We start from the raw sequence: 72,089 nt of genomic DNA, 5'->3' as shown, positions 1-72,089 counted from the left end.
ATTCCCCCACTGTGTCCCTTACAGCCTGTTTGAGTTCAGTGAGTACTGGTGGCTATCTATTATTCCATAGGAAAGTTATCTCTAACCCAAGCACCAGATAGCAGCCTCTAATTTAATTTCAGTCCCAAGGCTCAATCCCTCTGTTCATCATGTGACCTTGTATTGAAACATTATTAGAGTGCTAATATAATATATATATACTAATATTATCGTTCACTTTGTTACTTTCACTAGTCTCCAAATCTGTTTCCTTCAACTAGGACTCCCTTCTTCCCAATAGGAAGACCTTCTCAATCACTACTGCTAATACACTCAGATCACTCTCAAGCAATGTTCTGCTTTGCCCCCTATTGCAAGGTTTAAAAACAAAACAAACATGATAACTTTCTCCATTTTGGAAGGCATTGTTTCAATTTTAGTCTACCCTAACAATGTTACTCTATATATTTATTACTAATTTCTGTTGGATATTCACTTTCTGCTTCATACTTATTAAATGTCTATTCTTTTAAGATTAACATGTAATGCGCTGAATTTATAAAATGCATCAGCCAATTCAGAAGGGAAGATACACTTTGGATGGAGCTTACTTTTTTAACGTAGCTCTTGAGACTAGAGTGTCTTTCTGGGATCAACTTTCACAATAACTGGACTGGCACTGTCTATCAGTCCTCTATAGATGGCATGCTCTGTCCATACTAAGTCTCTACCTAGCAAGTTCAACTCTAGTAACCCATTATACATACTTAATACTTTTTACACCACTTACGTACGTCTACGTGTGGGTGTGCAAGTTGTATATTATTATGATTTTTTTCTATTGTTACTTCATCAAATCTTTAGTAACCCATTATACTCTTCGTATGTTACTTTATCTCTAGTAACAGAATATTTGGGAATAGTACTTTCTCCTTTCATATCTCCACATATACAGTCCCTATATACTGTACAGTGCATTCGGAAAGCATTCAGACCCCTTCCCTTTTTCCACATTTTGTTACATTACAGCCTTATTCTAAATTGGCTGTATTCTAAACTTCTTAACAGAAGTCAACTTGTCACGACTTCCGCCGGAGTTGTTGCCTCTCCTTGTGCGGGCGGCTATCGGCGGTCGTCGTCACCAGCTTTCTAGCTGCCACCGATCTACGTTTCTTTTTCCATTCGTTTTGTCTTGATTGTACACACCTGGTTCCCATTGCATTATTATTATTTCCCTATTTAACCCTCTGGTTCCCACATGGTTTTGTGCGTGTTTGTTCTTTGTTTTGTGTCATACACTTATGTGAGCTGGTGTGTTTTCCCTGTGTGGAGATTATGAAAATGTATGCACTCACTAACTGTAAGTCGCTCTGGATAAGAGCGTCTGCTAACTGACTGTAATGTAAATGTAGTATTGTTTATTTTAGAGTAAAGTACGTCATTTACTCAGTTCTGTGTCCTGCGCCTGACTCCGTCCTACCGCTGCACATTTGACACATGACAGAAACACGGACCTAATATGGAGTCAGCAGGTGCAGCCAGTCTTCCGGTACCAGTGGAGGAGCGCGTCCAGCAGCACGCGACGATGCTCCAGAATCTTGGCACAGCCATGGATCGTGTGTTGCAGACCATGGAGCGATGGGAGAGAGGGGGTTTTCCCACAACCCCATTAACTTCAGGTCAACCCACACCGATGTCCACCCCTCCGTCAACTGGACCCAGTGGGATTCGGCTCTCGCTCCCGATGGCATATGATGGGACGGCTGCCGGGTGCCAGGGTTTCCTGCTCCAGGTGGAGCTCTACCTGGCGACCATCCACCCGGCTCCCTCGGGATACGAGAGCGTGTCCGCCCTCATCTCCTGTCTGTCGGGGCGAGCGCTTGAGTGAGCCAACGCCGAATGGGGAAGAATCAACGCATCATCCACCTGAGGGGAGAGTGGCGGGGGAACGCTTGTTCCACCTCAGACAGGGGAAGAGGAGCGCACAGGACTTCGCACTGGACTTCAGGACCTTGGCGGCCAGTGCGGGATGGAATGAGAGGGCCCTGATCGAGGACGTTCGTCGGGAGCTGGCATGCAGGGACACCACCCTTACCATCGACCAGCTGGTGGATCTATCTATACGGCTGGATAACCTGTTGGCCACCCGCGGACGTCCGGATCAGGGTCCGTCCATTCCATCCCCCAGCACCTCCGACCCTACCCCTATGGAGCTCGGAGGTGCTGCTCTAAGGGTGACCGGAGGGGTGCCGTTTCCTGCACCAACTGTGGCCGCAGAGGACACACTGCTGGTCGGCGCTGGGAAGGTTCCCCAGGGAGTCGAGGCAGCAGGCAGGGCACTGGTGGACCATCCCAGGTGAGTAGGCACCCGACTTACCCAGAGCTCCCTGTTGCGCACATGTGTGTATGCATAGAATTTCCTGAGTTTTCCCCGCATTCCCAGCATAAGGCGCTAGTAGATTCAGGCGCAGCTGAGAACTTTATTGACCGTTCATTTGCACGTAGATTAGGGATCCCTATTGTTCATGTTGATGTGCCCTTCCCTGTACTTGCCTTAGATAGTCGTCCTTTAGGGCCGGGCCTGATTAGGGAGGTCACAGCTCCACTATGTATGAAAATGCAGGAGGGTCATGAGGAGAGAATTAGTCTCTTCCTGATCGATTCTCCTGCGTTTCCTGTGGTGTTGGAGCTTCCCTGATTGGCCTCTCATGACCCCACTATTTCGTGGCAACAGAGGGCTCTCAAGGGATGGTCACGTCAGTGCTCAGGGAGGTGTGTATGTGTTTCCATAGGTGCAACTACGGTGGAGAGTCCAAACCAGGTCTCCACTATGCACATTCCCCCCGAATATGCGGATTTGGCTCTCGCCTAGACTCAACTACCACCCCATCGACAGGGGGATTGTGCGATAAATCTCCAGGTAGGCGCAGCACTTCCCAGTCACGTGTATCCTCTGTCTCAGGAAGAGACGGCGGCTATGGAAACAGATATCTCAGAATCTCTGGGACAGGGATACATTCGGCCTTCCACTTCACCTGCCTCCTCGAGTTTCTTTTTTGTGAAGAAGAAGGATGGAGGTTTACGCCCGTGCATTGACTATCGAGGTCTAAATCAGATCACTGTGAAGTACAGTTACCCACTGCCTCTCATAGCCAGTGTGACAGAGTCATTGCACGGGGCACGCTTCTTCACCAAATTGGATCTCAGGACCGCTTACAACCTGGTGCGTATCCGGGAGGGGGATGAGTGGAAGTCAGCATTTAGTACCACCTCTGGGCCCTATGAGTACCTCGTCATGCCATACGGGTTGATGAATGCTCCATCAGTCTTCCAATCCTACGTAGATGAGATTTTCAGGGACCTGCACGGGCAGGGTGTAGTGGTGTATATAGATGACATTCTAATATACTCCGCTACACACGCCGAGCATGTGTCCCTGGTGCGCAAGGTGCTTGTTCGACTGTTGGAGCATGACATGTACGTCAAGGCTGAGAAATGTCTGTTCTTCCAACAGTCCGTCTGCTTCCTAGGGTACCGCCTGTCCGCGTCAAGGGTGGAGATGGAGAATGACCACATTTCAGCTGTGCGTAATTGGCTGACTCTAACCACGGTAAAGGAGGTGCAGCGGTTCTTAGAGTTTGCCAACTACTACCGGAGGTTTATCCGGGGCTTTGGTCAGGTAGCGGCTCCCATTACCTCCTTGCTGAAGGGGGAACCGGTGCGACTGCAGTGGTCAGCTGGGGCGGACAGGGCTTTTGGTCACCTGAAGGCTCTGTTTACCTCAGCTCGCGTGCTGGCTCATCCTGATCCCTCCTTGGCATTCATAGTAGAGGTGGACGCGTCCGAGGCTGGGATAGGAGTTGTGCTGTCTCAGCGCTTGGGTACGCCACGAAAGCTCCGCCCCTGTGCTTTCTTTTCGAAGAAGCTCAGCCCGGCAGAGCGAAACTATGATGTGGGGGACCGGGAGCTGTTAGCTGTTGTCAGGGCTCTGAAGGTGTGGAGGCATTGGCTTGAGGTGGCTAAACACCCTTTCCTCATTTGGACTGACAACCGCAATCTGGAGTACATCCGGGCGGCGAGGAGAATGAACCCTCGCCAGGCAAGGTGGGCCATGTTTTTCACCCATTTTGTTTTCACCCTATCCTACAGACCAGGTTCCCAGAATGTTAAGGCAGACGCACTGTTCCGGATGAATGACACAGAGTAGCGGTCCACGGATCCCACTCCCATACTTCTGGCTTCTTGCCTGGTGGCACCGGTGGTATGGGAGGTTGACGCGGACATTGAGCGGGCGTTACGTATGGAGCCCACTCCCACCCATTGTCCAGTTGGACGTCTGTACGTTCCATCTGATCTGACCGTCTGCGATCGATTGATTTGTTGGGCTCACACGTCACCCTCCTCTGGTCATCCTGGCATCGGTCAAACAGTGCGCTGTCTTAGTGGGAAGTACTGGCGGCCCACTTTAGCTAAGGACGTGAGGGTTTATGTTTCCTCCTGCTCGGTGTGCGCCCAGTGCAAGGCACCTAGACACCTGCCCGGAGGGAAATTACAACCCCTACCCGTTCCACAACGGCCGTGGTCACACCTATCGGTGGACTTCGTGATGGATCTTCCTCCGTCACAAGGTAACACCACAATCCTGGTTGTTGTGGATTGGTTTTCTAAGTCCTGCCGTCTCCTTCCTTTGCCCGGTCTCCCTACGGCCCTACAGACTGCGGAGGCTCTGTTTACCCACGTCTTCCGGCACTACGGGGTGCCTGAGGATATAGTGTCTGATCGGGGTCCCCAGTTCACATCAAGGGTCTGGAGGGCGTTCATGGAACGTCTGGGGGTCTCGGTCAGCCTGACCTCAGGTTTTCACCCCAAGAGTAATGGGCAGGTGGAGAAAGTTAACCAGGATGTGGGTAGGTTTCTGCGGTCCTATTGCCAGGACCAGCCGGGGGAGTGGGCGGCTTTCATCCCCTAGGCAGAAATGACCCAAAACTCCCTCCGCCACTCTTCCACTAACATGTCTCCGTTTCAGTGTGTACTAGGTTATCAGCCGGTCCTGGCACCATGGCATCAGAGCCAGATCGAGGCACCTGCGGTGGATGAATGGTTTCGGCGCTCGGAGGAGACATGGGATGCTGCCCATGTGCGCCTGCAACTGGCCATCAGGCAACAGAAGGCGAGCGCCGACTGCCACCGCAGTGAGGCCCCGGTGTATGCACCGGGGGACCGGGTCTGGCTCTCGACCCGAAACCTGCCCCTTCGCCTGCCCTGCCGGAAACTGGGTCTGCGGTTTGTGGGGCCATTTAAAGTCCTGAGGAGACTGAACGAGGTATGCTATAGGTTACAGCTCCCCTGATTACCGTATTAAGCCCTCGTTCCATGTGTCTCTCCTCAGGCCAGTGGTAGCAGGTCCGCTCCAGCAGTTTGAGGTGCGGGAGGTTCCTCCGCCCCCCTCTGGACATCATGGACTCAAGGCGTCGGGCAAGGGGCCTTCAGTACCTTGTGGAGTGGGAGGGGTACGGTCCGGAGGAGAGATGCTGGGTGCCGGTGGAGGACATCCTGGACCCTTCCTTACGGCAGGAATTTCACCGTCTCCACCCGGATCGTCCTGCGCCTCGTACTCCGGGTTGTCCCCGAGGCCGGTGTCGGCGCACTGCTGGAGCCGCGCGTCAAGTTGGTGCCTCTCCTTGTGCGGGCGGCTATCGGCGGTCGTCATCACCGGCTTTCTAGCTGCCACCGATCTACGTTTCTTTTTCCATTTGTTTTGTCTTGATTGTACACACCTGGTTCCCATTGCATTATTATTTTTTCCCTATTTAACCCTCTGGTTCCCACATGGTTTTGTGCGTGTTTGTTCTTTGTTTTGTGTCATACACTTATGTGAGCTGGTGTGTTTTCCCTGCGTGGAGATTAGTATTGTTTATTTTCGAGTAAAGTACGTCATTTACTCAGTTCTGTGTCCTGCGCCTGACTCCGTCGTACCACTGCACATTTGACACATGACACCACTGGCACGCTCTGATAATAAAATTATATGCATCGAAGCTAATACAGCTCTGGACATTTAGCTCACAGTGGTACGTTTTTTAATTATTTGTAATTATATATATTTTTTAATTGGGGGGGTAGATCAGCTTTAATATTGCAGATAGATTGTAACTTCCATCAATGTAATTGTCTGCATCATTTCCAATCCCCCATATGTTTTTCTCTCTCGCATATATATATATATATATACATACACATATACATACACATACATATAAACACATATACATACATATCCTTTAAAAATATATATTTCCCTTTATAACTTTCCAACCCCACGACCCCTTCCCTAATTGGAGTAAACTAGTGAACAACAACGCTTAGGCCTCTACTTCCAGTTTATACACAGTGGTAAGTTAGCTCACAGAGTTCCTGACGTCTATTGTCATTTTTTTGTTGTTGTTGAAATGTGGACCCACATTTATTGCTGTATTGTGTTGCGAAGAAAAGTGCAATCATCACTTAAAAAATGAAGATTATGGGCTCAATTCAATCCAACCCACATTGCAGTTTTTACGCAGTAGCTCTTTTTCCAATGGTCAAATTAACTCACAGATTGGTCTTGGGTACTGTATAAACCTACAACTACTACCAGGATGACCCATCTCACAGGTATGCTTTCACTTTTCAGAATTATAAATGTGTGGGCACGGGATGAATATTGTAAATAAAAAATATTTAAAATCCCCCATGTGGGATCAGAACTCACAACCATTGAACTATAAGTCAACTGTCATAGCAGTTGTTAACATGACCACCATTGTCATCTATTTCTTTCTATGCTGTAACAACAAATATAAACATATAATCCTCATAGCCTACATGTTTTTTTTGTTCGTAAAAGCACAGATTTGTATGAAACAGTAAGCAAAAACATTGAATTTGGTCATATGCGGAAATGTGCCTTACTGCCTTTGTGTGACTGAATTTTGTGTAATGTCAGTAGTTTAATCAAGGAAGCATCATGCAAAATATATTGGCACACCATAGAGCTCACCAGCTTGTAGTCCTAAAACCTAGGTTCAAAATATACAGGTTAAGACCAGAGGATTCTAATATCCCATAACTCTTTGCATTTCTTGGGACCAGCGTTGCTAGGTAACAACGGCACTAATAGTTAGCAATGGAGCTGGTCCCATGAATTTGTTTATTTTCTAACGCTTCCGTATGGAACTACGGGTGCGTTCGTAAATTCGCTTTGGCTATCTACTCCGATTTCAAAGCACTCTCGTCTGAGTGTGCCAGAGCGCAGAATAACTGATGAACTTAGGAACGCTCAACACCCATTGAATATGGCCGGTGTCAGTAAACGTTGGCAAAAAAGCGTAATTAAATTGTTGCCAGCAGCACAGTTACAGTTACCAACGCTCTGGATAACATAAAAACAGCCTAACCAGCTCTGCTAGGGCAAGTAAAATGGTCAGAGTGAGGTGTTCTCTCATTTGTGTCTGGAAGTAGCTAGCAAGCTAGCCAACGTTTAGGTGCTTGACTGCCGTTGTGAAGTCAGAACGCTCGGATCAACCCTACTCCTCGGCCAGAGCGTCCAGTGTACGCTCCGAGAGCGATACGCTCTGAATATACGAATGGACAATCTAACGCTCTGAATTTACGAACGATGAGAGCACACTGAGCGCACTCTGGCAATCCAGATTGAATTTACGAACACACCCTTCTTCATTGTATTAACCTTCCCATTGTCACGCCCTGGCTCTGGGGACACTGTTATGTTGAGCCAGGGTGTGTAATTCTATGTTTGTATTTCTATGTTGGCCTGAGTGACTCCCAATCAGAGGCAACGAGTGTCAGCTGGTTGTCTCTGATTGGGAGCCATATTTAACTGTCTGTCTTTCACTTTGTGTTTGTGGTTTCTTGTTCCGTGTTGGTTGGTGTATGTAACCAGGGACGTCACGGTTTCGTTTTGTTGTTTTGATCGTGTGATCATTTATTAAATAAAGAAGATGTTTGCCTTCAACGCTGCGCCTAGGTCCTCCTCCTTAGACGAGCGTGACAGAAGAAACCACCAAGATGTGACCAAGCAGCGTGTCCAGGAGCCATCGCCAGGGAGATCTCTAACAGATCTCCTTCGCCTCCTCGACTGGGTCAAGCCGGATGAGGAGGAGAGGGGCTTGACATTGTGGCAGAAGGGCGAACGGCTGGCGAGGGACATGGAGACCTTGGCCACGGGTAGGAGTGAAGCCCAGAAATTTTTTAGGGGGGGGGCTAACGCCGTGGACGACGGGCCAGCAGGAGACCGCGGCAGAGCGGCCCAGCGGATTGGCAGAGGAGGCCGCCAGGTTACGGGGGCCACTGGTCGAAGAGGGGGTGGAAGATGTAGAGGCACGGCGAGAGGTACTGGCGTGTGTTGCCAGTCCGGTCCGGCCTGTTCCTGATCCCCACGTAGGGCCAGTGGTGTGTGTTCCCAGTACGGTCCGGCCTGTTCCTGCCACTCGCACCAAGTCTACGGTGCGCATCGCCAGCTCGGCCCGGCCCATTCCTGCTCCCCGCACCAAGTCAGTGGTGCGTTTCGTCAGCCCTGTCCGGCCCGTTCCTGCTCTCCGCACCAAGTCTGTGGTGCGCGTCGCCAGCCCAGTCCGGCCCATTCCTGCTCCCCGCACCAAGTCAGTGGTGCGTTTCGTCAGCCCTGTCCGGCCCGTTCCTGCTCTCCGCACCAAGTCTGTGGTGCGCGTCGCCAGCCCAGTCCGGCCCATTCCTGCTCCCCGCACCAAGTCTGTGGTGCGTTTCGTCAGCCCTGTCCGGCCCGTTCCTGCTCCCCGCACCAAGTCAGTGGTGCGCGTCGTCAGCCCGGCACGGCCCGTTCCTGCTCCCCGCACCAAGTCAGTGGTGAGCTTTGTCAGCCCGGTCCGGCCCGCTCCTGCTCCCCGCACCAAGTCAGTGGTGAGCTTCGTCAGCCCGGTCCGGCCCGCTCCTGCTCCCCGCACCAAGTCAGTGGTGCGTTTCGTCAGCCCGTCTCGGCCCGCTCCTGCTCCCCACACCAAGCCAGTGGTGTGCGTCGTCAGTCCGGCACGGCCCGTGCCTGTTCCACCGGTGGCGGGTCCGGCACCGGTCAGGTGCTGCGTCACGCCGGAGCTAGAGCAATCCGCTCCACCAGTGTTCAGTTCAGCTCTGGTCAGCAGGGCCAGATCGGACCAGGGGTACTTTGGGGGGTTAGAGAAGGAGTGGGGATCATGCCCGGAGCCGGATCCGCCGCCTAGGCGGAGTGCCCACCCGGTCCCTCCCCTGTGGTATTTAGTTGGCGCGGTCGGAGTCCGCGCCTTTAGGGGGGGGTACTGTCACGCCCTGGCTCTGGGGACACTGTTATGTTGAGCCAGGGTGTGTAATTCTATGTTTGTATTTCTATGTTGGCCTGAGTGACTCCCAATCAGAGGCAACGAGTGTCAGCTGGTTGTCTCTGATTGGGAGCCATATTTAACTGTCTGTCTTTCACTTTGTGTTTGTGGTTTCTTGTTCCGTGTTGGTTGGTGTATGTAACCAGGGACGTCACGGTTTCGTTTTGTTGTTTTGATCGTGTGATCATTTATTAAATAAAGAAGATGTTTGCCTTCAACGCTGCGCCTTGGTCCTCCTCCTTAGACGAGCGTGACACCCATCTTCAACCTAGCCTAAAACCTGGAAATAAGTTACCTCTGGTTTGTTCAGCCATCCCTATGGGAAAAATGAATGGGGAAGAATAGGGTTTTGGAATAAACGCAGAAAATAAGGTCTGTTGTTAACACAGGGTTAGGAAAACGTATACGTTTTGGTCTATGAGACAATAGCAGTCAGTTAACATGACCTTTATGAATTTTGAAGCCTTTATGCGATTTGTGTTTTTTAAGCTTGTGTTTACCACAGACCTTATTTTTGGTGTTTATCCAAAACCCCTACAAAAACACAATTCATTGTCCTCATAAGCTTTGTCCAACGAACCATGGCGGAGTTAGTGCCTACAAAAAAACTCCATTACTACTTCTCTCTATTGCCAAACAAGGCACGCTGTCACCTGCTTTTATAGCACGCCTTGAGGTGGTACCACCAAGCACATCTAGAAGGGAGTGTATTTCATACCGAACCCCTCCCTTGAGATGACCTAGAGGCACCTTCTCAAGAGGTGCGTTCAGTTTGCTTGAACATTTTCTATGTTGCGGAACAGTTTGTACTGAACGACCTGTTTCCCCGAAACCTTCCTGTACGTTCTTGAACAGACTGAGGTACGTTTGATCCTGTTTGGTGGGTGTAGCGAGGTGTGGCTTGAAGCAATGAGTGACGTATATAAAGGGCAGTGGTGATGCTGACAGCATTCCCCAACCCACTCTTTTTTTAAATCATTTTTTAAAATCCAGTCAGATAAACAGCCTACCCGACCACATCACTAAGGAATTAACATGGTCCACACACACCCGCACAGTCATGAAGATGGCACTGCAGTGCCTCTTCCCCTTCAGGAGGCTAAAAATATTTGCCATGGGCTCTCGGATCCTCAAAACATTCTACAGCTGCACCATCGTGAGCATCTTGACTGGCGGCATCACCACTTGGTATGGCAAATGCACCGCAATGCGCTACAGAGGGTGGTGCAGACAACCCAGTACATCACTAGAGCCGAGCTCCCTGCCATCCAGGATCTCTATATCAGGCGGTGTCAAAATTGTCAAAGGCTCCAGCTACCCAAGCCATAGACTGTTCACTCTGCTACCATCCGGCAAACGGTATCGGAGCATCAGCTCTCGAACCAACAGGCTCAGCGACAGCTTCTACCCCGAAGCGAAACGACTGCTAAATAGACAGACTGCTAAATAGTCAATTAATGGTACAGAACTATCTTGCTCTGACCCAACACACACTCACCAGACTGAGTGTACAAAACATTAAGAACACCTTCCAAATATTGCGTTTTGCCCTCAGAACAGTCTCAACGGACTCTACAAGGTGTCGAAAGCGTTCCACAGGGAGGCTGGCCCTGTTGACTACAATGCTTCCAACAGTTGTGTCAAGTTGGCTGGATGTCCTTTAGGTGGTGGACCATTCTTGATACACACGGGAAACTGTTGAGCATGAAAAACCCATCAGCGTTGCAGTTCTTGACACAAACCGGTGCACCTTGCACCTACCACCCTCTGAATGGCACACACACACAATGCATGTCTCAATTGTCTCCAGGCTTAAAAATCCTTATTTAACCTGTCTCCCCTTCATTTACACTGATTGAGTGGATTTAAAAAGTGACATCAAAAAGGGATCATAGCTTTCACCTGGTCAGTCTATATCATGGAAAGAGCAGGTGTTTTGTACACTCAGTGTACCAACCCTATACACACTCACACTATATTGGCACTTCCACACACACACTGATACGCCCACACACACATATAACACACGCAGACCGACACAACACAAACACACATACAAGCATTTGCTGCTGCTACTCTGTTCTTTATTTTACTCTTATTATTTATCCTGATGCCTAGTCACTTTACTCTGCCTTCATGTCCATATCTACCTCAAATACCTCGTACCTCTACACAATGATTTGGTACTGATACTCCCTGTATATAGCTCCATTCTTGTGTGTGTTTTTTAATTCTGCATTGTTGGGAAGGGCTCGTAAGCAAGCATTTCACAGTAAAGTCTACACAAGTTGTATTCGGCACATGTTTTGTTTGTTGTTTTGTTTTAGTCATTTAGCAGACGCTCTTATCCAGAGTGACTTACAGTTAGTGAGTGCATAATTTATTTATTTTTATACTGGTCCCCCGTGGGAAAAACCCCCACAACCCTGGCGTTGCAAACGCCATGCTCTACCAACTGAGCTACACGGGACTATGCATGTGACAAATAAACATGTATTTGATTAGATGTTTTGGATCATTTAGCTATTTGATTTTGAATTTTAGGACCCCTGTAGGTACACTATACCAGGTGCGCAACTTTTTAGAAGTGGGGGGGACATAATTATATATATTTTTTATCCAGTTCGGATAAACACTCCAAACAGCCTACCCGACCGCTCGGACGCGTCCGGATTGTCTTAAAGCACACCGTTGCCTCGTTTTGTATCACATTCCAATGGGGAGGACAAAAATACAATTTCAGAATGTGGGGGGGACCCTTCAAATTAGTGGATTCGGCTATTTCAGCCACACCCGTTGCTGACAGATGTATAAAATCGAGCACACAACATTGGCAGTAGAATGGCCTTACTGAAGAGCTCAGTGACTTTCAATGTGGCACTGTCATAGGATTCCACCTTTCCAACAAGTCAGTTCGTAAAATTTCTGCCCTGCTAGAGCTGCCCCGGTCAACTGTATGTGCTGTTATGGTGAAGTGGACAGGAGCAACAACGGCTCAGCTGCGAAGTGGTAGGCCACACAAGCTCACAGAATGGGACCGCTGACCGCTGAGTGCAACACTCACTACCAAGTTCCAAACTACCTCTGGAAGCAACGTCAGCACAATAACTTTTGTCGGGAGCTTCCTGAAATGGGTTTCCTTGGCTGAGCAGCCGCACACAAGCCTAAGATCACCATGCGCAATGCCAAGTGTCGGCTGGAGTTGGGTAAAGCTTGCCGCCATTGGACTCTGGAGCAGTGGAAATGCGTTCTCTGGAGTGATGAATCACGCTTCACCATCTGGCAGTCCAACAGACGAATCTGGGTTTGGCGGATGTCAGGAGAACGCTACCTGCCCAAATGTATAGTGCCAACTGTAAAGGTTGGTGGAGGAGGAATAATGGTCTGGGACTGTGTTTCATGGTTCGGGCTAGGCCCCTTAGTCCCAGTGAAGGGAAATCTTAACGCTACAGCATACAATGACATTCTAGACGATTATGTGCTTCCAACTTTGTAGCAACAGTTTCGGGAAGGCCCTTTCCTGTTTCAGCATGACAATTCCCCCGTGCACAAAGCGAGGTCAATACAGAAATGGTGTGTCAAGGTCGGTGTGGAAGAACCTGACTGGCCTGCACAGAGCCCTGACCTCAACCCCATCGAACACCTTTGAATAACACATTCATAAATGGCAAAACTCTTTAAACATGCTCACTTGCCCACATCATTTCCATTGTTTGTTATCTTATTGTGTCTAAGATTAGTTGACATTTGTAGTGTCTGTTTAAAAACTGAACCATGGAAACTGAATCAGTTTCTCCATAGATTACTTTCAGGGTGAGGAACATCAAGTTGTAAAATAGTGAACCACTCCATAATTATTAAGGGGAATTCATATGACACACAGACATGTACAGTCGTGGTCAAAAGTTTTGAGAATGACACAAGTATTGGTCTTCACAAAGTTCGCTGCTTCAGTGTTATGAGATATTTTTGTCAGATGTTACCATGGTATACTGAAGTATAATTACAAGCATTCCATAAGGGGCGGCAGGTAGCTTAGTGGTTAAGAGCGTTGTTCCAGTAACCGAAAGGTTGCTGGTTCTAATCCCTGAGCCGACTAGGTGAAAAATCTGTCGATGTGCCCTTGAGCAAGGCACTTAACCCTAATTACTCCATGTAAGTTGCTCTGGATAAGAGCATCTGCTAAATGACAATTTTATTTATTTATTGACAATTACATTAAGTTTATGCAAAGAGTCAATATTTGCAGTGTTGACCCTTCTTTTTCAAGACCTCTGCAATCCGCCCTGGCATGCTGTCAATTAACTTCTGGGCCACATCCTGACTGAATTTGTGGGTTTTTGTTTGTCCACCCGCCTCTTGAGGATCGACCACAAGTTCTCAATGGGATTAAGGTCTGGGGAGTTTCCTGGCCATGGACCCAAAATGTTTTGTTCCCCGAGCCACTTAGTTATCACTTTTGCCTTATGGCAAGATGCTCTATCGTGCTGGAAAAGGCATTGGTCGTCACCAAACTGTTCTTGGATGGTTGGGAGAAGTTGCTCTCGGAGGATGTGTTGGTACCATTCTTTACTCATGGCTGTGTTCTTAAGCAAAATTGTGAGTGAGCCCACTCCCTTGGCTGAGAAGCAACCCCACACATGAATGTTCTCAGGATGCTTTACTGTTGGCATGACACAGGACTGATGGTAGCGCTCACCTTGTCTTCTCCGGACAAGGTGTTTTCCGGATGCCCCAAACAATCAGAAAGGGGATTCATCAGAGAAAATGACTTTACCCCAGTCCTCAGCCGTCCAATCCCTGTACCTTTTGCAGAATATCATGTTTTTCCTGGAGAGAAGTGGCTTCTTTGCTGCCCTTCTTGACACCAGGCTATCCTCCAAAAGTATTTGCCTCACTGTGCGTGCAGATGCACTCACACCTGCCTGCTACCATTCCTATTATTATTATTATTATTATTCCTGAGCAAGCTCTGCACTGGTGGTGCCCCGATCCCGCAGCTGAATCAACTTTAGGAGAAGGTCCTGGCGCTTGCTGGACTTTCTTAGGCGCCCTGACGCCTTCTTCACAACAATTGAACCTCTCTCCTTGAAGTTCTTGATGATCCGAAAAATTGTTGATTTAGGTGCAATCTTACTAGCAGCAATATCCTTGCCTGTGAAGCCCTTTTTGTGCAAAGCAATGATGTCGGCACGTGTTTCCTTGCAGGTAACCATGGTTAACAGAGGAAGAACAATGATTTCAAGCACCACCCTCCTTTTAAAGCTTCCAGTCTGTTATTCTAACTCAATCAGCATGACAGAGTGATCTCCAGCCTTGTCCTCGTCAACACTCTCACCTGTGTAAATGAGAGAATCGCTGACATGATGGCAGCTGGTCCTTTTGTGGCAGGGCTGAAATGCAGTGGAAATGTTTTTGGGGATTAAGTTCATTTTCATGGCAAAGAGGGACTTTGCAATTAATTGCAATTCATCTGATCACTCTTTATGACATTCTGGAGTATATGCAAATTGCCATCATCAAAACTGAGGCAGCAGACTTTGTGAAAATTACTATTTGTGTCATTCTCAAAACTTTTGACCACGACTGTATGTGCACTTTATATTTGATAGGGAATTCAATCAGAATTTCTGAATTAAATGTTCTGCCATTTTGTATTGAATAATTATGTATTATACAGCATTGAAAACGCATTGGCAATTGGTCCTCATAAATAAGGGACCGCTACAGGTAGGCTATTGTTGCGAATTCCATTATACCAAAGAAGAAGACTGCTACAGGTGGCATAATTAGAGTTGTTCTAATCAAGGTCTCTGTCTGGCCTGTAACTTCAACCTGAGAGTAGTTGGGCACAAGCTGTCAAAACGATGAAGTCAACTTGTGCAATGTGAGGATTCAGATTTCTGTGTTTGTTTTCACACATTTCATTCACACCTGTGGCTGGCTGACTCAGGCCCCAGCTGAATTCTGTCTTGAATGTGATTTACAGCAACCTACCTGACCTGACCCCACAATAGCCCAATATTATAGTCCAAGGACCTTACATGTTCTGTTTAAAGGCAAATTGCCTCTGGAAGCCAAAACAGCCAAATACTCCATCTAAACATGAATCGATTCTCAATTGCGGTATGGTTCTAGAAACATAAATCCCTCTACTTCATATCACTTCAAAATAATTTCACAAATGCAAAATACCCACTTACTGTACACTGTTTTAACCGGTTTTAATACAGTAGCAGCCGACAGTATTTTTCAGTGACAATACGTTTGTGGGATCCTTCTTCCGTTTACACACAGGTGTTCGGCAATGCAGATAGTTAATTAGCACAGGTAGTTCACTGTCTTCTGTCTGTTTTCCGCAAGCAAGCACTGTAACATGGAAATATGGCCGTATTTCTTGCTGATATGAAAGATAAGGTCCTTATGCTTCCAAAACTGTACTGCAAGCGATGCGTGTTAATTTTCAGACCGAGCGTCGGGGCTCTTAACAAAGCTCCCCTGTACAGAAGACACCTTTGTCCAATGACTTATGTGTAATGTAATGGAACTGAGAGTCATGATCAAGGGCTAACCCCACAGCAGCCTCTGAGAGCCCTGCCTGAATGACATTACCTTTGCCTCATGGAGACTAGTGATGAGTGAGCCAGCCTAGATTGCACCCTGTCACAGCTGTACACTGCCCCTTTTAAACAGAGATCTCTATACCGAAAGCTCTTCCATTACTTATACTAACAGGACTTGTCAACTGTGCAGTGCATAGGTGATTGGAATGTCTGATGATTACTCAATTATGTTAACATGTGACTGTGAATGTCTGGGTCTCAGAACAAGTTTTAATTGTGATTGCACTCACCAAAATTGGCGCACAGAATTTATTCATAGCCAGGTTTTGCTATTTATTGGTGTCATTGTATGTACTCACCCGAATGAAGGAATATACAGTATGGCTGTATTTAGACAGGCAGCACAATTCTGATATTCTTTCCATTAATTGGTATTTTCACCAATCACATCAGATCTTTTCACATCAAAACCTTTTGCAGAGCTGATCTGATTGGTAAAAAGACCAATTAGTGGAAAAATATCAGAATTGGGCTGCCTGTCTAAACACAGCCTATTAGCCTTCATAGGCTGCGTTTACACATGCAGCCCAATTAATTTTTTTTCTCACTAATTAGTCTTTTGACCAATCAGACCAGCTCTGAAAAAGAGCTGATGTGAATAGTTCTGATGTGATTGGTCAAAAGAGCAATTAGTGGGATAAAGATCAGAGTTGAGCTGCCTGTGTAAATGCAACAAGTATGGCTACTGATGTAGAAAATTATCAATTTGTAGCGCAGCCATGTGCCCCTGAAATAGAATATCCTTTTGTGGTATGTTATGCAAATGTCCTTATCTCAAATATTTCCATGTTCACTTAGAGGTACAATTGACTGTGACTAACTGATAGATTAATAGTGTATGATAAGAGGAACAACAGATATTTGGTCTTGTGTAACAGCAATTTACATGGGGCCCGATTCCGACTTAGGAATTTATGCCTTTCCCATATATGCCTTTCCTACGCACTACTCAGTAGTTGGTATTCAGACTGACCTTATGAAGGTACATAACAGCCTGCAGGCATGGTTCCCTTGCGCGCTGAATAAATGTATTTCAACTGAAAACCCTCCAACTTGCTGGCCAACAGATTTTCTCGTGGAGTTTTCATTCAATAGGGTTTTCAGTATATTTATCTTAAGCTGTCCCTTTAAATACAATGTACCTTTTAGTTTGAATTTTGTCAACAGACTCCGTAGAATGGGAGGGCCAAGAGACCTGAGGTGGCAGAACGGAGTTCTCAGGTTGGGGTGTAGGGTTTGAGCGTAGCCTGAAGGTAGGGAGGGGTGTTACTCTTTTACAAGGTGTCTGTTATTGTATTTATAGGCTACCTCACCAGCAACTCTTTGTTTTCCTTTATTCAAGTTAGTCCTGATATCTAAAAGCCTCAATGATGTAATGACAGATCCTTATGTGCCCTCCTCTTGGAAATGTTGCACCTGTAGGAAATTGCAGTTGTCCTTCTAGAATATAGGGGTTCACATGATAAAGAAAGGCTAACTTAGTGCTTAGAAAAACCTGTTTTATGTTGTGAATTTTTGATTGAGAGGGACTGGCTGGTAGTAGAGGGATAGAGGTTTGGGCCTCCATCCCATCCACATGTCTCTGTGGTAGGCCTGGCTACACCCCATTACTCCAACACCTTATGACTCATCTGAGTGTGTCAGGAATGGATCAGCCTCGTGAGGAGCCAATTTGCACTACTCATCAGTTTTATTAGGTTAATCAATAATGTCATCAATGAGGGACAATAATTATGACTTTTGTGAAAAATAGAATAGGCTGTCATATTAGGCCATAATGAAGTGTGCATGGTCTGTGTTGAACAGATACATTACACTGAACCTGCCCATTACAACACATGGCCTCATCTGGGGCACATTACATTGGGTTAATCATCTGTTCTTTATCTGGGATTGATATAATGTAGGTATGAGTGAGCATTGATTATCTATTAAGGAATTTACATTATGTAGGCCTAATGTCTGGGATTGTACTAGTTAAAGGTATCAGCATCAATAATGTCATATCACTCAACTTAGAATCATAATTTGTGACAACAATCATGTAAATGTAGCAGATCCTACTGTGTTACACCTTGGTAACCATCTAAATACATGATCCAGTGTACCAGCTGGATTTAGCCTTTGTGGAGAAAGTTCACTTCATGCACACAAGATGGCAGTGTTGAATCAAGGATGTGGTCCATCGTTCTGAGAAAAATCTGGCTCATGTCCTCTTTCGACTCTTCCACAGTACAACTTTTGTTTGGTGTATTCCAAAGGCACCTGCAGAGGATTTTCTCTCATATTAACTCATGTAGATGCTTGGGCTAATTTTCACTGAGAGGCTGTGGTCTGTTTGGTCTGCAGGCTTGGCAGATGGTGAATTAAATAGACAAATATTTGGCAGCTTCCCATTTACACTTACCAACATACACTGAATGTACAAAACATTAAGAACACCTTCCTAATATTGAGTTGCAGCCCCCCTTTTGCCCTCAGAACAGCCTCAATTCGTTGGGGCATGGACTCTGCAAGGTGTCAAAAGCGTTCCACAGGGATGCTAGCCCATCTTGACTCAATTGCTTCCCACAGTTGTGTCAAGTTGGCTGGATGTCCTTTGGGTAGTAGACCATTCTTGATACACACGGGAAACTGTAGAGCATGAAGAACCCAGCAGCGTTGCAGTTCTCGTCACAAACCGGTGCGCCTGGCACATACTACTATACCCCGTTCAAAGGCACTTTAATATTTTGTCTTGCCCATTTCCCCTCTGAATGGCACACATACACAATCCATGTCTCAATTGTCTCGAGGCTTAAAAATCATTCTTTAACCTGTCTCCTCCCCTTCATCTACACTGATTAAAGTGGGTTTAACAAGTGACATCGATAAGGGATCATAGCTTTCACCTGGATTCACCTGGTCAGTCTGTCATGGAAAGAGCATGTGTCCTTAATGTTTTGTACACTCAGTGAAACTAAAGTGAGGAATTGCACAAGGAATTGCACAAGCTAATAGTATTTTAGAGGGGGATTGTATGACAAATATTTGAATCACATATTACATACAGTAATATTTGCTTATGCTTCTCTTCTCAAAATGATTTGCATCATTTCTACTGATGTTAGAGATTAGAATGCTAGAGCATTCAAGAGTTGAAGAGGCTCATTAGGTGGCAGTTGGAAGTGGGTCAAGGTATGCCACTGGGATTCTCTAATAAATGAAGGTACGCTTTGTCTGACTGAGCGTGGCATTTGTAAGCTGCTGGCATATTCTTATCAGTAATGGTTTCCTGTGATGTGGCCATGGCAGTCATCAGGCCTCCTGAAAATGCCACGGTGTTAAATACTTGAAAATGCCAACTGTTGATGTAGTTTGTTGAGTCTGAAGTTCTTGGAGGTGTTTCTGAGGGTTACTCATGCCGAGGCTCCAGGGTGATGAAATTCTGTAATTAAATGTCATGAATTTAATTCACGTTTCCCCAAATGCTCTGTGAGATTCAAGAGCAGCGGTGACACAAGTTTGGAAATGGGTTTCTATGCAACATAATACTTTGACTAAAATGCACAGACTAGAGTTTGATCACCTCCTTGGTGACTCTCTGTTAAGTAATGTGTCTTCTGATTGAATGAGAGTTTAACTACAACACATTTTGTTTCAGTCAGACAGCCTGTGTATGAGAGTTATAGAATATTCAACCCATCTGTAGTTTTCATATTAATAAAAAAAACAACGTTTTATTTACATAAATTACAAGAAAGCACAAACTGGTTCACCAAAATCTACATTAAAAACATCTTGTGTATATTACATTTAACAGATTTACTATAATTTACTCCATGAATGAAGTAAAATCTTCAATAAAAAGAAGGGCTATAATACTGAATCTTTGACATCTCTTTTTAAAATCGCTACTAGTCAGAGAATGAAAACAGAATCGGGACATTGTACTCACAGCACTTAGAGGATAACAAAATCAGGACAATCTTCTGTGTGACCTCTTTAATATCTGAAACAACTCATTCTTGACTAGTGGTTATAGAACTGTATACAATGGCAGCAGAGGAACATGAGGCTCAGTCTGTCAGTCTTCACAAGGAGGAAGTCGTGGAGTCCACCACTTCTCGACCGTTACACACCGTTGGTACAATATTGGAGGCTGAAGCTGCAGAAAGAGAATAGACCATTTACAACAACACTTCTATCAGATTACAACTCACTGACAGTCAGATTATAGGTTAGAGAAGAAGATGAGAGTAGTGGAGTGGAAAAGAACACCTCATTCTAAAGTTTAGAGACACTCCGGTTTCGCTGGTCTGACAGCTCACCACAGGGGTGTTCTGAAGTGAAGTGCTGTATCATGTAATATGTTGAAACATCTCAGTGATGAATAATGGTAATGTAAAATGACTAATAATAATGATAATGATGATGCTGATGATAATGGTGATGATGAAGGTTGTGTTTGCCTTCCGGCGGGATTTGTACCTTGAGAGAAGCTGGATCCGGGGCCAGTGGTGACGCCGAAGCGGGTGGTGGCCACCCGGAGCGAGGTGACGTTCTTCTGGGGCTGGAACAGGATGATGTGGGTCTTAGGGGCAAAGAGGCAGCCCAGCACCACCGAGCCACTCAGACTGACAGAGATGCACATGGTGGTGGTCTGCACCTGAAGGGGGGAGAGGGAGAAATGGAGAGGATGGGACCAGAGACAGGGATTACTCATCTGATAAAAGCCTATCATACCATATTACGGACAGGGCTGGGGAGTAACTGATTACATGTAATCTGATTACTAAAAAACTAGCTGTAATCAATTACATTACCAGCAACAATATTGTAATCAGATGACAGATACTTTTGTAAAACTAGATGATTATATCTTGGATTACTTTTAAATTTAGAAAGGATGTTTGCGAAAAAATACACCTTTCTGTTTTCTCAATTACATTAAATTCAGCATTAAAAAAAGGTGCAAGTTTAAGTTTGTTCCGCCTGAGCGAGTCTGACCACAAGTCAGAGACCACTATGATGGCACACCAAATACGTTTGATAGATAATTTGTCTTCTTCTAATGTCTTTTAAGAGGAAAGTAATCAAAAAGTAATCAGATTACGTTACTGAGTTTGGGTAACCCAAAAGTTACGTTACTGATTAAAATTTTGAACAGGTAACTAATAACTGTAACGGATTACATTTAGAAAGTAACCTAGCTACCGAACCCTGATTACGGAACACAATACACCATGGAGACAGGAATGTCAAAAAGAAAACAGATAGTAACCATGTGTGCTTGTGTGGTGCTACCAGCAGTATCTGAGAGGAGGTGTTTATTTGCCTGTCAGTCCCTTAAATCATCCTAACCCCCATCCCCCTCAAGTCCTCTCCTTCCGTCCGCCCACATGCAGTTGTGTGTCATCAGCCAGTCCTTTTATATACAGCCCAGCTTTGTCTTTGTCTTTGTCTCTTCCCAGATGACTGTTTAGTTATAGTGCAGTGCTGCTTGGTGGGTGGGTGTTGGGTGCATCTTGCCAGTCTGCCATCCACACACTTCCCAGGTGTCTGTCCATGTCTCCCTGAATACTAATAGCAGCATTAGAATGAGCTGGGCTGGCAGGCAGAGAGCACCCAGCAGTGGACACGCTGTTCAAGCTGTGCTGTGGCCGTTCACTCACTGCTGTCACTGAATGCAAATTCACCATAACATGACACAAGTGAATCTTTGAGTTGTGTAGTTCAATGTGAAATGCATTAGAAATAAATTATTGATTTGTTGACAGGCTCAACTAGCAGTCCCTTTTTGAGCTGTACAGTATGTTAAAAAGTTAATCCATCAGTTTTAATCAGGTTTATAAAATAACTAAATGGCGGGAAACTGATGTCATCCTCATGTAAGTAACTGGATATTATCAAATGTTACACAGGTCCTATGTTCCATACTTTGTACTCATAAATAGTTTTAATAACACTGCAATGAGGACAGTGTAGCCTACTGCATAATAATGTGTTAAGCAAAGATGTTCCTTAGGAAGAGCAGAGAGCTGGGAATCTGTCTTCTCAGTAAAACAAGCTGTATTTTCTGAGAAGGTTGAATTCAGGATGTAGAGCATGGCAACTCTGGATCTTACCAGCCATCTCCTACGTCTATTCCACGTTGGTTCAACAAAATGTCATTGAATTGACATGGAAACAACATTGAATCAACCAGTGTGTGCCCAGTGGGAAGTGTCTGTTTTTAAAAGGCTGTGTAGCCTGTGCTAGCCATACCATATATTCAGGTGTGTTGTTCGACCTAGAGGAAGCCCGCACAGGAAGAGTGAGATCATCCTACATTTTCAGCCTGGTAACAGGATGTGAACGTAGAGCATGATTGGATGATTTTAGGGTTTCTGTTGGCTTGTAGAGTATGAGTATATGAAATAAATGTCACTAATACAACCTAAAGATACAGGTAATTGCCAAAATAAAGGAAACACCAACATAAAGTGTCTTAATAGGGTGTTTTGTTAACGGTGGTGTCTCCGGTGCTGCTCCAGAATCTCCCATAAGTGTTGAATTGGGTTGAGATCTGGTGACTGAGACACACACATACTTTAAACCCCCTATGCTCCTTTGAGAACCCTCTTTCAAAGTCACTGAGATCTTTTCTTCTAGCCATGGTAGCCAAAATAATGGGCAACTGGGCATTTTTATACATGACAATAAGGATGATGGGATGTTAATTGCTTAATTAAATCAGGAACAGGGGTGAAAGTAAGGCGGTATGGTCCAGTACGGCGTTCCGGCAAAAGAAACAGTAGGGGTACACCATACCGGTAAAACATGAGCATATCACAATAATTAAAACAAAATGTAAAGAAAACTGTAGGCTATTACACCATTATTTATCATTACCTCATGTCATGAAACATTTGCGAATGGACTTGAAAACAGGTGGTATAGCCTACATTCCAAAATGCGATGTGGTTAGACAAAAGCACTGACATTTTGCCAAGGCAGAGATGAGTGGCCAACACTGAGACGTGCGGCGATGCATAAATTGTGGCTTAATGATGATCGCCAAATGTCATTACACTTTTTGGTGTTTTGTGTAAAATATGTCTCTTTCCATTCACCACTGTTTGGATGTTGGAAATATGTTGCGAGTGGATGAACGTGTGTGGGTCGCCTAGTAAAGGAGCAGATGAAAACATCATGACTGGTTGTGTTTATGCCACAATAAAAGGTTAACAAAATCTGAGATAAATACGCTTTTTGGTATGGAACATTTCTGGGATCTTTTATTTCAGTTCATGAAACATGGGACCAACACTTTACATGTTTCCCTCATTTACTCAAGTGTTTCCTTTATTTTGGCAGTTACCTGTACATCTGATAGTTGTACAACCCTGTACAAGCTGCAGAGGTTTGTAGCAGCATGGGGTAAGATAGCTGATGATGCCTTTGATTTGTTGAACCACATATTTGGCATCAATTATTTAAAACAAATCTTGAAGAATCAAAGTTAGATTCTTCTGATCTATGGGTTACATGAAACAAGGGCACTCTTTGCCTTTGGATATGACTGATGTTTCATCACCTTTGTTAACCTCTCTGTCACAGAGGTTGGAGGAAAAGCTGCTTGTCCCCTTCAGGGAAGACATCTTTAATATTTCATTTGGTAATCATGTTTGTAATTCATGCCTCAGTACACCATATTTTGCCTGCTTAAACATTTCATGGATGACATATGCAAATTACTGTTTGATTATTCAACCAGAGTTTTCTGAAATCTCACGGTAGGAGGACAGCCATCTCAGAGCAAGAGTGTAGCAGACGGAACACAGCACAGTAATATTTCCCTCACATCAGACAAAACAAATCACATGAGCCACTGTTTCAGTTCAGTTACACCAGAGATAATCAGAGCGGTCAGATTAGATATCTGTGTTGATCTGACACTCTGTTCTGTCCATGTCCCACTCTTTCCCCTCCCCCTCCTGATATGAGGCAGGGTCCCTCTGAAGCCCTGGGAGACACACCGTAGTCCCAGCGCACGGGACACAGCTGGGACTCAGTGTCCTGCTCTTTCACACTCCATTCCACAATACTACGCACAGGGATGTTCTGTCCCCCCTCCAGACCTCATGCTCTCCAGCCTGCCCATCTGTGTCAGCAGAGGTATAGGTGCACCAGTGGACCTTTCTCTGTCTCTCTCCCCGGCTCCAGTCCACAGAGGGATTCCAGAGGGGAAACAAACACCACAGAGCTCAGTATATCTTTCTGGAACTCTCTCCATCATCAGATCTTTAGGTTCAGGACTCAACAATCCAAGCATGATTAGGTCACTTCGCCACAGAAATATTTTTCTAGCTGTTATGCTTTTTGCTCTGCTGTCCACACACCACATATACACTTGTGTAAAATATACACATACAGTATTTACACAATGTTGGAGAGCATTACTTAATAAATCCATTGACTAATCGTTTGCTCTATGCTAATTGTCATTCAGTAGCCGATATCAAGTGTGTTTTCAGTCCAAATCCATCCAACCTATTAAAACATGTCATTTTGCCGGGATATGATCTCCTCTGAGCCTTTGTTCTCATCTGGAACAGATTTCTCAGCAACATGAAAAGAGCGCTACCGCTTTTATCAGAGTTAAAGAGAAGTGATCAAAGGGATTTGATATCTCTCATCTCAACTCGCAGGTGCTTTAGAAAATATTCAATGAGCCAAACTCACATTCCCTGACTTATGACTATAAGGACACATGAAATACACAAGTAGAATTAACAACCAAGGGATCCGTTTTGTGTCTTCAACCTCACCTTGTAAAGTAGATAGATGTCAGGCATTGTGTTGAGGTTGTGGTGTTATTCTTTTCAAAAGCAGTGATTATTTATACCAGAATAACAAACTCTCTGGGCTCTATTCAGACTTGAGATAAGTTAACAACATGGACTTGAGTCATTTATGTTTTATTTAAATCCATATTTTATTGTCGTAGCCCTTTTACACTCATACCCGTATACGGGTTTGACTGACAGACAATCTGAACTTGAGCACCGTGCGTGACAAGAAGTGGCCCCCATCCCTCCCAGTAATTGGGCAACTTTTGCAAATGTTTTGTTCTCTGAGTGAGGGAAATGTTGTAAATTAAGATGACTCAATGTATTTTGAAAGATGAGACGTTGAGGATTATAATAAATACCGCTTTGATGTCATACAAACAAGCCAAACACTGAGTCCAAATGTGGACTTCACATAAAACGCATGTCATATACAGTGTCAACATTTATGATCACTGTGTTTGATGTACAGTTACAAGATAACATGTCGTCATACCCTGGGTTGTTCTGAACAGAATGAGCCTGTTTGTGTATTGTGAAGAAAATGTGCCGCATTCACCTGAATACACTCTTTACTCCTTTTCTATGTGCACCAAAATTACGATCTGTTTCTCTGAATTGTCTTGTGAAAGCCTAACACTGTAAGATCATATTCTATAACTTATCTAGTCATGTTGGCAATAGAATAAGCTTTCAAATTATGCCCACCTGACTGCGATTTATAATGGACGGTTTTGGGATTGCGTAAACAACAGTAATTGTGTGATAGCGTGCATGCAGGGCTGTGTTCCAAACGAAACAAATACAAGTGTGCTTGCTCTAGTTCCTCAACAGCACAGCTAGGAGAGCTCAACAAATTACCTTAGGTTGAAGACTCTTCTTTGAGTCATAAAAGTGCATTGAAATGGCTAAGGAACTGTGCACACTTTGGAAAGGTGTGTGGCCACTTGGAGACACCAGTTAGTCCTCTCACTCAAAACCTTGTCATTTTTCTGTCTTATCTTGCACTTATCCCACATTTTCCAGGAATACTGTTATCATGTTACTGAATGTATCCAGGGTATTTTCAGATTTCGTTATCAACAAATGCGGCAAAAAGTGCAGTAAATGTAAAATGCACATACAATCAACAGTGTAATGTTTGGATTCAGTCTTGTGTCAGGTGAACTGTTGTGTACTCACCTTTGGTCTAATAATTTCCCCATTATCTCCAAACGGTTCCCTTTCAATTGCTACCATGCTTATGCATTTGCATATTTCTTCTGTAAGAAACATTTCAATTTAGCCCTATCCATATATGCCAATTCCCATGAGTGTAAAGGGTTAAAACTACATATCTCATCGGGCCCATAGAGTTGGTAACTCACCCTGTAGTCGCTGGCCGTGACGTAGAAGATGGGCTGGAAGGCCAGCCAGATGATACAGGTGGTGTACATGGTGAACCCAATGAACTTGGCCTCGTTGAAGTTCTCTGGACACTTCCTGGTCTTGAAGGCGTACACGGTGCAGAGGATGATGAGGATGCAGTTATAGGTGAGGGACATGAGCATGCTGGAGTCTTTGCTGTTGCACTTGAGGGTAACTATGTCCCTCCTCTCGGGGCTCACCTCCTTCCTGACCCCCGGGGTCTCCACCAGGAGCCAGACCACCACCACCACCAGTTGGCAGGAGATCAGACCCCCGCAGATGGCCACCTGGGAGGCTGGGCTGATGAACCTCGGCCGCTGGGCTCCGTCCTTCACCCCACTGAAGATGCGTGCGATGCGGTTGGTCTTGGTGAGGAGCGCTGAGTAGCACACAGCGAAGGAGGTGCCCAGGCCTAGTCGGCGTAGGGTACACACACCCATGGAGGGCTTGGCGATATAGATGAAAGTCATGCTGTAGCACATCAGAACACCCAGCAGGAGGATGTAGGACAGCTCCCGCCCACTGGCCTTTACCACAGGGGTGTCGTTGTGCTTGAGGAAGAGGCCAATAATGAAGAGTGTACACATCATACCCAGGCAGGAGATGGTAACTGGGCCTATAGCCCAGGCGTCCTCCCAGCGGATGTACTCCTCAGGCAGGTTGTAGCAGCCTGTCAAGTTGGCCAGGGGCCATTCACCGAACTTGCAGTCGGCGCAGGTGAACTCATCCATCAGGTACTGGTAAGACTGGCAGGGGATGCAGATCCAGCAGCACACGTCTCCAGGCTGCATGCTTTTCACCTCGTTCTTCCTGCAGGGGTCGCTGCACTGGGAGGTGGGTATGGCAAGGCCCTCCCAGGGGATCTGGCTGGTGTTGAGGGTCAGACTCTGGGCCCAGTAGCCCACCTTACGGTAGACGTAGCGCCCGTCCTCTTTGTGGTAGTGGAAGATGTTGTAGCGGCCCAGGCTGTCTCCAAAGGCATCGAACCTCACCATGTTCTCTGTGTCTGCTGGACGGAATGGAGCTGCAGGGTGTGAAAGAGAAGAGCATGGTCGTGTTATGATAGTTGAAAGTCGAATAAGCAAATGAATGTCTATCCATAACAATACAATATATGATCAACCCTCTGAATTCTGACTCAGATTGGTATTTTGAATTAATTGTGTTTTTCTTTCCTAGCATCATGTGTACAATGAACCCAGGATCTTGGAGTCGACGTGTTCTGTTTGAATGAGCTTGTATCTGCTTCATCACTTCACCTCTCTGTATCTCCCCTCTGACATTCCATTCCTTTCACATGGGATTGAACAGTAGCTGATGCATCGGGGACACAGGTGCAAACCTAGCATTTACATAACAGGCTTATTGCACTTGAATGCGAATGCGATTCAGAAGTGTTTTTTACTATTCAGGTGCCAAAAACGATGGGTTTACAGCAGATCATACCATGGCATTGTTGAAATCTCGTTTCTTAATGGGTTGAATGGCATTCTAGAGCGTGCATTATTTCCCTATAATGCACAGTATATCGGCATGGTAGAATTCAATGGCTAATGTTCATTCTTACATGTTTTGTTTGAGCTGCTTTTTAAAGCAAAAGTCGAATTGAAAACATTATTGGTATTGTTGAATTCGATTTTAGTAATAGTTTGGTTAGCTAAACCAGCACATCTGTTTGTTTAGTTACCACAGCAACTACTGTAGCTATCTAGTAAACTTGCTACTTCAGTGGATCAAATCTTATTCATCATATGCGCCGAATACAACAGATGTAGACCTTACCGTGCAATGCTTACTTACAAGCCATTAACCAACAAAGCAGTTTTAAGAAAAATTAGAGTTTAAGAAACAAATATTTACTAAATAAACTAAAGTAAAAAATGAAAGAGCAACAACAAAATAACAATAACGAAGCTATATATAGTGGGTACCGGTACCGAGTCAATGTGTGGGGGTACAGGTTAGTCGAGGTAATTAAGGTAATATGTACAGTACCAGTCAAAAGTTTGGACACACCTACTCATTCAAGGGTTTTCTTTATTTTTACTATTTTCTACATTGTAGAATAATAGTGAAGACATCAAAACTATGAAATAACACATATGGACTCATGCAAAAAGTGTTCAACAATTCAACATTTATTTTAGATTGTAGATTCTTCAAAGTAGCCACCCTTTGCCTTGATGACAGCTTTGCACACTCTTGGTATTCTCTCAACCAGCTTCATGAGGTAGTCACCTGGAATGCATTTCAATTAACAGGTGTGCCTTTTTAAAAGCTTAATGCGTTTGAGCCAATCAGTTGTGTAGTGACAAGATAGGGGTGGTATACAGACGATAGCCCTATTTGGTAAAAGACCAAGTCCATATTATGGCAAGAACAGCTCAAATAAGCAAAGAAAAACGACAGCCCATCATTACTTTAAGACATTAACTTTGAAAGTTTCTTCAAGTGCAGTCGCAAAAACCATCAAGCGCTATGATGAAACTGGCTCTCATGAGGACTGCCACAGGAAAGGAAGACCCAGAGTTACCTCTGCTGCAGAGGAAAAGTTCATTAGAGTTAACTGCACCTCAGATTGCAGCCCAAATAAATGCTTCATAGAGATCAAGTGAACAGACACATCTCAACATCAACTGTTCAGAGGAGACTGCGTAAATCAGGCCTTCATGGTCGAATTGCTGCAAAGAAACCACTTCTAAAGGACACCAATAATAAGAAGAGACTTGCTTTGTCCAAGAAACATGAGCAATGGACATTAGACCAGTGGAAATCTGTCCTCTGGTGCCGACGGCGAGTGGGTAATCTGCCTCTACCATCAGTCCTATTAGCCAACGTACAATCATTGGATAATAAAAAATCCTACCAACATGACATTAAAAACTGTAATATCTTATGTTTCACAGAGTCGTGGCTGAACGACGACATAGATAACATACAGCTGGCGGGGTTTTCGGTGCATCGGCAAGATAGAACAGCTGCCTCCGGTAAGACAAGGGGTGGCGGTCTGTGTATATTTGTAAATAACAGCTGGTGCACGAAATCTAATATTAAGAAAGTCTCGAGGTTTTGCTCGCCTGAGGTAGAGTATCTCATGATAAGCTGCAGACCACACTATTTACCAAGAGAGTTTTCATCTATATTTTTTGTAGCTGTCTATTTACCACCACATACTGATGCTGGCACTAAGACCGCACTCAACGTGCTGTAGCTCAGTTGGTAGAGCATGGCGCTTGCAACGTCAGGGTTGTGGGTTCGTTTCCCACGGGGGGCCAGTATGAAAATGTATGCACTCACTAACTGTAAGTCGCTCTGGATAAGAGCGTCTGCTAAATGACTAAAATGTAAATGTAAATGTATAAGGCCATAAGCAAACAAGAAAATGCTCATGCAGAGGCGACGTTCCTAGTGGCCGGGGATTTTAATGCCAGTCTGTCTTCTCTATGACCTGTGCAACAATGTATCATTTTACAAACGTGATCTCTCCCGTGCGAGTAGATTAGCCAGCCCAAGATTGAACAATGAAACTAATAATTCACCAGGGAAACCGTAAACACTCAGAATTCCATTCATTCATTAACCAGCGTAGTGCAGCCTATGTAGGCCTATTGAATATTTATTAAATCATTATTTATTGAAGTTCTTGTCTCTCATCATAATTTAATCTGAGCTAGCTAGCTACATGTCAATGATGTGTTTAGAATAGCAATGTCGAATGAATAGAATGAACGACTGGGTCAAAACATGAGAAAATAACTAACGACCAGCCCGCTTGGGTAGCAACTTCAGAATGCAAAAGTTATCCGATGCGGGCCTGGAGGCAAGGGAAATAGCTGCGAGTGGCCATCGGTGTGAGAGCTCACTCAAGACTTTAATGCAGGCAAATTTAAATCAGTTTTACCTCATTTCTACCAGCATGTTACATGTGCAACCAGAGGAAAAAAAACTCTAGACCACCTTTACTCCACACACAGAGACGCATACAAAGCTCTCCCTCACCCTCCATTTCGCAAATCTGACCATAATTCTATCCTCCTGATTCCTGCTTACAAGCTAAAACTAAAGCAGGACGTACCAGTGACTCGCTCAATACTGAAGTGGTAAGATGACGCAAATGCTAAGCTACAGGACTGTTTTGCTAGCACAGACTGGAATATGTTCCAGGATTCTTCCGATGGCATTGAGGAGTACACCATATCAGTCACTGGCTTCATCAATAAGTGCATCGATGACGTCGTCCCCACAGTGACCGTACGTACCCCAACCAGAAGCCATGGATTACAGGCAACATCCGCACTGAGCTAAAGGGTAGAGCTGCCGCTTTCAAGGAGCGGGACTCTAACCCGGACGCTTATAAGAAATCCCGCTATGCCCTCCAATGAACCATCAAACAGGCAAAGTGTCAATACAGGACTAAGATTGAATCATACTACACCGGCTCTGATGCTTGTCGGATGTGGCAGGGCTTGCAAACTATTACAGACTACAGAGGGAAGCACAGCCGCTGAGCTACCAAGTGACATGAGACTACCATACGAGCTAAATGACTTATATGCTCGCTTCGAGGCAAGCAACACTGAAGCATTCATGAAAGCATCAGCTGTTCCGGACGACTGTGTGATCACGCTCTCTGTAGCCGATGTGAGTTAAACCTTTAAACAGGTCAGCATTCACAAGCCGCAGGGCCAGACGGATTACCAGGATGTTTACTCCGAGCATGCGCTGACCAACTGGCAAGTGTCTTCACTGACATTTTCAACCTGTCCCTGACTGAGTCTGTAATACCAACATGTTTCAAGCAGACCACCATAGTCCCTGTGCCCAAGAGCACTAAGGTAACCTGCCTAAATGACTACCGACTCATAGCATTCACGTCTGTAGCCATGAAGTGCTTTGAAAGGCTGGTCATGTCTCACATAAACACCATTATCCCAGAAACCCTAGACCCACACCAATTTGCATACCGCCCCAAGAGATCCACAGATTATGCAATCTCTATTGCACTCCACACTGCCCTTTCCCACCTGGACAAAAGGAACACCTACGTGAGAATGCTATTCATTGACTACAGCTCAGCTTTCAAAACCATAATGCCCTCAAAGCTCATTACTAAGCTAAGGACCCTGAGACTAAACACCTCCCTCTGCAACTGGATCCTGGACTTCCTGACGGGCAGCCCCCAGGTGGTAAGGGTAGGTAAGAACACATCTGCCACGCTGATCCTCAACACGGGGGCCCCTCAGGGGTGAGTGCTCAGTCCCCTCCTGTACTCCCTGTTCACCCATGCCTCCATGGCCAAGCACAACTCCAACACCATCATTAAGTTTGCCGACGACACAACAGTGGTAGGCCTAATCACTGACAATGATGAGACAGCCTATAGGGAGGAGGTCAGAGACCTGGCCGTGTGGTGCCAGGATAACAACTTCTCCCTCAACGTGATCAAGACAAAGATGATTGTGGACTACAGGAAAGGGAGGACCGAGCACGCCCCCATTCTCACCGACGGGGCTATAGTGGAGCAGGTTGAGAGCTTCAAGTTCCTTGGTGTCCACTTCACCAACAAACTATCATGGTCCAAACAGACCAAGACAGTCGTGAAGACCTCTATACCAGTCGTGAAGACCTCTATACCAGGCGGTGTCAGAGGAAGGCCCTAAAAATTGCCAAAGACTCCAGCCACCCTAGTCATAGACTGTTCTCTCTGCTACCGCATGGCAAGCGGTACCGGAGTGCCAAGTCTAGGTCCAAAAGGCTTCTTAACAGCTTCTACCCCCAAGCCATAAGACCCTTGAACAGTTAATTAAATGGCTTCCCAGACTATTTGCATTGTCCCCCCGCTGCTGTTACTCTCTGTTTATAATCTATGCATAGTCACTTTACCTCTACCTACATGTATATATTACCTCAATGACCTCTAATAACCTGTGCCCCTGCACATTGACTCTGTAGCGGTACCCCCTTTATATAGCCTCACTACTGTTATTTTATTGTTGCTCTTTAATTATTTATTTATTTTTCTTCTTTTTTTTTTTTTTTTACTTCAGTTTATTTTAGTAAATACTTTCTTAACACTTATTTTTCTTAAAACTGCATTGTTGGTTAAGGGCTTGTAAGTACGCATTTCACTGTAAGGTCTACACCTGTTGTATTTGGCGCATGTGACAAATAACATTTGATTTGATTTGATCTTCCACAACGTTCATTATTTTCCATAGAACGCATAGCCTCTTGTTGATTATCCCTTACTTCATCACCCTGGAATAAACAGTTACAATCACTGCGTACCATGTCAAAAAGATTGAAAATCAATCAATTCATAATGTCTAACTATGGAATAATCCATTCTTAATGTCTAACTATGTAAAAACTATTTGCAAGCCATGTATAGAAATATCAATGCATTCATAGGAAACAGAGAAAAATGACATAATTTCACTGGCGCAGCTGAAATTTTCTAGAACCATTCTCAGCTGAATAGGCCCATTTCTTTTAAACTAGAGGAAACAGGGCTTTATTATGGATGAAGGATAATTTGTGACCATGCTGTACTGCCTTCTCCCCACAGATGTCCATACACTTCAGGCCATTGGGCGATCCTAGTCTTGTAGTCCAATCTGATTTCTTCTGACAGCAAGCTCCCCTGGGGATCCATTTAAAATCTTACTTGGCTAAAGCAACCCTCATGGACTTCAAACCACCCACCATTACTCATGCATGAAAATATTATTGCCTTTTACTCCATCAATACCTTAAGACTACTCAGTCAAGGGTGTAGTAGTTCGACCATTTGGCTTGGTGGGGTTGTTGTACAGATGTGTTGATGCTATAGGGTTTTACATAAATGATCTGATACACCTGCTGACTATCTCTGTTCACCACCTGAATGATAGTGTCGATGCCTGATGAAGGTGTTTATGTACAGTAATTCCTATCTGTGATATCCAGGTTGTGGGCCAAATCACTCTCCACATACTCCAGGCAGATGAGATGCATGACAAAATGAGCCTCAGAGAGTGAGGCTGGACATGGATGTTTCATCTTTGCAAATTGAATCATTGCAAGCTCTTATCTTCAGCAGCACTATAACCAACAACTTGAATTAGTCCTTGGACTGTTCCCATGTTTAGGTAGGAATTTATACAATGGATCTAATTTGATGTAATCAAATTTGTCAGCAGGCAGGGAACTCATGGGTAGACTATGATTGCAAGATACCATGCAGTATCGTTTTAATTTTCAACATTATGTGGTGAGAGGATAATTAGAGAAAAGGATAGTATAGATAAACCAAATGAAGTACTAAAAAAACGAGTTGAATACGGTCTATTTGTGCTCTGGCAATATTCTAATGGGAAATCACATTTCTTAGGATATAGTTAGGGCTGTGGCGGTCATGAAATGTTCTCAGCCGATGGTGATTGTCATGCAAATCACAGTAGGTCTCACAGTATTTGACCTTTATTTAACATAAACAGGTTTAGCATCTCCGGATTCCACACTTAGCGGACCTTTGGAACATCTACAGTTTTAAGAAGTCTAATAAATCCATTTTATATGTCATGAACCCTGCGTCCTGAGTCTGTTCCTGCCTGTGTTGCCGTTTTTCTGCTCTGAATCTCCTGTTTCCTGAAGGTTACTGAACGCACCCTGTCCGGTTGCCGGGCAATGTTGCTAGGCGGGTGATCTCTCGATTACCCACAACTGCTTCTCATCAGCTTCGGCACACCTGGTCCTGATCATCACCCCTTCATAAGCTCTGACCTGACATCCATTCCCTGCCGGATCGTTAGCCATGAACAGTATGTTTTGTCAGCGTATCAGCCTCTGAGTTACTAGCGTTAGTTTTGTTGTTTTGCACCTTGTTGGCCTGCCGTGTACTTACCTCAGTTTTTTTCTGTCTACAGTCATTCTCCCGGGACCTTCACCCAACCCCTGCCTGGTGGTCGGCGGCTCCCGTGCCATCATTGGATCTGCCACTTCCCCTCCACCAACTCATCTCCGCCGCCCGCTCCGTCTCCTGGATTACTCTGCATCTTTTTTTGAATCTGTTAATAAATACTCACCTTCGTTCAACTCACCTCGTCCTGGTCTGCTTCTGGGTTTTGTCGTAGTGAACCGTGACAGAACGATCCGGCCAGAAATGAACCCAGCGGACCTGGATTCCGTTCGCCATGCCATTACCCATCAGGAAAAGATGTTGGGACAACACAGCACGGCGCTACAGGAGATAGCGTTGTCGGTTCGGAACTTTTCTAACAGTCTGACGAAGATCCAGGCTCAGCTCAGTTTGCCGGTGGAGAATCCACCACCGGTTTCACCCCTCTCGCCTGCAGCTTCTGGAGCTGTGCCCTTCCGTGAGCCCAAGGTTCCAACGCCTGATAAGTATGAAGGGGATTTGGGAAGATGCCGTTCCTTTCTTATGCAGTGTGGATTAGTGTTCGATCTACAGCCCCACTCTTACGCCACAGACAAGGCTAAGATAGCCTTTGTTATTGAATTGCTGCGTGGTAGAGCCCTGGAGTGGGCTTCAGCCGTATGGGAACGACAGGACACCTGCATGGCGTCATACCAGGAGTTCACGGTAGAGATGAGGAAGCTGTTTGACCATCCAGTCCGAGGTAAGGACGTAGCTAAGCACCTGTTTTCTCTTCGCCAAGGAGCTCGCAGAGTTGCCAACTTCGTAATCGAATTCAGGACATTGGCTGTGGAGAGTGGGTGGAATGAAGAGTCATTGCAAGCGGCCTTTTATCAGGGGTTGTCGGAGCAACTCAAGGATGAGTTGATCTCCTATCCGGAGCCTAGTGACCTGGACAGTTTGGTAGCTTTGTCTATTCGGGTGGATAACAGAGTTCGAGAGAGAAGGAGGGAGAAGCAATGGGGCCCGTCCAATCAATCAGCTTCTCGGTTCTCAGTCGGGTCAGGAGGTGGACCAGAACGCGTCGATCATTGTCCACCACACGGGATTAGTGGAGAGGTCCTGCCTCCAGATTCTGAACCCATGCAAGTGGGGCGGCACGGGTTAACCAAGGAGGAGCGCCAACATAGACGTGAGACCAACCGCTGCCTCTACTGTGGGAGTTCGGGACATTACATCTCCACTTGTTACCAGCGGCCGTCAAACTTCCCGGCTCGCTAAGTTTGGGAGGACTTTTAGCGAGCCGGTTTCAACCTCTCAATACCCCTGTCAGACCCCGTTTCCCGGCTACCCTCATGAACAGGAATCAGAGTTTAGCGATTAACGCTTTCGTCAATTCAGGTGCCGATGGCAGCTTTATTGATACCGACGTGGTGGAACAGTTGGGGCTTCCCAAGGAGCGATTACCGGAAGCCATTGAAGCTACCACTCTGAACGGCAGTAGCCTGGCACGTATCACGATGAGGACTGAACCGGTTAAGATGCTGTTGTCAGGGAATCATTCGGAGGTTATCTCATTCTTCATTCTGCCTTCTCCCCATGTTCCTCTGGTCCTTGGTTACCCCTGGCTGAAAGAACACAATCCCACGTTCGATTGGGTGACTGGCAAGGTAACTAGTTGGAGCATTGATTGTCATGCTAACTGCCTCAAGACTGCCTGTTCCCATTCTGTTCCCAGTCAGGTCATTGAGGCTAACCCCCCAGATTTGTCCCTGGTTCCCGAAACATATCACGATTTGGGGGAAGTGTTCAGTAAGCAGAGGGCTCTGTCACTCCCTCCCCACCGACCTTATGATTGTGGCATAAACCTGTTCCCTGGAGCTGCCTATCCCAAGGGACGGTTATACAGCATCTCCCGACCTGAACGTGAGGCTTTGGAGACCTACATAAAGGAGTCCCTAGCTGCTGGTCTCATTCGTCCCTCGTCATCACCCCTGGGGGCAGGATTCTTCTTTGTGAGTAAAAAGGATGGCTCTCTTCGACCTTGTATTGATTATCGGGGGTTGAATGATATCACGGTCAAGAACAAGTATCCCCTGCCCTTGATGAGCTCTGCTTTCGACTCCTTACAGGGTGCTACTGTGTTCACCAAGCTGGACCTACGCAATGCGTATCATCTGGTCCGGATCAGAGAGGGGGACGAGTGGTTGACTGGTTTCAATACACCGATGGGTCATTTCGAGTATCAGGTGATGCCGTTTGGACTGACCAATGCCCCAGCAGTGTTCCAGAGTATGGTGAATGACGTCCTGAGAGATATGATCGGTCTTTTTGTGTTCGTTTACCTGGATGACATTCTTATCTTCTCTAAGGAGCTTTCCAGCCACGTCCAGCATGTCAAGCAGGTTCTGCAGCGATTGTTGGAGAATCGCCTGTTTGTGAAGGCCGAGAAGTGTGAATTTCACGCCCACACTACATCCTTCCTCGGGTACATCATCTCCAGGGGAGAGATTAGGATGGACCAAGAGAAGGTTAGGGCGGTTCTGGATTGGGCCCAGCCCGGTACGAGATTGCAGCTCCAGAGGTTTCTGGGGTTTGCGAATTTCTATCGTAGATTTATCCGTGATTACAGCCGTGTGGCCGCTCCTTTAACTGCCCTGACTTCTAGTACCAGAACCTTCAGTTGGAATCCTGAGGCGGACCGAGCAATTCTGGATTTGAAGAGGCGATTCACCAACGCTCCGATTCTCTCTCAACCTGACACTGCCCGTCAGTTTGTCGATGAAGTGGATGCGTCTGATGTGGGGGTTGGCGCCATCCTGTCCCAGCGATGCTCCACTGACGGTAAACTCCATCCCTGCGCCTACTACTCTCGTCGTCTTTCGTCTGCGGAGAGGAACTACGATGTGGGTAACCGGGAGCTCCTCGTGGTGAAACTTGCCTTGGAGGAGTGGCGCCACTGGTTGGAGGGGGCGGAGCAACCGTTTGTTGTCTGGACTGACCACAAGAATCTTGCTTACGTGCAATCGGCTAAACGTCTCAACTCCCGTCAGGCCAGGTGGTCGTTGTTTTTTGGACGCTTTAATTTTTCCTTGACGTTCCGACCGGGGTCTAAGAACGGCAAGGCGGACGCCTTGTCCCGGATGTTCTCCAAGACGGAGGAGAGTGGGGCCAAGACTGAGACGATTCTTCCCCGGAACCTTGTCGTGGGAGCCGTTATGTGGAGGATTGAGGAGGAGGTTATGGCGGCCCTTCGGACGCAGCCCGGCCCCGGTAACGGTCCACCCGGTTGGTTGTTTGTGCCTGAGTCGGTCCGTTCGGCTGTCCTCCAATGGTCCCATGCCAGCAAGATGGCTTGTCACCCTGGCGTGGCTCGGACGATGGCGCTTCTATGCAGACGATTTTGGTGGCCTGCCATGGGAGAGGATACTCGGAGGTTTGTTGCTGCCTGTCCAGTTTGTGCGCAGAACAAGAGTGCCAATCGGCCCAGCTCTGGACTTCTTCACCCCCTACCGATCCCCCGGCGACCATGGTCGCATCTGGCCCTGGACTTTGTCACTGGGTTGCCCTCTTCTGAGGGGAACACGGTCATTCTGACTATTGTGGACAGATTCAGCAAGTTCACCCACTTTGTGCCCATCTCCAAGCTTCCCTCTGCCTCTGAGACGTCCAAGATCCTGGTTAGGGAGGTTTTCAGGGTCCACGGATTGCCCAGTGACATAGTTTCCGACCGTGGCCCTCAGTTCACCTCTGCTGTCTGGAAATCCTTCTGTTTGGCCATTGGAGCTACAGTCAGTCTCACATCTGGATTTCACCCCTAATCTAATGGACAGGCGGAGAGAGCCAACCAGAAGATGGAATCCACGCTGCGCTGCCTTGTTTCCTCCAACCCCACCTCTTGGGTCTCTCAGTTGCCTTGGGTTGAGTATGCCCACAATACTCTCCCTACTTCTGCCACTGGGATGTCTCCCTTCCAGTGCCTATACGGCTACCAACCCCCCTTGTTTCCTTCTCAGCAGAAGGATCTCTCGGTTCCCTCTGTCCAGGCCCACATTCGTCATTGCCACCGGACCTGGCATCGGGCCAGAAAGGCCCTCCTTAGAGTTTCTGACCGGTATCAGCTCCAGGCGAATCGTCGCCGTATTCCAGCCCCCGCTTATGCCATCGGAGATAGGGTCTGGTTGGCTACACGGGACCTTCCTCTGCGGACTGAGTCAAGGAAACTGTCGCCGAGGTTCATTGGTCCGTTTGTGGTGGAGAGAGTGATTGATCCTGTTGTGGTTCGACTCAAGTTGCCTAGTACGCTCAGAGTCCATCCCACCTTCCATGTCTCCTGCCTCAAGCCTGTTCTCCTCAGCCCTCTGTTGCCCCCTCCGCCTCCTCCTCCTCCTCCTCGGATGATCGGAGGAGGTCCTGTCTACACGGTGCGCCGCATCATGGATTCCAGACGGCGGGGCCGGAGTTTCCAGTATCTCGTGGACTGGGAGGGGTATGGTCCTGAGGAGAGGAGTTGGATTCCTCGGCGTCAGATCCTTGATGCTGACCTCCTTCGTGACTTCTACCGCCTCCATCCTGGCGCTCTGGGTAGTCCGCCCGGTGGCGTTCGTCGGAGGGGGGGTACTGTCATGAACCCTGCGTCCTGAGTCTGTTCCTGCCTGTGTTGCCGTTTTTCTGCTCTGAATCTCCTGTTTCCTGAAGGTTACTGAACGCACCCTGTCCAGTTGCCGGGCGACGTTGCTAGGCGGGTGATCTCTCGATTACCCGCAACTGCTTCTCATCAGCTTCGGCACACCTGGTTCTGATCATTACCCCTTCATAAGCTCTGACCTGACATCCATTCCCTGCCGGATCGTTAGCCATGAACAGTATGTTTTGTCAGCGTATCAGCCTCTGAGTTACTAGCATTAGTTTTGTTGTTTTGCACCTTGTTGGCCTGCCGTGTACTTACCTCCGTTTTTTTCTGTCTACAATCATTCTCCCGGGACCTTCACCCAACCCCTGCCTGGTGGTCGGCGGCTGCCGTGCCATCATTGGATCTGCCACTTCACCTCCACCAACTCATCTCCGCCGCCCGCTCCGTCTCCTGGATTACTCTGCATCTTTTTTTGAATCTGTTAATAAATACTCACCTTCGTTCAACTCACCTCGTCCTGGTCTGCTTCTGGGTTCTGTCGTAGTGAACCGTGACATTATATAGCCTACACTATCACAATAAATCCAATAATTATTTTAGGCAGGTCTAAAGAAACATTATGATATGAAGAAAATGTAGCCAATTTCAGAAGAACAGAATAGCATATTCTCAGCCATCCATATTGTCACGGACCCCCCCCGGTACTGCTGCTAATTCCGTTTACCAGTTCCGGAGGTCTACGTCACCGGCCTTCTAGGCGTCACTGACATGGATCATTACCACCAACCCCGGACTGTCTTGTCTCATTACGCACACCTGGTTCCCATTCCCACTGATTAGTATGTGTATATGTGCCCTCTGTTCCCCATTGTCCTTGTCGATTATTGTCCCATGTCCGTTGGTCTCGTGAGTACCTGGTATTGTGCTCTTGGTATTATGGGTCTCGTCCCGTGTATGTATTTAGAGGTTTACACCTCACTCTTTTGTTTGGGTTACAGCCCTGTGTTATATATATATATATATATATATATATATATATATACAGTGAGGGAAAAAAGTATTTGATCCCCTGCTGATTTTGTACGTTTGCCCACTGACAAAGAAATGATCCGTCTATAATTTTAATGATAGGTTTATTTGAACAGTGAGAGACAGAATAACAAAAAATTAAAATAAATAAACGCATGTCAAAAATGTTATAAATGTATTTTCATTTTAATGAGGGAAATAAGTATTTGACCCCTCTGCAAAACATGACTTATTACTTGGTGGCAAAACCCTTGTTGGCAATCACAGAGGTCAGACGTTTCTTGTAGTTGGCCACCAGGTTTGCACACATCTCAGGAGGGATTTTGTCCCACTCCTCTTTGCAGATCTTCTCCAAGTCATTAAGGTTTCGAGCCTGACGTTTGTCAACTCGAACCTTTAGCTCCCTCCACAGATTTTCTATGGGATTAAGGTCTGGAGACTGGCTAGGCCACTCCAGGACCTTAATGTGCTTCTTCTTGAGCCACTCCTTTGTTGCCTTGGCTGTGTGTTTTGGGTCATTGTCATGCTGGAATACCCATCCATGACCCATTTTCAATGCCCTGGCTGAGGGAAGGAGGTTCTCACCCAAGATTTGACGGTACATGGCCCCGTCCATCGTCCCTTTGATGCTGTGAAGTTGTCTTGTCCCCTTAGCAGAAAAACACCCCCAAAGCATAATGTTTCCACCTCCATGTTTGACGGTGGGGATGGTGTTCTTGGGGTCATAGGCAGCATTCCTCCTCCTCCAAACACGGCGAGTTGAGTTGATGCCAAAGAGCTCCATTTTGGTCTCATCTGACCACAACACTTTCACCCAGTTCTCCTCTGAATCATTCAGATGTTCATTAGCAAACTTCAGACGGGCATGTATATGTGCTTTCTTGAGCAGGGGGACCTTGCGGGCGCTGCAGGATTTCAGTCCTTCACGGCGTAGTGTGTTATCAATTGTTTTCTTGGTGACTATGGTCCCAGCTGCCTTGAGATCATTGACAAGATCCTCCCGTGTAGTTCTGGGCTGATTCCTCACCGTTCTCATGATCATTGCAACTCCACGAGGTGAGATCTTGCATGGAGCCCCAGGCCGAGGGAGATTGACAGTTATTTTGTGTTTCTTCCATTTGCGAATAATTGCACCAACTGTTGTCACCTTCTCACCAAGCTGCTTGGCGATGGTCTTGTAGCCCATTCCAGCCTTGTGTAGGTCTACAATCTTGTCCCTGACATCCTTGGAGAGCTCTTTGGTCTTGGCCATGGTGGAGAGTTTGGAATCTGATTGATTGATTGCTTCTGTGGACAGGTGTCTTTTAAACAGGTAACAAGCTGAGTTTAGGAGCACTCCCTTTAAGAGTGTGCTCCTAATCTCAGCTCGTTACCTGTATAAAAGACACCTGGGAGCCAGAAATCTTTCTGATTGAGAGGGGGTCAAATACTTATTTCCCTCCTTAAAATGCAAATCAATTTATAACATTTTTGACATGCGTTTTTCTGGATTTTTTTGTTGTTATTCTGTCTCTCACTGTTCAAATAAACCTACCATTAAAATTATAGACTGATAATTTCTTTGTCAGTGGGCAAACGTACAAAATCAGTAGGGGATCAAATACTTTTTTCCCTCACTGTACACAACGTGACACATATGTTAGGCCCTGATCTGGCTATGCCATATGGCTGTAGGCTACACTAGTTCATTTAGTAGGCGAGATTGCTTATAATTCCTGTGGCATTCTTTTATGGTAAGAACAATACAATTGAACATAGCTGAATAACATAGAAAGGATATTTTCTCCAAACGATTTCCGAGGGAGTGCGCACATGCGGTTATTCTGTGTTGAGTGTTTAACAAAGAAACAGGTCCTCCTATATGCTTCATTTAGAGTTATTTATGAAGATTTAGTTGTGATACAAAAGTTAGGCTATGTGTATTGATTTCTAATATATTCTAAGGCTGCATGATGCAACTCTAATTAAAAAAGTTGCATGAAAGGCAAGCTGCACAGACTTCATCAGTCTCTCATTCACAATTTGGCAAGCACTTGATAATATTCTCACCCATGAGAATATTCTCAATTTATTCTCTGGTATTTACACCACCATTCAAAAGTTTGGGGTCACTTAGACATTTCCTTGTTTTCCATGAAAACATACATGAAATGAGTTTGAATAGGAAATATTGCAAAATGCATAGGAAATGTAGTCATTGACAAGGTTAGAAATAATGATTTTTAATTGAAATAATAATTGTGTCCTTCAAACTTTTATTTCGTCAAATAATCCTCCATTTGCAGCAATTACAGCCTTGCAGACCTTTGGCATTCTAGTTGTCAATTTGTTCAGGTAATCTGAAGAGATTTCACCCCATGCTTCCTGAAGCACCTCCCACAAGTTGGATTGGCTTGATGGGCACTTCTTACGTACCATACGGTCAAGCTGCTCCCACAACAGCTCATTAGGGTTGAGATCTGGTGACTGTGCTGGCCACTCCATTATAGACAGAATACCAGCTGACTGCTTCTTCCCTAAATAGATCTTGCATAGTTTGGAGCTGTGCTTTGGGTCATTGTCCTGTTGTAGGAGGAAATTGGCTCCAATCAAGCGCCGTCCACAGGGTATGGCATGGCATTGCAAAATGGAGTGATAGCCTTCCTTCTTCAAGATCCCTTTTACCCTGTACAACTCTCCCACTTTACCACCACGAAAGCACCCCCAGACCATCACATTGCCTCCACCATGCTTGACAGATGGCATCAAGCACTCCTCCAGCATCTTTTCATTTGGTCTGCGTCTCACAAACGTTCTTCTAAAGTGATCCGAACACCTCAAACTTCAATTTGTCTGTCCATAACACTTTTTTCCAATCTTCCTCTGTCCAGTGTCTGTGTTCTTTTACCATCTTAATATTTTATTTTTATTAGCCAGTCTGAGATATGGCTTTTTCTTTGCAACTCTGCCTAGGTCAGCATCCCGGAGTCGCCTCTTTACTGTTGACATTGAGACTGGTGTTTTGCGGGTACTGTTTAATGAAGCTGCCAGTTAAGGACCTGTGAGACGCCTGCTTCTCAAACCAGACACTCTAATGTATTTGTCCTCTTGCACAGTTGTGCACCGGGGCCTCCCACTCCTCTTTCTATTCTGGTTAGAGCCAGTTTGCGCTGTTCTGTGAAGGAAGTAGTACACAGAGTTGTACGAGATCTTCAGTTTCTTGGCAATTTCTTGCATGGAATAGCCTTCACTTCTCAGAACACAAATAGACTGACGAGTTTCAGAAGAAAGTTATTTGTTTCTGGCCATTTTGAGCCTGTAATCAAACCCACAATTGCTGATGCTCCAGATACTCAACTAGTCTCAAGAAGGCCAGTTTTATTGCTTCTTTAATCAGCACAACAGTTTTCAGCTGCGCTAACATAATTTCAAAAGGGTTTTCTAATGATCAATTAGCCTTTTAAAATGATAAACTTGGATTAGCAAACACAACGTGCCATTGGAACACAGGACTGATGGTTGCTGATAATGGGCCTCTGTACGCCTATGTAGATATTCCATTAAAAATCAGCCATTTCCAGCTACAATAGCCATTTAAAACATTAACAATGTCTACACTGTATTTCTGATCAATTTGATCTTATTTTAATGGACAAAAAAATTGCTTTTCTTTCGAAAACAAGGACATGTCTAAGTGACCCCAAACTTTTGAATGGTAGTGTACGTATAGCCTACTAATATATGTGTGGAATGTTTTTTTATTTAGAATAACCCACAAAATAACAGACGTCATCAGTAGCCTGCACTTGAATAGCGAATGGAGGTTACGTGCGGTTACGTTTTTAATATGCCAGGTAGGCTACACCATTCGTAAAGCAGATTAATGTGCATCATTAGTTCAAGAATTTAGCAATAAATATAGCTGCACGAGAAAGCTGGGATATTGTCCAGTCAAAACTCTGTTTTCACACGCAATTGCGCAATGACTGGGCTTATAAGAACACGTTTTACTAGGCTCTGTAGGCTATGGGCTCTGGGCTCTCCTAAACATATAGGCCTATGGGCTCTGGGCTCTCCAAAACATATAGGCCTATGGGCTATTGGCTCTCCAAAACATATAGGCCAATGGGTTAGGCTACATGATACATGTGACTGATTTGAAAAAGTGCATATGCTGTTTCTTGCCTTTTAGACTGCACACGCTGGGCATCATTCACAAGTGATAATATTCTCACCCATCAGACTATTCTCAATTTAATTATTGTTTTTGCATATACTAAATAATATATGTGTGAAATTAGTTTTGATTTAGAATGGGCCATTATCATGCACCTGTCGGAACAGGGGCAGGGGAAAAAAAGACGTAATCCGTATGCACTTCAATAGCAACTGGAGGACGCTGTTCCCAAGGTTCATTTTCATGCCAGCCAGGTAGGCTACTCTGGTTGTAAAGCAATGTGCTTATTTTAGGAATGTTGAGAAATAAATATAGTAGGCCTAGAAATATGATTGGATCCTCCTCTTTTTAATAGAGGCCATCAAAACTCTGTTTTCTCACACAATAGCATAGCCTATATAAATGTTGTACAACATGGGCTTATAGGAACACTTATTTCTTTCCATGCATCAACCAGCTATGAGGAGCTGGTTCTCACTGCGCAACAGGTGATCCTATTCCGCTCAAATTATGAGTGGCAGGGCTCTCATTAAGTGTTTTGATTTGATTTTTGATTGCATTTGCATTGATGTCAGAGTGATTCGAGGGACAATAGAGTGCAGAGTACCGGCCTCACAGGAGGTTGGTGGCACCTTAATTGGGGAGGACAGGCTCGTGGTAATGGCTGGAGCGGAATCGGTGGAATTGTACCAAATATAGCAAACACATGGTTTCCATGTGTTTGATGCCATGCCATTTGCACCGTTCCGGGCATTATTATGAGCCATCCTCCCCTCAGCAGCTTCTGCTGTTTGGTAGGCTACTAATGACCATCAGCAGCATTAGATCGCAGTTACCGTGACTCAACGGTCACATGGAATTTGACTCGGAATTTGACTCGTGTGTGGCAGTAATATGGTCACTGTAAAAGCCCTAGATATAGTAATTTTTTTAGGATATAGAAAATCTAATTTCTCTGTGTACAGTTTAGTCATGTAGCCTTGTCATAGGCATACACATCAATCTTCTTCACTCACCGTCAAACTTTGTCTTGAGAATATACTCCCTGTAGAACCTCCTGCCGTTGCCTGGCTTCAGCGCGTCACAGACCTTGGTGGTGGAGTTGGGGCAGAGTGTCTGCCTCATGTTGTGCAGGGCATGAGCCATGGCATAGACAGCATTCACCACAAACATGATCTTAGACTCCGGCTCGAACAGGCCATCGCGCAGAGAGTGCTTCCCACAGCCCAGGTCATGGAGGTTACACTGGAAACGATTCTCCCAGAACTCCCTGAACCAGGGGTTACGTGTGTTGTTGTAGGGGTTCAGTCCTGTAAAGTACTCAGCAAACTGAAGGATGGGGTAGGAGGCCAGCTCGATGGTGAAGGCCCCGTCTGCCACAGCCTCGCTGCCTCTCACCACGCTATCCTGTCTCCCCCAGCCATCGCTGGCCACCCAGATGAAGGACACGTTCATGCGGTTGGCGGCTACCAGCAGCTCCCGAGCATCCTCGCTGCGCGTGAAGAGGATGACCACGTTGGCGTTGGACTTCTGCTGCAGCGAGCGGATCACCTGGTCGTAGCTGTAGCGGCTCATCGAGCGGCTGACCTTGGCTGAGGTGGCGATGCAGATCTGGCTGGCGCGGGCCTCCTGCTGGAAGGCATCGATACCCGTCTCGCCGTAGTCACCCTCCGATGCCACGGTGGACACGTAGGTCCAATTGAAGTAGCGCAGGATCTCTGCCATGGCCTTGGCCTGATAGAAGTCAGGGGGCACCGTGCGGGCAAAGTAGTCGTAGCGGCTCTTGTCGCTGAGCTTGGCGCTGGTGGAGGCGTAGCTGATCTGCGGAATCTGGAAAAGACGAAGGAGGTTGGCCACCTTGAGAGAGAGAGAGAGAGAGAGAGAGAGTGGTACCATGAGAGAATGATCAAGATTTGAACAATACTGTAGGTCTTTACAGTACCTAGACTTTACACCAGGGTTCCCCAACTGGTGGCCCACAGGCCGAATTTGGCCCGTGGGTGGTTTTATTTGGCCCCCCAAGTTCTCGGAGCAAAACAAGTAAATTGTTCTTTTTTGTTTTTGTTGGACATAAAATACTGTAAAAACACCACTAAATCAGAGGTCAATTTGCAGTCCACAAATTATTTGTAATTATGTTCCGGCCCCTCGACCATCCGCTCAAGAAAAAAATCGGCCCACGGCTGAATCTAGTTGATGATCCCTGCTTTACACCCTCATAATAGAGTACTGGTAAAGTTTAGTACCATAACTGTTATACATGTAATACAATTCACTGAATGAATTATTGGGAGTTCTGATATTTTATTAAATCAAAATAGATATTGCTTGTGGGTCATTTCTTTATAACTCATAATTTCATAAGTTGATGAAATGAGCCATATCAGATGCAGAATACTGTAGTCTCACTAGCAGTTTGGCCAACAGGGACAATCAGTCTCACTCCAATCTGCAGCCTCTCATCTCCCTCTGAGTCCCAGCAGTGTTTTTCTCAAATCTCCTTTCTGCTGATTGTCTGACAACATCCTGGGGTTGCCACGGGCTCCAGGGATGCCCACATAGCCTACTACCCAGATGTGTCATATCTGATCTACCACACTGTCAACAACATCAACCAATAAAGCCATGCAATATCAGATGATTCATTGGCTTGATATGGAAACACACAATATGAACTACATTTAGATATAGATTCTTTATAGATTCCATTTCACTATAAAGAAATACACTGAAAAAGACAGACACAGAGCGGGTGGAAAATATCCCAAAATTAAAGAATCCTAAAACGTTTATTTTTCCCTGGCTGTAATAGGTTTTGTCAGTGGCATTACATGGTGCAGGAAAAGCTGCTCACTGACTTTACCATGAGGTATTTCTCTGGAAGCCTAAGGGGATGCCATACCACATGTATTCTCTTTTAATTCAGTGTCTCACAGCCCCACTCTCATAGTATATCATCTTGAATTCCAGCAAACCTTTCCTTTAAAGAAATTTGATAGCACATAATTAATTACGTAGGCATTCAAGACTTTGTTTGACATTTAATTTGTGCAATTTTAATATACAAGTCTAGAATAAGAAAATAGATTTACATTTAAGTTATTTAGCAGACGCTCTTATCCAGAGCGACTTACAGTTAGTGAGTGCATACATTTTCATACTGGCTCCCCGTGGGAAACGAACCCACAACCCTGGCGTTGCAAGCGCCATGCTCTCCCAACTGAGCTACAGGGGACTATTGATGCGTAGGTATTCTGAAATTATGTTGAAATAGTATGCATGGCCATATATAGAACATCAGGGTTATTTGACCAAGACCTCTATGAAATATCTAATTCATTCTGTATATCATAATAATTAAGGATCATTTAAAAATTTTGCTAGTTGAAAATGTAGCGTAACTGAAGCCAAACATTGGGAGATGTCAGGAGAAATCTGTTGTGATGTGCCTGGATGAGTCTTAATCACAGGAATCTTTTTTACGTTCTCATTTTGCAGACGCTCTTATCCAGAGCGAATTACAGGAACAATTAGGGTTAAGTGCCTTGCTCAAGGGCACATCGGCATATGTTTTACCTAGTCGGCTCTGAGATTCAACCCAGCAACCTTTGGGTTACTGGCCCAACGCTTAACCGCTAGGGTACCTGCCACCCTTATTATTCTCTGAGATTAGAGGGATGAATACCAGATGAGCCAGAGTTAGTGATTTCCTAACTGAGATATTTATTACAATTAATTAGATAATATTATACAATACATTCTGTGATAGCAAAATCAGAAGCAGCTGGAATTGAACCCAGCACCTTGATCGTCCAGATTAGTCATCCATCTAGACTCTAAACCTCAGAATGTCATATATGGTGACATGTATTGTCACAGTATGTGTCACAGGACATATTGCTACACTATTACAGTAAAATGTAACTAAAATATCCTGTTCTTTATACAAGAGAAGGTGGCAGTGAAATCATATTCAAAATGGTTATTACGTTTTATGCATGTTGCCATAGAAACAGTTAAAAACATATGAGCAGTTGTCTGTTTAATATTTGAAAAGTGTGTGTCCCTGGAGGCTTCCTGCCTGGCTGACTAGAGATTCCCTGACTGGGAGCTCTAGTTATTATTGCCATGAAACATTCTCCAAAAACCTCTCCTTCCCTAACCCACCTCGACTGGCTTTTTAAACACATGTTCAGACAGCTAGCAGCAGCCTGTTTTTTCTCCTAGGAGAATAACTTAAGTGGCAACTGACACAAGATTCAGAAAGTACAAAATCTAAGTCTAACTTTAATCTAAAAATAGAACTTCCTAGATTAGCACTACCAACAACCTTTACCCACTGGGCACAGACGTCAATTCAATGTCTATTACAAGTTGGTTCAATGTAATTTCATTGAAATGACGTGGAAACAACATTGATTCAACCAGGGTGTGCCTAGTGGGTAGTTTGCTCAACTGTAATGCAACAATGATTTTAATTGGGATGCATTCAGCCCTGAAATATTTTTTTATTTTTTTTATTATTTTTTTTAATTTATTGTTTATTTTTTATTTATTTTTTTATTTATTTTTTTAGTCATTTAGCAGACGCTCTTATCCAGAGCGACTTACAGTTAGTGAATACATGTTTTTTTTTTTTATTTTTTTTTTTGTTAATAATTTTTTTATACTGGCCCCCCGTGGGAATCGAACCCACAACCCTGGCGTTGCAAACGCCATGCTCTATCAACTGAGCTACATCCCTGCCGGCCATTCCCTCCCCTACCCTGGACGACGCTGGGCCAATTGTGCGCCGCCCATGAGTCTCCCGGTCGCGGCCGGCTGCGACAGAGCCTGGATTCGAAGCAGGATCTCTAGTGGCACAGTTAGCATTGCGATGCGGCGCCTTAGACCACTGCGCCACTCAGGAGACCATAATTGACAAGCACTGGCCTGTATTCATGGGTGCCAAGGGATTCCCCAAAAAATTGACCAAGAAAAAAAGAAAAAGACATATAAAATAATGTATCTTTCGTCTCTCTGTGTTTTCATAATTTTCCTTCAATTCGCAAGAGGCTGAATGTATCTCACTGGAGAAAGCCTCCGAGCGAGCGAAACAGCGCCCCTCTGTATGTGTAGGCCGTCTATCTGATGCTGTCAGGTCCAAAAGAGTATGACATTGTTGCCGCCCGTAGCATTGAATGCAAGGGAAGCAAGCATTTGGCCTCCCTTGATAACAAAATATAAATAATAATAGCCAATCAGCGTTGATCTAAACTGAGTGAGCTCAAATGTGAATGGTCCTGGCGCACCAAAAAAAAGTGTCATGGGAAGCCAGTTTGAAATTGGCTTCACTCCAATCACATCGCATCGAGAGCATACGTCATTGACAGAAACTCGTTTTGCATCTCGTTGTGTTGTTGTCCTCCGGTGGCTAGCTAGCTAGCTAAAATTGACCCGTTCCTAAATTAGCCATGGATGGATATAGGGATTTGGGCTTTTCCTTAATTTTCCGTACTGGCCAATGATTATAACGGCGATTCTGATCCAACCATAAATTCATACATTGTGCCCCTGGCCTGAGAGGATGGAAGTTCAATATGTAGCTAGATGTAGAAGACTAATGTTCACTAGCTAACGTTGCCCTTGAAAGGAAATTAGGCTAGCAAACAAGCATTTTAGCCAGGTAGCCTAGGACAACAAAAAATAAAAGCGTTTACTGTATGACAGAGTGATAGACTGTATGACATAGAAATCAGAACCATGGACAGCCACATCATATTTAGCTTATGTTGATTGGACAATTGTTCTTTATATATTTTAGTTGTCACTGTATTAGACTAAGCATAGGTGATTTGATTATGTTGAAATGTTTTCTTTGCGACTTGCGGTAACTCTCCGTGGTCCTAAATTAATAGTTGTTTAGTGGTCGAAAATGTCGGAAACATTAACTTGCTTCACCATGCTGAAGGTCATGTAACTGTTTGTTACATTCAATATGCTTTGTGGACTTCACCGGACAGAGGTTGTGCTCCGGTTTTGTGATGAAACAAGATGTGGTTGAATTTATTCTGCCACTGTGTCTTCTTATTGTCTCGGCCTTAGGCCTATATATCATGGTCGAAAGGCATATGAACTAACAGGTTATAGAGCAAACGCAATTATCACAACACATAGGTTGTAATATGGCTTTTTTTTCTGGCTTGGCTTCCCCAGTGATTTTACCCACGCACTGCTACTGGTTGACAAGTCTTATAAATGAAGTCCAGGAAAGGCATCTAGTTTACAACATCTTAGCCCTCAGACTGACTTGACAGATTTCACTTTTTCAAAAACACTAGAATCATAAGGGTGAGATGATTCTAAATAAAATAATATTGGGTCAGAAACATTTAATTGCTGGATGGCGTAAAATATTTCATTTTTTGAGTCAGCTGTCAAAGTGTTGATGAATTCATGCAGAGCCGTAGCTGATTGTGACAGGCAGCTTGATGGTATACTATTGACATAGGACTTGTGTAGCAGACCCATTAAGTGTCACCTAAGTATGTCCACACATCAACATGTACGAGTTGACACATCACTGAGCTTACTATGACTTTGAATGGAAAAGCCTGAGTTCAGCATCAAAAGAAAATGGTACACACATTTATACAATAGTCTACTCTGCAACTAAACATACATTTATCAACATTAGTAGATAACTCCCAATCAAGATTGAGTTTCTCCTCCATCAAGCATCTTAAGTGTATTTCCCTATGCCCCAGGATGTATCTTATGCTTGTTTTTATTAATCCATACACAGTCCCAGAGGAGATAAAGCGTAACCCAGAGGCCATGTCACGGATACAGTGGTGTTGTGGGCATTGATTAAAACCATGTATCTGACTTACTTGTCATTGTCAGACTTCCTCACCACTAAAATTATGTGAATCCTGTTAGGCCCATTTGAGTGATACCTATAACAAATTGTTGCCAGTGCCTTGGGGAATGACATGATCCACCCATCCCTCACACCTCGAGCATTTTGATTTATTTGCTCAAAGGCAACTCTTAACTTTTGGGTAAATGACTGATCTGTCAGTCTGGTAGACAAGAAATCAATTAGACTTCAAGCAGAATACTCCTATGTATTGAGAAAGAAAAATCTTCCACACTGTATCTTCCTTGAATCACTATTGTCGATTAACTTCTAGTTCCATATTCACTTTGTACTGCAGCCTAGCTGACTTAAACATATTAGACATGCAGGTCATACTATTCCCGACACGCGGAGACTCCTCCTCAGTGAGAGAGCTCTGTATTTAATTAAGAAAATGAGGGAGCAGGCAAGGAGAGGATTTGTATAGGAAGAGTCTGCTATAGAGCAGATTACTTGGAAAGAGGTTCTCTCTGGAGCACACAGCCTGAGTGTGGAAAGAGGGATATCAGACAGAGACATGACCGTAGCAAACAGCACTCTGACAGGCTTTTCAGCTCTCATGTATTCTTCACACCGAAAGAAACCCAGCACAGTGGAAGAACAGAGTGCCGAAAGACAAAAACACAGCCAAGCACCATGTCCACGCTCAGTATCAAAACACAGTAACATGACACAGAAACAGAGTAAAAGTACAGGAGTTGTAGTACTGGAAATAATGCTAAAGCTAATAGAGACTAGAGTGGTGCAGCACTCTTTATTGCATTAATAATAGAAGGCTCCGGAGTGGTGAAATGTTATGTCGTAATAGTGGTACAGCAGTAGTGTATTGATTATGTTGGTGCAGAAGATGTAAATCTATGGCTAGTTTGGACTTTAGTAGCTAAATTACTTCAGTGTTTTCTCCCCATGCAGAGAAAACAATTATTGAGTTCACAGTTGGTGGGTTTCGGAAAATATAAACCTGATGTTGCTGTGCAGGTAGCTTAGTGGGTAAGAGCGTTGTGCTAGTAACCGAAAGGTCGCTGGTTCTAATCCCCGAGCCGACTAGGTGAAAAAACTGTCGATGTGCCCTTAAGCAAGGCACTTAACCCTAATTGCTCATGTAAGTCGCTCTGGATAAGAGCGTCTGCTAAATGACTAAAAAGTAAATGTAAAATGTGCAATTTCCCCAGTGCAATATTAGAGGGAAGAGTCAGATTTCCTAAAGAGGTGCTCAGATTCTTTAGTGAAAATTTACAGTAAGAATGATTATACAGTATGATCAAAATGTATTTGATGATACCGTGTGAAGTATCTGATTTTATTTAATGCCTGCAAGCATGTAACTCTATTCCATTTGATCAATTCCATTGATTAATGGTTTATGGAAATAATTTTCTAACTGGTTTCTACAAGTTAATGAGCGAGAAGGATCAACAGCAGCAGTCAGTGCATCACTACTCTGAAATTCTCATGAAATGATTGATACTGCAGATGATGACATGATTAGATGCAGTCAGAGGAGGAAAGCCATTTGAATGAGATTCAACCCAATATTAAACCTCTAAAAACCTCTAAAAGTCTAAGGAGAAGGGGTTCTACTAAGCTAACATATGGAATTGTTTTAAGATGGTCATACCATGGATCATTTAGCCATTTGATTTAGAATTTTAGGACTCCTTCAGGTATAAAAACAATTATATAAAAAAACATATTTGATAAAATATTGAATTTGGCCTTTACTACTATAGCCCATAGAAACACATTGAATAACACATTCATAAATGGCAAAAAAGACAGTCAAAAAATAAATCATAAGGAATAATGTTTTGAAGTGTCTGTCCTAGATACAGACGATATAAGAAAGTTTGATGAATATTATTTGACACATATTTAACCCCTTATTTTTGTTGGCACAAAACTACCTCCATACTTCCATTCATTTGTATGGGTTAATGTCAGATGAGTCCCGTGACACTTGTGGGTGTCGTAGAGCAAAACGGAGAACACCATCATGTTCCACTTTCCACAGTGGGGTCATATTAGTTTGTAGCCCAAACGGTTCGGACGCTACAGACAGAACTTGGCACAGAGAGTGGTAACGACTTCAGAGGAGTCCCTTGACACTTGTGGGGATTGTAGAGCAAAACGGAGAACACCATAGTTCGACACGCTACAGACGTTTTCTGAGAAGACCAATTTTCAGGATGTCTCATGGTCTGACAAACACCACTGTAGCTCGGCCACCTTCCACCACAGATGTGGAAGGCTGACATAGGCGGATGCGGTGGATTGAGAAACAGAGATCTCTAGCTTAAACTGACAGAATTTGATGGGGATTTTTTTATTATGTTACTTAGATTGATGCATGGGTGTGTTTTACAGGCTCATAAATACTCCTGGAGGAAGCAACATTCTTCACCTCGGCACTCTGTGAAGAGTATTACGATCGCCAGAAAATCTCCACTGTGTGATTCATGCCCATTGTGCACTTCCTGGGTCTGGATATGTGCTAGACGTGCTGGTGCTATTAAGTAATAAAGGACATCCAGGGACTGGAGGAACAGAGAGAGAGAAGAGAGAGACACTACATGACCAAAAGTATGTGGACACCTGCTCGTCGAACATCTCATTCCAAAATCATGGGCATTGATATGGAGTTGGTCCCCCCTTTGCCGCTATAACAGCCTCCACTCTTCTGGGAAGGCTTTCCACTAGATGTTGGAACATTGCTGCGGGGACTTGCTTCCATTCAGCCATGAGCATTAGTGAGGTTGGGCACTGATGTTGGGCGCTTAGGCCTGGCTCGCAGTCGGCGTTCCAATTCATCCCAAAGGTGTTCAATGGGGTTGAGGTCAGGGCTCTGTGCAGGCCAGTCAAGTTCTTCCACACCGATCTCGACAAACCATTTCTGAATGGACCTCGCTTTGTGCACGGGGGCATTGTCATGCTGAAACAGGAAAGGGCTTTCCCCAAACTGTTGCCACAAAGTTGGAAGCACAGAATCTTCTAGAATGTCATTGTATGCTGTAGAGTTAAGATTTCCCTTCACTGGAACTAAGGGGCCTAGCCCGAACCATGAAAAACAGTCCCAGACAATTATTTCTCCTCCACCAAACTTTATAGTTGACACTATGCATTCGGGCAGGTAGCGTTCTCCTGACATCCGCCAAACCCAGATTCGTCTGTCTGACTTCCAGATGGTCAAGTGTGATTTGTCACTCCAGAGAACGCGTTTCCACTGCTCCAGAGTCCAATGGCTGTGAGCTTTACACCACTCCAGCCGACGCTTGACATTGAGCATGGTGATCTTAGGCTTGCGTGCGGCTACTCGGCCATGGAAACCCATTTCATGAAGCTCCTGACAAACAGTTATTGTGCTGACGTTGGTTCCAGAGGCAGTTTTGAACTCATTAGTGAGTGTTGCAACCGATGACAGACGATTTTTACGCGCTACGTGCTTCAGCACTCGGATGTCCCATTATGTGAGCTTGTGTGGTCTACCACTTCGCGGCTGAGACATTGTTGCTCCTAGACGTTTCCACTTCACAATAACAGCACTTACAGTTGACCGGGCAGACATTTGACGAACTGACTTGTTGGAAAGGTGGCATCCTATGACAGTGCCATGTTGAAAGTTACTGAGCTCTTTAGTAAGGCCATTCTGCTGCCAATGTTTGTCTATGGAGATTGCATGGCTGTTTGCTCGATTTTATACACCTGTCAGCAACGGGTGTGACTGAAATAGCCAAATCCGGTCATTTGAAGGGGTGTCCACATGCTTTTGTATCTATAGTGGAGAGAGAGAGAGAGAGAGAGACCTAGCCTCAGGCCACAGCAGCACAGCCTCATGGAAATGCCCATCTGCTCTTCCTATAAGGCTGTCTCAGTGTGCTTCTGCAGCAATAATACAGTATTCCCACCGTGCCAGTCACACATGCACACAGCTGCACACTCATACACTCTCAAACATACATGAGCCCTCAGGGGCGTCATGCACCCCAAAAATCTGAGGGGGCACAAAGTATGTGAGGATGGCTGGGGGATAGTCCATAGGGGGACTAGGCCCCCCGTCCATTATTGGAGAATTTAGCATTTTTCAAACACCTGAACCAGCTTTTTCCTGCAATCTAGAGCCATAATCATTATACTTAATTCTATGTAAAAAAATGTCAATTTTTCTGCATATTTAAGCTGGTTGAGAAAATGCCAAGAGTGCGCAAAGCTGTCATCAAGGCAAAGGGTGGCTATTTGAAGAATCTCAAATATATTTAGATTTGTTTAACACTTTTTTGGTTACTACATGATTACATATGTGTTATTTAATAGTTTTGATGTCTTCACTATTATTCTACAATGTAGAAAATAGTAAAAATAAAGAAAAACCCTTGAATGAGTAGGTGTTCTAAAACTTTTGACCGGTAGTGTATATATAATTATAATTATTATTTATTTATTTTGTATGTTTTTCTACAGGGGCATGTGCCCCTGTGCCCCTTATGGGCATGACGCATCTGCGTGCACTGCCAAACACACACACACACACACACACACACACACACACACACACACACACACACACTCACACACACACACACAACCCTCACACTTAATACTGAGGAAGGGGATGTTCAAAGAGTATGTAATATATTGTGTGTTGTTGAACTATCTCCTTCCCCAGATGTGGATAGCAGACTATAGTACGAGATTCCATACTTAGAATCAATAGCAGTTCACTTCTCAAGAGTTTAGTTGCTTGGCAACCAGGTGGAAATGTGACCCCGTTAGACAATAGAGGACTGGATCTCTCTCATCAGAGCTGCCCTCTCACCTTGCCAAGTGATATGGGTCCAGAGGAGGCTAGTGGGAGGAGCTATAGGAGGATGGGCTCATTGTAATGGCTGGAATGGAATTAATGGAACGGTATCAATCATATGGAAACCACATGTATTTTATTCCAGCCATTACAATTAGCCTGTCCTCCTATAATTCCTCCACCAGCCTCCTCTGAATGGGTCACTTAAATATGCTCTGCCGGGGACCCCACAGTCACCACAGCAGACAACACACACTGCTGCTGTCATTCAGAAAAGGAAGGAAGGAATTAATGTATAAGATTGCATGCATATCTTAAATTGTGTTGGCACTTCATCTTGGCAGTTTTGTCTTCTGAAGCCCTTGCAACTCTCTCACTCAGCTCTCATCCATCTTCATCACACAACCCATTCCCATCCTGTCTGTCTCAGATGGAGCATTGTACAAAATGGTCATGACATCACGCGTGTCAGATCCAAGTGTTCAGGAGGTCCTTCATCCTTCCAACTGAGATTGACTTCTCTCCCCCATTTTCTCACTCATCAAGATAGTGTGGCTAAGCAAACTGGGGTGGGCTAAAATGTTGCCGCACAGGATTTAAAGACGTTAATTTACATGCAAGGTGGACAGGGGACACACTCATTCAGTGGTGCAGAGGATGATCTGGATTGTGAGATCGCATGAATAGTGAGCTCTGCCGAGCCACTGAATAATCAAATCACGTGTGAATTATTTATTTTTTGGGGGGAGCATGTTCCTTACTTTTTCCCTATGAATTATGCATTTCCACTGCATTGCTTTACTGATTCATTTCACCATTATTGTACTTTCTGGCATGAATTCGATCATGTGTGCATCCATGTAAAATTCACTGGGTGAGTCATGTGTGCTCCCAGAGATTGGCACTGTCTAGAACCAGATGAAAACCGCTGAGGACTTAAAATAGCCATTGTCTTTAAGATAAGAATGAGATGTTAGAGCTCTCTGTTAGCACAGCCCAGAACCTCATTATTATAGTATACATTAGGATAATTATTCTAGTCTAGTAAATGTCAACCAATGTTTCCATATGAATGTGTGTGTGTGCGTGCGCATGTGTGTTTATCATTAGGCAAAAGAGGCAATTGCCTCAGGCCTCACATAATCAAGGGGCCTCATGAGCTGGTCATTTCTTTAAAAATAATGTTGAAAGAATTTCACAGCTCGAGACATTTCCTCCCCATTTAAAATGTGTCTGTTTAAGCTAGAGATATTTGGGGGGTTTTGCATGCGCTGCGTCTACTAAGCTACAGCGGTGTTGGTAAGACCAGGAGAAGGTGGAATCGGTCTTCTCACGAAAACGTCTGTAGCGTTCGAGCGGTTTGGGCTACACACTAATATGACCCCTCTATTGAAAGATTAGACTCTCACAAACACGATCCGTTTTGCTCTACGACCCCCACAAGTGTCACAGGACTCGTCTGAAGGTAAGCTGGTACCGGGTCGAAAAATGAATGGACGTGAATACGGCATTTCAATGTAAAAGGTATATGGATAATTCCACGGTTAAAAATAACTTTTTCCGGAGCATTCTTATATCTCTCATTCAAAGTGTTTATATGGGCTAATAGCAGTAAGGCCAAATTCAATGTTTGATTAAATACACAAGTCATGAAGGCAGTCAAATTCCACGTAACTGTTTAGTCACGGTAATTAGGCTTCTCCAAGCTCTGATGCTGCTGATGGTCATTAGTAGCCTACCAAACTTGCTAACTGCCTGGTACTCAGCACTCTATTGTCCCTCTAATCACTATGACATCAATGCAAATGTGATCGAAAATCTAATCAAACACTTCATGAGAGCCCATGAGCTCACGTTGCGCAACATTTCTATAGTCTATGCAATTGCGCAAGAAAACAAAGTGATGCTCAGTCCCCTCCTGTACTCCCTGTTCACCCATGACTGCATGGCCAGGCACAACTCCAACACCATCATTAAGTTTGCCGACGACACAACAGTGGTAGGCCTGATCACCGACAACGATGAGACAGCCTATAGGGAGGAGGTTAGAGACCTGGCCGTGAGGTGCCAGTATAACAACCTCTCCCTCAACGTGCACAAGACAAAGGAGATGATTGTGGACTACAAGGGAAAGAAAGAGGACTGAGCACGCCCCCATTCTCATCGACGGGGCTGTAGTGGAACAGGTTGAGAGCTTCAAGTTCCTTGGTGTCCACATCACCAACCAACTATCATGGTCCAAACACACCAAGACAGTCGTGAAGAGGGCACGACAACGCCTATTACACCTCAGGAGACTGAAAAGACATGGGTCCTCAGATCCTCAAAAAGTTATACAGCTGCACCATCGAGAGCCTCCTGACTGGTTGCATTACCGCCTGGTATGGCAACTGCTCGGCCTCCGACCGCAAGACATTACAGAGGGTAGTGTGTACGGCCCTGTACATCACTGGGGCCAAGCTTCCTGCCATCCAGGACCTCTATACCAGGTGGTGTCAGAGGAAGGCTCTAAAAATTGTCAAAGACTCCAGCCATCCTAGTCATAGACTGTTCTCTCTGATACTGCACGCCAAGCGCTACCGGAGCGCCAAGTCTAGGTCCAAAAGGCTTCTTAACAGCTTCTACCCCCAAGCCATAAGACTCCTGAACAGCTAATCATGGCTACCCGGACTATTTGCATTGTCCCCCACCCCCTCTTTTACACTGCTGCTAGTCTCTGTTTATTATCTATGCATAGTCACTTTAACTATACCCACATGTACATATTACCTGAATTACCTCAACTAACCTGTGCCCCTGCACATTGACTCTGTACCGGTACCACCTGTATATAGCCTCCCTACTGTTATTTTATTTTTTATTCTTTAAATTCTTTACTGATCTATTTTTTACTTAACACTTATTTTTCTTAAAACTGCATTGTTGGTTAAGGGCTTGTAAGTAAGCATTTCACTGTAAGGTCTACACCTGTTGTGTTCAGCGCATGTGGCAAATAAAATTTGATTCGATTTTATGGCCTCTATTAAAAAGAGGAGGAACCCATCAGCTTTCTATAGGCTAGTCCTACTATATTTATTTCTCAACTTTCCTAATATTAAGCACATTGCTTATCTTTATAACAGAAGTATAGCCTACTGGGCTGGTATAGAAATGAACCACGGGAAAAGCATCCTCCATTCACTAAGTGCATGATAATGGTCCATTCTAAATCAAAACATATTTCACACATTTAGTATATGTAAAGACACGATTAAATCAAGAATAGTCTGATGAGTGACAATATTAGCCTATCACTTGTGAATTATATATTATCACTTGTAAATGATGCCCAGCTTAAGGCAAGAAACAATGCCTTTTTTTAGCGAATTTTTCGAATCATGTAGCCTAGCCCATAGGCCTATATGTTTTGATAAGGTTTGTATCACAACTAAAGTGGCCAAATAACTTCTTAAAATTAAGCACATTAATCCGCTTTACAATGGGTGTAGAGCCTAACTGGCATAAAGCAGCGCCTGAGTTAAAAGTTTGGGGAAGATAATTTTCACCATAAAAATGCTCCTTAATAATAAAATCATTACATGCATAATCACATTTGCGGTCACTTTTGATGATGGTGTTTTCCTGCTAATGGAACATTCACACTTATAGCCTACTGCCGTGTGCGCATTTCAGCGCTTATAATGTGAAGAAAAAGACATTTTAAGCTGATGCTAGTGGTTGTATTAATTTGGGATCTATCGCATCCCACAACTGTCCCGGACTATGTTTGGAATATTTGTTTCTCGCACAGAATAGAATAGGTAAACTTTTGTACTATGGGGGATAGTAGATTGACATAGGCTAGTGCTTTTGCTGTTCGTTAGGCCTACTCATCTTGTTGGCTGACGAAAAGTAAATGTGGACATTTTTTCCAGTATCTTCAATATGCAACTCGGAATTGGATAAGAACGCGCGCAGTTGCGTCCCCGATGTGTCTGTCTTCAATTGTAGCCTGTGAGAAATACCGGATTAGGTGATGGAGAGCCGTGTGAGTGAGAGGCGCTTCGGGACAGGCAGCACTCAGGGAGAAGGGCACAACGCAGCACTCCGGGCCAAGGGCACAACGGCCATTGGCCGCAAAAGGCATGGATTTTTTTAGGGGGCATTACGGCCACACCGCCGGGAAAGTTGAGGCATTAGCAAGTGCTTGTCAAATTGTGAATGAGAGACTGATGAAGTCTGTACAGCCTGCGCAAAAAACAAAGCAGAGCTCATGCCTTTCAAGCAACGTTTTTCAAATCATCATTAGAGTAGCATCATGCAGCTTTACAATGTATTAAAAAACATATAGCCCAACGTTTGTAGAACAACTAAAGTTACATGAATAACTCTAAATTAAGCATATAGGAGTACCTATTTCTTTGTTAACCGCTCAACACAGAATAGCTGCATGTGCGTACTCCCTCAAATCGTTTGGAGAAAATATCCTTTCTATTTTATTCAGCTTTGTTCAGTTGTATTCTTCATACTATAAAATAATGCCACAGAATTCTAAGCAAATCTTGTCTGCTAAATGAGCTAGTGTTGTCACACCCTGATCTGTTTCACCTGTCTTGTGATTGTCTCCACCCCCCTCCAGGTGTCGCCCATCTTCCCTATTATCCTCAGTGTATTTATACCTGTGTTCCCTGTTTGTCTGTTGCCAGTTCGTTTTGTTTCGTCAAGCCTACCAGCTGTTTTCCCCCTTGCTCCTGTCGTTCTCAAGTTCCTGTTTTCTAGTTTTGACCATTCTGCCTGCCCTGACCCTGACACTGAGACTGCCTGCCGTTCTGTACCTTTTGGACTCTGATCTGGATGACTGACCTCTGCCTGCCCTTGACCTGTCGTTTGCCTGCCCCCTGTTTTTGTAATAAACTTTTGTTACTTCGACACTGTCTGCATCTGGGTCTTCTCCTGAAATGTGATACCTGTAGCCCACAGCCATTTGGCATAGCCAGATCAGGACAACTCACAGTATGCTATTCTGTTCTTCTGAAATAGACTACAATTTCTTCATATCATGCTTCTTTAGACCTGTCTAAAATAAATAATGGATTTATTGTGAAGGTGTAGGTTATATTACATGAATTTCTTAGATTTTTAAAAATGTAGATGTTCCAAAGGTCTGCATCAGTGGCTTGTAGGCTATGTGTGGAAGCCAGGAGATACTAAATGTGTTTGTTAATTAACAGTCAATTACCGTGAGACCTACAGTTATTTGCTTGACAATCACCGGCTGACAAAATTTTGTGACAGCCACAGCCCTAGTTGTGTTCATGGCACATTAAAAGATAATACATTTATACAGTTTAATTATACTGAACAAAAATATAAACGCAACATGTAAAGTGTTGGTCCCATGTTTCATGAGCTGAAATAAAAGATCCCCAAAATTTTCCATACGCACAAATTGCTTATTTCTCACAAATATTGTGCACAAATTTGTTCAAATCACTGTTAGTGAGCATTTCTCCTTTGCCAAGATAATCTATCTGTGGCATATCAATAAGATGGTTAAACAGCATGATCAATACACAGGTGCACCTTGTGCTGGAGACAATAAAAGGCCACTAAAATGTGCAGTTTAGTCACACAACACAATGCCACAGATGTCTCAAGTTTTGAGGGAGCGTGCATGTGGCATGCTGACTGCAGGAATGTCCATCAAAGCTGTTGCAAGAGAGCTGAATGTTCATTTCTCTACCATAAGCCGCCTCCAACATCGTTTGCTGATGTCAACATTGTGAACAGAGTGCCCCATGGTAGCGGTGGGGTTATGGTATGGGCAGGCACAAGCTACGGACAACGAACACAATTGCATTTTATCAATGGCAATTTGAATGCACAGAGACACCGTGATGAGATCCTGAGGCCTATTGTCGTGCCATTCATCTGCTGACATCACCTCATGTTTCAGCATGATAATGCACGGCCCCATGTCGCAAGGATCTGTTGCAGTTCCCACTAATATCCAGCAACAGCTATTGAAGAGGAGTGGGACAACATTCACAATCAACAGCCTAATCAAATCTATGCGAAGGAGATGTGTCGCGCTGCATGAGGCAAATGGTGGTCACACAACAATAGACTGGTTTTCTGATCCACGCCACTACCTTTTTTTTAAAGGCATCTGTGACCAACAGATGCATATCTGTATTCCCAGTCATGTGAAATCCATAGATTAGGGCCTAGTCAATTTATGTCATGAAATGTAACTCAGTAAAGTCTTTGAAATTTTTGCATGTTGCGTTCATATTTTATATTTTTTCACATGTTCAGTATACAGGTACACGTCTTTACTATAAATCCCATTAAAATGTTTTAGGAGGGGCAGGGAGAGGGGGGGGGCTCAGACTGGCCTTTGTCTGTGGCCTTGAAATCACTGTGTGCATGCATTCGTGCGTGCATACATGTGTGTGTACTTGCCTGCATGTGTGTAAGTATGTGGCTCTTCTCCTATCAGATGTTGTTACCTCATCCATCTCTAAATGGCACCCTGTCTCATTAATTATTGAGTCTCAGCGCTGCATCTGGAGAATGTGCTAAACATTCCTCTTTAAATAACAGGAGGATTCTGGCAGACGCAGCAGGAACTAAAAAGTGCAGCCTCTCTCGCAAAGAGCACGGAAAGAAGGGCCTTTGTTTTTACATCCAGACACTATCTTTCTACACTGTTAGGAATAATCAATACTTATTCTAGTCTATACTACAATGTCTGTTTAATAAACCATCATGGAGATTTCCCCACACAGGTTCCAGAACCTTCTTTCTGTGTGTCTGAGTGTTGACTGAATATTTGAGCTTCTGACATAGTCTCAGATATGTTGCTATGCAGCTGATGCGCCCAGGTGTTTATAGCTTGGTTACCATTAGGGACGGTTTCATAGCAGTGTCAGTGAATCACGTTTAACAGGACTGTTGTCGGGGGTAACGCTGCTGGAGACCCTGCGATGCATTAATTAGATGTTCCTCGCTGTAATTGTGGAATATAGTGCATCACTAATTAACACACAGCACCGGCATGGCTGATGAGAAATAGTGTGAATGCTCCCTCAACTACTCACTGAAATGTCGATGTCTGTGAAGGCAGCACAGACATGCCTTTGTAGTGCTGAATATATAGGGGACATTTTGAAGAGAGCAACATGTGGGTTTATCACTAAGATATGTAGATGTGCAGGAATCCTTTCTTTAATGAGATATTCTGGTATTTGACGTCTATTTCACACCTTAATAAAGAAGCCGCATTTTCTTAACAGGCCAAAGTTCATCCATGAACTTCCATCAATGATCTCTAATGTAATTCAAATATACATTTATAAATGTAGACTAAATTTGTTAAACGTTTGTGAAGTTCAAACACATTTTAACCAAGAGTGCATCTTTGGTTTTAGAAGTGGGGGGGGGACATATTATTTTTAAATTATATATATATTTTTTATCCAGTTGGATAAACACTCCAAACAGCCTACCCGACCGCTCGGAGGCGACCGCATGGTCCTAAAGCACACCATCGCCTCGTTTTGTATGACATTCAAATGATGAAACTGGGGGGGACAAAAATGCAATTTCAGAATGTGAAAGTTGCGCCCCTGATTTTAACCATTGAATGTTACTGGTCCAACTCAAGGTGTCATAATATTTTTTAATGTGGCACAATCGATGCACGCAGGACTACAGGCCACCATGAACCAGCTCACTCTCCCTGCCTGTTTCACCAGGCCTACACTATGATCAGAGCCAGCTGCAGACAATGATCAGCTAGGTGGAAATCAGATTTTCAAAATGTTTATGCCATATTTATAATTATATAAAATATATGCAACGAATTTTCCTCCAACAGGTTTCTGTGTCAATGCACCACACAACCAATAAACAAAGCCTACTGACTTCGGGCACTTCAATATCATGGTTTGCGTTTAGTGAGGTGGGACAATGATGTTGAACGATTAGGCCTGGCTCGCAGTCTGCGTTCCAACTCATCTCAAAGGTGTTCGATGGGGTTGAGGTCAGGGCTCTGTGTAGGCCAGTCAATTTTTTCCACACCGATCTCAAGAAACCATTTCTGTATGGACCTCGCTTTGTGCACGAGGGCATTGTCATGCTGAAACAGGAAATGGCCTTCCCCAAACTGTTGCCACAAAGTTATAAGCACAGAATCGTCTAGAACAGGGCTGCCCAACCCTCTTCCTGGAGATCTACCGTCCTGTGGGTTTTCAGTCCAACCCTAATTTAACACACCTGATTCTACTTATTAGCTGCTCAACAAGACCTTAACTAGCTGAATCAGATACGCTAAATTAGGGTTGGACTGAAAACCTACAGGACTGTAGATCTCCAGGAAGAGGGTTGGGCAGCCCTGGTCTAGAATGTAATTGTATGCTGTAGCATTAAGATTCCCCTTCACTGAAACTAAGGAGCCCGAACCTTGAAAAACAGCCCCAGATCATTATTCCGCCTCCAACAAACTTTACAGTTGGCACTATGCATTGGAGCAGGTAGCGTTCTCCTGGCAGCTGCCAAACCCAGATTCTTCCGTCGGACTGCCAGATGGTGATGCGTGATTCATCACTCCAGAGAACGCGTTTCCACTGCTTCAGAGTCCAATGGTACCAATCCAGCCGACGCTTGGCATTGCGCATGGTGATCTTAGGCTTGTGAGCTCCCGACGAACAGCTCTTGTGCTGACGTTGCTTCCAGAGGCAGTTTGGAACTCGGTAGTGAGTGTTGCAACCGAGATAAGACGATTTTTAAACGCTACGCACTTCAGCACTCGGCGATCCCATTCTGTGAGCTTGTGTAGGCTACCACTTCGCGGCTGAGCCGTTGTTGCTCCTAGACGTTTACACTTCACAATAACAGCACTTACAGTTGACCGGGGCAGCTCTAGCAGGGCACAAATTTGACTAACTGACTTGTTGGAAAGGTGGCATCCTATGACGATGCCATGTTGAAAGTCACTGAGCTCTTAAGTAAGGCCATTCTACTGCCAATGTTTGTCTATGGAGATTTCATGGTGTGTGCTCGATTTTATACACGTGTCAGCAATGGGTGTGGCTGAAATAGCCAAATCCACTAATTTGAAGGGGTGTCCACATACTTTTGTATATATAGTGTAATTCTGTGGACCAGACCAAGTTGAATTAATACTACCATTTTTTCCAGAGATAGCCAGCCTAGCTGTTTAAAATGCTTGACCTCCAGATGAGTTAGAGGGGCGAGTTTATTTAGTAAAATTCTTAAAAGCTTGTTTTGACTGGTCTGTGGCTTATTCTTAAATGTTTGGGGCTGCTGGTAAACCATTATGTGCAGGCATAATCAAAGTGACAATGCACTAGCGCACCTGCCAGAGTCTTTATGGTGTCTGTAGCTAGGTTTCCATCCAATTTGGCGAAAGATTTTCATGCGAAATATTCTAAAATCTGCATTAAAACAATATGCAACTTTTCCCATCAAAGTTGTGTTTCCATCAAATTGACTTGTTGAGGATAAAAGTCTGTGCGTAAATATGTAGTGCACATAAAAATAACTTGTACTGAATAATAAATACAAGTTAAATAGGTATAGTGAATGTGCCCACTCTGGTATTGGCACGTGCTCTCTAGCCAACAACTCGCAGATACAGTGCAGGTATAGCCTACATGATAATATTATTATGGACAAAAGTGCGAGATCCTATTTGGCAAACGGCAGCCAAGCATCGATCATCATATCACCAGAATAAGACCCTCAATATTCATTGAAAGTAGCATCAAGCTCAACACCGTGCATTTTCACCACCCTGTGAAGTTCATCATTATTTAATCTAGCACCTAATAAACTGCATGCTTTCCCATGATGTCGTGACATTTTTCATCCAACGTACTTTACTCGCATAAAAAGATTGGATGGAAACCTGGTTAATGTCAAGCCATTTTGAGGATGCTGGAATTATGTTTTGGACAAACGTGTGCAGGCCGACAGGACTGGTTGTGTTTATGCCACATATAAAAGGGAATACATTTAAAAAGTTAAATGACAGATATTTAGGCTATATTGAAGCGTTAGATTCTAGGTGTGCGAGGAATAGCCACTCGGATTGGAGAGGAGGTAGAGCGCACGTTAAGCTTTCCTGAATGACTGGGCCTGCCGGGAGCTGTGGCCACATGAATGATGATCCGTAACAGACAGCGCATCTAAGTAAAATATCAAATAAAAATACAGCCAGACTGGCCTGCTACTGTGCCTTTCTTGCAAGCAGATGAGGAAATTATTTTTTTAAACATGAATTGAATGTTGTAACAACACAGAATAGAACAATTAATACAAGTCCCATGATCGTAGTGACTGTCCATTACCTCATCACTTATTAACCATCATTTATTCACATTACTTTACTTTAATAAAATATTTCAGTTGTTGTGTGTATTACATTCGTTTTATTTGATTACTTTATTATTTCATTCCAAGTCATCATCTCATCTCTATAGAGCTGCTGCCTATGCTGTCTGACAAAATCACTATTTTGGTAGTGCTTCAAAGTAAATAAGGCATTTATGACTGCTGAATACCAACTATCAATCACTTAGATCATATATTTTCAGGTAGAGGTACCTCACGAAGCAACTGCTCTCTATCCCTCTCGCATATTCTTCTGTTTCTTTTTTACGTAGCAGGTGTAAAAGAAACACAGACCGGACAATTAGGCACACAATGGATCATGGTCATTGTAGTTAATTACCAGGTTTTCTGCACTAAATTATGTAGAATATTGGCCTGTTGGAAACTACAACTCCCTACTACATCGCGCAGTATGGGCTTGATCTGATTTATCGCTAGAGAAACAGTGTAATGTGTACATTGAGCTCACAGAAAAAAACTGAACAAAATGGAATTCAAATAATTGAACCGACGGTCAATTAGATGTTTTAAAAAACTGAAAATAACTGAAATTTCAGTTAATCGCTCAGCACTACCAGGCACTCACTAGTGTTCCAAAAGTTTTTGGTGCTCCAAAAATGCGGTATGGTACTGTATTCTGAATTACAGTAAATTACTGGCAGCAATTCAGGACAAGGTTTGTAGAATTCCTAAAATACAGTATATTAATGTATTCTGTGCGGTACAGCATTCTCACTCACTGGTGCAACAAAATAGCCTCTTACAATGCATGCCTTAAAACATTTTCCCACAATGCACCATTTACGCTATTTTACTGTTCATTCTACAGTGTTTTACTGTTGAAATTACAGAAAAGTATTACAGTGTGCTGTAGAAGAAATGTATGGTATTTTACTGTGCATTCTATGGTAATCTACTGTATTCAGTTTATACAGTATCATACTGTTGATTAATACAGTAAGTTACTGATAAAATTACAAAAACAGCTAACAGTGTGGAGCCTCCAATGGTGTCACAGGCCCTCGCCTCCACACTATCTCCAAACCTGTGTCTGTGGAACACCATGACACCCACTGGCAAGGCCTTGGGCCAGATCCATCCACAGATCACATCTGACTCTGGGACACAACAACAACACCACCATGCGTCCGGCAGGCTGCAGCAGCACCAACCTTCTCATTGTGACCAGTCCAGTCCAGACTCCCAGACCCAAACTCCCCAGCCCCACACCTCCAGTGGGGTGGAGGCAGCCATATTCCACTGCATCTCCATGGTGATGGGGACCTTTAGCAGGGGATTTTGAGTTGTCCTGTGGCCTGCCCATTTCCCTGGAGGCTTCACACACATCAGACGTGACCACCTGGGGGTTCACACAGGGAGGTCAGATACAGTGACCTTTCACACGGCCCGGACGGCCCGGACACGGCCCCTAGTCTGACTCATCAGTATTATACAGGGAGAGCAGGACAGACAGACATGAGAGGAGAGGGCTGAGGAGACAAAGGCTGCAGAGTAGTAGAACATGCAGCTCATGTGAACAACACCCACACTCAATACTCACTTACTCCACCTGCATATCTCTGAATAACATAATTTCAACCAATGACTGGCTGCTACACTTCATCCATCACCGATGTCTGTCTGGCTCACTCTGACAGCCTATTAGCAGCACAGGAAATACTTTTTTATGTGGCCATCAATCAGTGTTTATGAATTAGATACTCCGCAGTCCGCACCACAATGTGACAGTACAGTGTGTTTGCGAAGCGCTGTTCCACAAACCCAAAGTGCTTAAAAATACATGAACGATAAAGGAAGTGCAATACAAGGGAAGATTAGTCTTAATAAAGTAGGGCTTGTTTGCTCAGCACACATAAAGGAAGGCTGAACAAAACACTCGACAGTCAGTAGTGTAAGAATGAAGGTAATGACAGATGTACACTCCCTGGGACCCTGTGTAGAGTGGTCCAAGCCAAGTTCAATCAGTCCTAATAGACTGGGTCTTGTTCATCAGACAGACACCCACTGGCCCACCAGCTCAGCATTACAACACAGAGAGTGAGAGAGAGCGCCTTCAGCAGCACATACAGATCAGGTACCAGGCTATCCCCTTCCCCCTCTGAGACTGTGTGTAGTCTAAGTACAGGGTAGAGGTCATGTGGTTCAAAAACGTGTTATCCAAAGGCAGGGGGCACCGTCAGGCAGGTGGGTCTATTCAACCCGCGATAGATTCAGTGGAGCCACTGTGGGAGAAGCTGGGGCAACCCTGAGAACAGAGACTGGTAATAGCAGCTCTATAAATTACCACAGGACAAGGGCATGCTCCCTGAGAGGAGACAGAAGCCCCAGATAGTCTTTAACGAAATTACACCTCATTCATCAAGCCTGTGTTTGCATGTCCTCTATACTTTCTCTCCATCCCCCGGTACTCTGAGTCTTTTTATCCCATACCTCCTCACAGGCCCCCTCTCTCTTATGTTAGGTATTTATGTTTGTTTAGGAGGAATACACAGAACAATAGATTAAAGTTAGTAATAGCACATTGCTGTATTCAGTCTGATATTTTCTAAATGAATTACTTGTAGTGGAGTCTCCAATTCTGCTCTGGTGTTTAGATTATGGCTGATCAGTGCATGAACGCCACAGTCGCTGGATCCCCTCTCTCAGCACGATGACAGGAGAGGGAAACTCATCATTAAGGAATAGTTCAAATATTGCTCAAATGATGAGCACCTTTTCAACTATGGGGATACCCGGAGATGTCATCAGTATCTAAAATTAAGCGCTGTGACGCACTCACTAAGGCACCCCAGAGAGTGAACCTTCCCAAGCTTTTTACATACCTTCATTACATACTTTTATCCTAACATATGGGCATATCTCACACACAGAGCAGACCCTCCCCCTCTGGGTAGAATGGTCCAATCTATTATTCATCCAGCCCCCCCTGCCTCCCAAGCAGCATAGGATGCAGTCATTCTGCCTATGAAGCAGAGCAGAGGGAAGGAAGGAAGCCACCACCGTAACTGACTGGGCCCCAGCATACTGAAGTACACCCACTGGAGGAAATATCCATGCAGGCTACAGTGATTAAAGCTGCTGTTTTAATAATGCCTTGGACCCTAATTGAAACCCATTGATGGTCTGTGGATGCCCAGAAGGTATAATGTAATGTGTGATGATAAGCCTGGTATGCTACTGTGGGCTAGCCAGAAGGTAACTACAGTATAATCATGGAATATGGGGAGGTATCACCTTAGGCTAGAGAAGCTCCTCTGACAGAGCTGGGAGTTGGCTGATGTGTGTATGTGAGTATGTAAATATGGGTAATCGTGTGTAGAGTGTGTAACTGAATGTCCACAATTATCTGTGACATGCACGCACGCATTCTCTGTCTCCCAGTCTGGGTGCTACGGAGCATCTCCTCTCACAAGGCAGTAGCTTTATTAAGTCCTAATAAACGTGGGCCCAATTAGTCAACCAGGTCACTCAAGATTGACTTCTAAATTGGACGTCCATCCATGTCCCCAGGAAGTTGGGAGATGCCTTCAAAACCCGCCACTAGAGGCAACATTGAGCGCTATTAACATCAAGTAAGCTTGGGTTTTGCTAGGGCGAATTGGTCAAACCGTGAGATCTTGTTGCAATTAGTAGGCCTTTCATCACGTCAGTGTGAGGAGCTCACCTTGCTTCACCTCACCAGTCAGCCGCTACTGCTACTATTGTTACTGCTACTGAGAGTAATCATGATGTCACTAGTCATCCTATCAGCCCGTCCTCCTCAACATCTGCAGCGTGTTTGCATCTGACAGTCCCACTGCTGGAGTTGGTATTACCAGGGAAGAGAGGAGCTCCTCTAAATGAGATCAGCCAAGCATATGGGCAAACAGGTAAATATATCTGGCATGCGGAACCCAGACTCATTAAAGCTACTGTGTTAACATCTCACTAAACATGGAGCACCGTAATTGCATGCCGGTACTTTAAATAAAGAGATAAAGTTATATGATCATCAATCATCTTGTCCCTGCTCTATTCTATGGAGTGAAACATCGGCTATCTGGATTGTAAAATAGATTTATAGAACAGTCAGTGCATCAGTATTCACCTAGCTTGGGTTGGGATTGTTCATTTATAAACTAGGAGCAATTCAGAGTTAAGAAAACGTATCACCTTTAGAAAGTATCTTTAGCAAGAATCTAGAAATCTCTCAGTACTTATATCAGCAACCATAGTTAAGATCCATGTATGAGCCTATAGAATGGAGCAACATAAACAAATGTAATTAGAGTGTAGAGTCAGTGCTGTACCTGTATGGAGACGTCGCTGTAGGAGCCTCCTATCACCCCAGAGATGGCCAGAGGGACGTCGTCATGGATGGCGTAGGAGCCGTCAGGGCAGGTGTACTCGCTGTCATCCACCTTGGTGAGGGAGGCACGGACAAACTCCAGGGACTGCTCCAGGGCGTAGGTGTCCTTAGAGCAGGTGTCCAGAATGTGGGCTCCCAGCCGTATCCCCGGCAACAGGCGCTCGTCCTTGTTGATCTCGTCCAGGGCTAACAACATGGCCTCCAATCTCTGGATCCCTCTCTGAGCGTTGATCTTCCCACAGTCCTCTGCACCCTCGCCCTTCTGGTGCACAGGGAACAGCCCTCCTATGATCAGGTCCCCGTCCACTGTGATCTCCCTCTTGGTGTCCGTGTTGAAGCCTGACATGGGGAGACCCAGTGGGGCCTGGGCCAGGAGGGACATACACACACACAGCAGGCAGGGGTGGGAGAGGTGGAGGGGTCCGGGCAGGGGGCGCAGCCCCAACCCAGGGGACCTCCCTGGTGACATGGCCCTGGGCCCTGGGTGAGTCAGGTCACTGCTGTCTGTTGTTTCTCTTCCTCTGGTTCCCTCTGTTCTCTCTGGAGCTGGGGAGGGTACAGTAGGCTAGCAAGGAACAGAGCAGCACGGCACGGCGGCACCAGATCTCAAAGCGCCAGTGTTTTTGTCCTGGTTGAGGCCATCTCCTGCATCAATGGCATCGTCTTTAAGGTTCTGGAGAGTACAGCCTGCGGATCAAACAGATGGGGAATCAGTCAATGCTACAATACAATGAGATCTTTGTTTCACACACACACACACACACACACACACATTCACATACACTTCAAGAAACACATTCTCATTTCCATATACATCATCTTTACGAGACAGTAAAATTTGTGGTGTATGATTCCAGTGAAATTTGTGCCATATGATTCCAGTGAAATTTGTTTTGCATGATTCCAGTGAAATTAGTGTCTTATGATTCCAGTGAAATTTGTGTTGATAATAACTGATGTGGGATGCAGGGATAGTCACTGGATAATGACACATTGACATAAATAATATAATATAATATAATATGTGTCACGATCGCTGAAGGAAGTGGACCAAGGCGCAGCGTGGAATGCGTACATCTTTTTATTAAGTACACCACACAAACAAAACAATAAACGATACGTGAAGTCCTCGGTTAACAAACAAACCAACACGGAACAAGATCCCACAATACACTACTGCCAAACGGCTGCCTAAGTATGGTTCCCAATCAGAGACAACAAGCAACAGCTGATTCACGTTGCCTTTGATTGAGAACCACCCCGGCCAACATAGATACACATGAACTAGAACTTAAACACAGAACACAAACACATAGAAACTACACACCCTGGCTCAACATAACAGAGTCCCAGAGCAAGGGCGTGACAGTACCCCGCCCCCAAAGGCGCGGACTGCGACCGCGCCAAACATAAACCGAACAGGGGAGGGCCGGGTGGGCATTCCTCCTCGGAGGCGGAACCGGCTCTCTAATAACCCCCCCTTAGTACCCCTGGTCTGGTCTGGCCCCGCTGGCTGGAGCTGGACATCGGTGGAGCGGATTGCTTAGGCTCCGGTGTGGAGCAGCTGACCGGTACCTGACCAGGCACCGGTGAACCAGGCACGGGCTGTGCCGGACTGACGACACGCACCCCAGGCTTGGTGCGGAAAGCAGGAATGGGCCGGACCGGGCTGACGACGCGCACCCCTGGCTTGGTGCGGGGAGCAGGAACGGGCCGGACCGGGCTGACGATGCGCACCA

General features: G+C 44.8%; 1 protein-coding gene across 1 annotated transcript; it reads right to left on the bottom strand.

Annotated features, from left to right (window-relative positions):
* Positions 1-20,064: 20,064 nt before the first annotated feature.
* LOC311138935 (metabotropic glutamate receptor 2-like) lies at positions 20,065-70,819 on the bottom strand (the record flags this gene model as incomplete). Its single annotated transcript, XM_084173749.1, has 5 exons — positions 20,065-20,138; positions 20,462-20,639; positions 26,172-27,235; positions 44,904-45,744; positions 70,292-70,819. 5 exons carry the CDS (start codon positions 70,817-70,819, stop codon positions 20,065-20,067), a joined length of 2,685 nt encoding a protein of 894 aa, XP_084029875.1.
* Between the last annotated feature and the right edge of the window lie 1,270 nt (positions 70,820-72,089).

The sequence above is a fragment of the Coregonus lavaretus genome (assembly GCF_964263955.1).
Source record: "Coregonus lavaretus genome assembly, chromosome: 12".
Taxonomy (NCBI): Eukaryota; Metazoa; Chordata; class Actinopteri; order Salmoniformes; family Salmonidae; genus Coregonus; species Coregonus lavaretus.
This window is presented reverse-complemented; position numbering and strand designations above follow the sequence as displayed.